Here is a 71,416-nt window from a genome sequence, read left to right on the forward strand (position 1 = left end):
TCTTCGTGGATGGAATAGAATGTCAACGTTGCCCATGTTGCCTTGCATAGGCTCGGCGAGCATTGCGTGCGCTTAAAGGTCTCGTACGATTACAAGCCTTGGTTCGAGGCCACACTGTACGTCGACAAGCTACTATCACACTACGTTGCATGCAAGCGCTGGTCAGGGTTCAAGCTCGGGTTCGGGCTAGACGAGTACGTATGTCCGAGGAAGGGCAAGCTGTGCAAAGGCAGTTGTGGGAACGGAGGCAGCTGGAATCTCGTCCAAGGAAATCGTTGGTATGTGTGTCATTGCCTACAAATCCCTTTGCCTCTGCAGCAGTTTGAAAAATTCGGCATGTAGACGAATTTTGCCTCAGTTCTTACGCTCTATTCTATCTCAAAAAAGTACATTCTTGCAGGGATTCAGCTAAGATATTGAACAGGTTATATCATGTTTTCTCCTTACAGAATCACCATCTTTGTACATGATCTGTAGAACCATCAACTAATAAACTTGTTTTTACTAATATTGCAAATTTACATTGGATAAACTGAGATAGATTTGATAAGCACTTGAGGACGTAATGGCAGGACGGAGGTTGGAATGATAGCACTCAAACAATACATGCAGAAAAAGTGAAAATCCTGAACAAGCAGGAGGCCGCCATGAAGAGAGAAAGAGCTTTGGCTTATGCTTTCTCCCATCAGGTTTGTGTTAGATTCATTCGCTCAGTTACGATTGTATTTGTGTATGTTACTATAAATTATCTCTGCTCGTTGATATTGTTCAGTCAACCTTGAACAGTTCACTTCTTAGCTGGCAGAATCAGGCATGCTCTTCGGGCTTTTTAAGCTGGAGGATTCATTTCTTACCGATTTATAACTGACAGTTGTGGAAGTCGGCCCCCAATCAAACATCACAGCTCCACATAGATTGCGAGCCCGACAAGCTCCACTGGGGTTGGTGCTGGTTGGAAAGATGGATGGCAGCGCGACCATGGCGAAATCGCACATTCGACATCTCTGCTCCAAAGGATGTTTTTGAGGGCCACCCTGTCAAAACTGCAGACCTCAACACCGTTCAGAAGAAACACGAAGCTGCTGATCCACGTCTTCCCACACCACACAGCATATACAACAAGCAAAGACTTCATTCGGCACAAAACGGAGCCATTAGAAGTGAAAGTTACTCATCAAATGGACCATCCATGTTTACCTCTAACGGCCACAACCATTTTAGCCCGAGTACCATGCAAAGAACAACAAGCCAGGGTGCGCTGCAACCCCCAGCAACTCCACCCTCAGGCCACAAGGCAACACCTTCCCTAATCCGATCTGCCAGTCCTCGCAACCTTATCAGGAGGGAAGAGTTGGAAGAAGGGGGAAGCGCTGTTTCAACCACAGCAAGGTCTTCTCCTTCTGCCTTTCGCTTTGGCACTTGCTACAGCCATGCAGGATCCATACGCGATGATGAGAGCTTAGCAAGCTGTCCCTCTGTTCCAAACTATATGCAAGCCACACAATCAGCAAGAGCCAAAGTGCGCTCGCATAGTCAACCTAAGCAGCGGCCTGGGACCCTGGAGAAAGATGGATCGTGGGGCTCTGCAAAAAAGCGACTCTCATTTCCGATTTCAGAGAACCTCATCAGCAATTCTGGTCCCATCATGAAACCCTTTCGTCCTGCCGCTTATCCTCAACGAAGTCCAAGCGTCAAATTAGGAGTCCGCACCGAACGATACGTGTTTTCGATGGGCAACGATAGCCAAAACGGCGATGCTGTAACACCTTCTTCTACTGAACTTTCAAGTTCCAGAGCGCCATTTCGGTGACTTTCTATTTATTCTTCACATCATTTTCCTTTTCCTATTTATAGTTCAATTACCCACATCAGGTAGTGCTGTGTGCGCTCTGTTTCTGAGCTGGGTACTTTTTCCTTCGTTATTTGTGAAAATAGTTAGATATTCAACTGTGGTAATGGCTTTGTTTTGGCCTGCTTTTCAGAAATATATCCAAGTTGTAATCACACACTTTAGGATCACGGGTACCTATCAGTTAGGCTCCTGTGAAAGTGAACTCCATTACAAGTAGGTACTGCAATAATAGTTTGGCAAAATACTGCCTGAAAGCGACATTCTACCCCAAATTACTGTCATAAATGCTGCGACTGCGATGGGTATGGTTAAAATCACTTGAGGCATTGACAGAATGTAATGAGTAGCATTGTTGTTAATTCCGAACTTTCCACTGCATGGTCTGTGACTCATCTACTCTGGAGTGTTTTCTCCCCAAATTTCGTGGAATTTTTTTCTGCAGGCACAAAAATCATTTTCCACTAATTCACAAGAAATGTCACCGTCGCCTATAACAATAAGTTGAACTGTCTTTCACGTAAGACATCTCTGCTCTGTATTGACAACTGGGACGCTGCTTTACTATTCATTTACGTTAATACAACAAAGCAATTAGAACAATTTACAGCCATTGCCTGAGATACCCTGTCGACAAGGATAGGTGGAAGTGCTATGGTAAGTATCCCGGTTGCATGAACATGGCTTCTAATGGATACTTGAAGCACACAGAACCATTCGTGACAATTTGCAAATGACTCTTCCTGGAGGTTCTACAACGTTATGAATATTTGGAGAATATTGCAATCGTGAGTGTTCCAGGGTCAACATGAAGATACAAGTTAATACGACCTCATAGGTCACTTTATTGACCTTTCCCCTGAGCAGAAACAGGTCCTACAATCACCTATTTCGTGCATACATGATAATGAATGATAATATATAATCAAATGACTTGCATCTGACGAGAGAATGCAATACTACATGAAATGTGAAGAAATAGTGACCAAGAATGATCAAGTGCAATTCTCATTTCTTGACCATTCTTGGTCGTTGAAATTAGAGCCCCACTTCCGCACCCTCTACTTCATTATTGGTCAACTCAAGGGCAATGCTTCTCATGTACTGGTCCCCTCAATCTGCACGAACCCAGAAAACAAACCGCCTTCGACGCCCATTATATTTTGGATCCAGCCTCCGGTGAAAGGATCTTGCATGCTGACTACCTTCGTCGCCGGGACAAGCAGAAACAGCTGGTTCGGCAGTGATTCAACTTACTTGCTGTTCACCACTTCCATACGTCTCCGGATTTCGCCATCCTTCCCAGTGAGCACCCCAATCTTGCTCATGGCTACCATGGCTTCAGCAAAATTCTTCTTGAATACGCCGTCGTCCCTGTTCTTGTAAACGCAGTGTCTAGTGCGGGAGTCGCTCATCAGAGTCTGATCGGAGGTCAACAGACCTCGATGGTGAACGAGATCATGGAAATACCGTCCATCAAATTTTTCTGGAGTGGAATCCAAGTTCACACGGACAAACATATTCGGATTAGGGCACTGCGACTTCAAGTACAACTTGAAACTCGGGGAATAAGGGTCGGCATACGGTTCGGGGATATCCGAGTGGAGGCGATTGTCGAATGTGATGCAGGTGGCTTTGCCGATCGTGTGAGCCCCTAAAAACAAAATAAAAGGTCAGATTCAAGTAATTTCTAGTTCGCTTTGATACTGTACTCAACTTGAATCATAAGCGCGAACTGAATGTGAGTGAAGATCCACATACCTGATAGGACCACCATTTGAGCAAGAGTCATTCCCTTGCTCTCGAACAGTTGGATTAGGTTGGTAGCGTTCGCGCGTGGAGAGGGCAAATTAGTTAAGTTTACATCCTCCACCTTGGAGACAGTCCCATCTCTGCGGCCACCAGGCACGTTCCATCCGAAGCCGCCAGCCTACTCAAGCAATATCCATCTGTTTTTCAGATTGAAGTTTCAGATAGAAATAGAAGAGCATCACATTGACGAGTGAGAGGTCGCTTTTTATATCTCAAAAGTGATCAAACATACCAGTATGACTACGTCACGAGTAGCGTATTGCAGGACATCAGAACACGACACAACTCCTGGACAGGCCTTCTCGACAGCATCCTTCGCAGCGTTCAGCGCTTCAAACCCGTGCAAGTTAGCGTTGCTACGAGACGACCGCTCCGTGTTATTCCCCTTCAGAAGCAAGGAGCAGTCGCACCCCTGAAGAGATCATAATAGAAGCAGCTATCAAGCACTGGAGGAATCAAGTGCAGTCGTTTTGAATATGTTGAATGCACAGTTCGAGAATATTCCGTGTACTCAAATGATATTAGGAAAGTTGGGAAATACGAAATACTAACAGCACTGCGCTAACAACTCAGAGTCAACAAAACTGAAGGTCTAGTTACCCGGACAAAGCAGTCGTGAAATGACATGCGTAGGATGCCAGGTGCAATCTTCTTGTCTGCTTTGAAACACTTGGAAATTTCTTTGAAGATAATCTTCTCGACGTGGGGACAGCTTCGGTGGTAGTAATTGTCCCGTAAGCCGCCATCGGGCACATGATGCGTCCCCGAGTTATGATGGACCTTATCATACTTCGAAGCAGACACAAAGGAGTCCAAGCTCAATATTATCACCACAGCGCAGAGGCGAACGTACCAGGCCGACGCCATAGAGCGTTGCACCACTATGACAACGGCGGAACTAATGCGACGATCGACCGGTTGCTAATCGAGATTCTCAATCTTCAAGTTGCGTAACAGATTACACAACTGACTGCGCATTTAAAATATTGCCACAACCTACTTGAATACAGTTCGCTGCGTAGCAACGCCCCAGGAACGGAGTCGGAACCAAACCTGATGATATCGTGGACTGGGGTTTCCAGGGGCTTTAAATCTGTCCTCGAACAACCAAATACATTTCTGAGGTTTCAAGCTACCATGTACACCGACGTTGATGCTGGCACCGGTGACCTCAAAGACACCAGAGATCACTTGTGCAGAGACATCATGCATTCGTCTGTCTTTATGAATGCGTTGCTAAGACTCAGCCTATCTTGACAACAACAACAACAACGTCAACGCGGGGTAGCACTATTCTGCACTTGTCGTGCACGAGCTTCGAAGGTCAACGCTTTTTTTATCCTAGGGCTCCTTCGACAGCAGGGATTTGCCTCGCCTTGGTGACATGAACTGGAGGATCATGGTCAGATACCAGAACACCCTGGCTAGAAATCTGAAGAACTTTTCTTGGATTATGAGGTGACATTGCAGTAAACCTAACACGCTCCTCTACCTGATTCATAGGCTTCGACTGATCTGGTGCCCATTTATACACCTGCTAGATTTTGTCCAGAAGGGAAAACGTCTTTTTAGGCGAATTATCGGCATGTTGATAGCTGTATGGTTCCAGTTTTATCAAAACACAAAACAAACATATTCATATTTCTAAGCAGATTGTTGTAGCAGAGGAAAGATATGTCCAAGAATATGTCATAGTTGCAAGTTTCATTGGTGGTAAACCAAATGTCACATTCAAGACATGGTTAGAGAGACTCAATACTCTATTTATTATCAAATGGAGGACTCATTGCCAGCAACTAGATTGGGCAAGGCTTCTTCTGCCTTCAAGCTCCAAACCCTACAATTGTACAGCAAGTTCTCTTGCTTACACCATATGGAGACAATGGCCTCATGTGCATCTTTCAGCATTGGATACTAAATTTCGACTTTAAAAGCAGGAAATGTATGTTGATTCCTACCTAGATATCACTCAAAAACTTGTCATGGCAATTCAAAGCTGTTACAACTGAAATTATTTGGTCTCTAGGAAAAGTCATTGAAATGGACACTAAAAACTGTCTATTCAATGAACCAAGGTTCTGCATCATACTTGATACTAGCCAAGAGTAGGAGACAAAAATTGAACTTGAAGGTATGTTGACCAAGAATCTGATATAGGTTGTTAACTATTCAAATCTTTCTATTCTTTGCAAGCTCTATATCAAAACCAATCATCAAATCCAAAATTATCCATTGAGAAATGACGCCAATAAAGACGATCCTTCTATGCATATTCATCGAGCTATCAATGTCAAACCACAACAATACCATGCATGCTATCACGGACATCATATTTATTCTAATAATTACCTAAATGATTAAGTAGAAGTAGATAAAAATAGAGTTATTTCATAATATCTTCTAAAAAAGCTTCCTAAAAGCTTTACAAATGCTACTTTGACTTTACATATGTTTGTAGTTAATTGGTAGGTTAGAAACTTGATCAATAAATTAGTTACATGACACACATATTAGTAGCTTGTGGAAGAAGCTAATTATATGGTACACATATAGATAACTTGCCTTGCAAGTTAAATCATATGTCTAGCAAAGTCAACACATGTTGGAGGTCTTATAGAATATTGCCACATTAGAAAGTATTTTTTGAGGCAAGAATAAAGTCTTTTTCACTCTTGTTAATGTCTTTTCAGTCCTTAGTCTTATTTCAAGTCTTTTTAGTCTTCTTGTCTTTGGCAATATAGTATCATCTTTGAGTGATTTTGTAGTCTTTTTGAGTGACAAAAGAATATATTGAGATTTTCTTTCTTTAAGATTCATGCCCTTGAAAATTTGACAAAAGTGCTAATTCATTGTTCTTCTCTTGTTTTAGAAGTGAGTAGATTACCTCACTTCTGTTGTTATATTTTGAAGGTTGCAGATTATCCATCTTTAAATAAATTATTTAATTTTCTATTATTGATTTTTTTCTTTAAAGAGAACAAATTATCTTTCTTTGTAAAAATTTTCATTTGATATTAGAGGTTGCAGATTATCATCTTCTAATTTAATTTCTGGATTTGTTAAGTTATTTAAAATAAAAGAAAAAATCATGGATACTACTCTTTGTAGAAGTGAGAATAAATTTGCAACTATTGCAAATCTTCATGAACTTATCAATACACATAGGTGGACCCTAAACACTAATCATATACCTATGGAAAAAATTCAGAGTCTATGTCAAGAAGTTATATAATTGAAAGAAATAAGTAAATCAATCTCACAACCAAATCCAAAAAGTTTTGCTTCTACAAGTACAATGAGGATAAGGATTAATATGCTTAAAAAGTTTGATAGAGCAAGATCAAAATTTTAAAGATTTTTGCAACAAATCAAGTTCTATCTAAGATTGCATCTCTTCCAATATCCTGATGGATTTACTCAAGTTGGATTTATAAGTACACTTCTATACAGAAGTGCTTTCTCTTGGTTTGCACTTTTGATAGAAAAATACTCATGACTTGTTTATGATTTGAATTCATTCCTAAAACTTTTTACATCCACATTTGGATAAAATAATTGAGAAAAGAAAGTAGAAATCAAGCTTTTATTTTTACAATAAAATCATGATCAACCACTATATATGCTACTAAATTCCAAAACCTTACTTACAATGTGGATTGGAATGCACTTATCCATTAATTTTGATACAGATTGAAGAATAACGTCAAAGATTTGTTATTGTTAATGATATAAATAAAATCTTTGAAATAATCTATTACTCAAGCTATTCTATGTGACAATTGATTATTTGAAAGGCATCAAGAATAAAGACTTGGTTGAAGAAGAATAAGTCAAGTAATGATGGCAACTCCTAAGTTTTAAGAAATTTATTCATGAACACTGGAACCAATGGAAATTTATATAGTATGTTTTAAATTCCTCATAGAAGATAAAAATATTTGACGTCATCAATAAGGTTTATACTTATATTGTAGAAAAGCTAAGCATACTAATTAACATTCTCTAAAAAAATAATACAATCACAAAAAGAGGAGCACAATTGCCAAAGAAAGATAATATATTAGAAACAAGTTTCTTAAACTGTAATATAGACTATGTGGCTAGAATCATGTACAACACCTAGTAAAGGTCTTATTTTTTCTTCACATCTTTCATCTTGTTTTATAATAGATGTGTGTTTAAGACCTAAAAATCACAAAGTCTTTGCATTATTAGATTTAAGAGCCTCATTCTATTTTATATATAAAGACTTTGTTAAAAAATAAGAAATATTTTTAATTAAGAAAACTAAATCCATACATATAGAAGTCATAGATGGTCATTTGTTATTTTCTAGAAATATTATTTATGAGATTGTTCCATTAAATGTAGTAGTTAAAGATCATAATAGCATAGTAATATTTAATGTGATAAGATCTACCACCAATCCAATTATTTTAGAATTATTGTAGTTAAAAAAATATAACCATCAAATAGATTGAATTTCTTCTAATTTTAATATTTTTGATAGTTCAATCAAAAATATTATTAGTCAAGTAGAAATACATAATTCTAAAACATCTTAACTCTTATTAGTAAGTGCAAGAGCTTTCATGCATATTACAAAAGAAGAGTTATCTTTTGCTATATATGTTTTTATTTATGAAGAAAAACAATGGATCTTTGTAGATGTGTATAGAGTATCAAGGACTTAACAAGATCACCATTTAAAATAAGTATCTCTTAGCTTTGATTTCAAAACTTCTTGATTAATTCTATGAACTAAAGATCTATAAAAAAATAGATCTATGAGGAGTATACAAGCTAATCTGCATCAAAGGAGTTGAATAGAAGACTGCTTTTTGAACTAGGTATAGACATTTTGAATATAATTTCATGCTTTTTGGACTTATAAACATACTAGTTATTTTTCAACATCTTATAAATGTCATTTTTGTGATTTTCTTGATGATTTTGTTATCTGTTATTTAGACAACATTCTAATCTACTCTAAGAATATAGAAGAACATAAGCTTCAGGTTTGTTGTGTATTAGAAAAACTTAGAGATGCAAGATTATATGCCAAGATGAATAAGTATGTATTCCACACTTCTCAAGTTGATTTTCTAAGATACATCATTTCCAATAAAGTTCTAATTATGCATCCAAAGAAGATCCAAACTATCATAAATTGGAAGATTTTAAGAATAATAAGAAATATGCAATGCTTTTTGAAATTTTCCAATTATTACAAGATCTTTATTAAGAGTTTTTTTCAAGTTATGGATTTTATTACATATATGATATGTAAAAATAAACTTGAATAGAGGAAAGAAGCTAAAACATCATTTGAAGCCTTCAAAGATAACATCTATTTTTATATCAATATTCTATCATGTCAAATTTTTCAAGGTATTTTTTAAGAAAACAAATACATCAATCTTTTCTATGTGTATTGTTTTGTCACAAATGGGAGCTAATGATAAGTTCTAACTGATAACTTTTCACTATAGGAAATTTTCAATGGTCAAGATTAACTATGATATCTATAACAAAGAGCTTCTTCCAATTATAGATTCATTTCAAGAATATCATTATTATTTAGAAGGGGTCTCAAGTCCAATTACAATATATACAGATCACAAGAACTTCAAGTATTTTGTATTGATATGAATTTTGAATTGTTGATAAACCTATTCAAGTATGTTTTTATTAAGATTTGATTTCAAGATCACTTATTGATTTGAAAAATAATAAGGTTTGTCAAACACCGTTTTTAGACATTCTTATCTTATACCAAAAGAAAAAAAAATAGCTTTTGATTAGTAAAGAATGATTCTCTTGAATCCAGAGTATTTTCATCTTTGAGTAATAAAATCAACATTAACTATTGATTCAACTATTTTCAAGCAAATTCAATCAAGTATGTCATTTAATCCTCTTGTTTATGATATCAAGAATAATTCTTCTAAATCTCATAATACTTTTAAGTTAAAGTTCAAAAATAATCTATTCTATTTTGAAGAAAAATTATATATTTTAGAAGGCAAAGCACAATTACATGTTCTTCAAGCTTGTCATGACTTTCTAATATGTAGGTATTTTGGATATAATAAGACTTTAGAACTAATGTTCCAAAAATTTTTAGTGGTCTCAAATGAAGAAGGTAGTTAAAGACTTTGTATAATCATGTGATATTTATTTAAGATAAAAAATTCATCATCATCAACCTTATAGACTTCTTCAACTATTATTTATTCCAAAATAACCATGGTCTTATATTTCTATGGATTTTATTATGGATCTTTTAGTTTCAAATTCATATGATTTTATATTTGTGATAGTAGATTATTTTACCAAAATGGCACATTTTGTACCATGTATAAAATCTATCACAAGTGAAGAAACGGCTAGGCTTTTTCTTGATAATATCTATCGCTATCATGGATTCTTCAAAAATATTATATTGAATAGAAAGACTTAATTTGTATCAAGATTTTAAAAAATCCTTTTCAAGATTTTAAAAGTAGATATAAAGCTCTCTCATTTTACATCTTCAAACTAATAGGCAAATAAAATGAGTGAATCAAGTTTTGAAGTAATATTTGAAGTATACCATCATTTATCATCAAAATGATTGAACAAATTTTTTACCATTGGCACAATTTAGATATAATATATTGATATATTTTTCTATTCAATAATTTTTTTTACCAATTATGATTATTATCCATAATTTGATACTTTTATCTTTTTAAAATTTATTAATTATATAGAGGAAGATTTGGCAAATCTTTTGTGAAAGCTATATATAACAATGAAGGCATAGTTAAAGGAAGCTCAAGAATGACAAAAGATCATAGCAGATGCCTATTACAAGAAACAATCACAATTCAACATGGATGAGAAGGTATGATTATTAGGTATGATTACTTTGTCACAATATCAAGATTACTTGTTTTTTTGACTAATTAGACTATTGTAGTCTTAGACCTTTTCTTATTTGTGAACAAGTCAATCTTATTACCTATTGATTACATATTTTGGTATTATGTAGTAGCACAACTATATAATGAAAAAAAAAGATATTATTATAGAAGAGCATAGTAAAAAGATGTAGTAAAAAAACAATGATAAATTAAAAAAAGATGATTAAAATTTTTGTTTTAATATTGTCTTTTATAGAAGAAACTTCTATTTACTTTTTAGAGGCATAAATAAAAAAAATTAAAATAAATGAGATAATAAATTGATATACACATACTTAGAAGAGATTTAACAATAAGTTAAAGTAAAATTTATTCCAAATTACCAAAAATTGATACTCAGAGAAGTCAGGTTGTCAATTTGGATCAAAATCAACAAAATAGGACGATTTGGAGGTTCTTTTACATATCGAAGAGTAGATTTTGGAAGAAGACTTCATAAAGCTTCTTAAAGAATTGATTTTGAGTAATTTGAATTTATAATAACTTTGTAAGAATTTTGCAAAGTTAGAATTTTTTTAGATGACTTTAAATTTTATGAAATAAAATAGGATTTATAATTTGGATAATTTCTTGAATTTTGTGGCAAATATGTAATTAAAAATATATAGAATTTTGAATATAGTTGTGTTAAAAGTTTTTTATAAATTTGAACTTAATTAAATCGTTGGATTAGAGGTTATTGAAGTTCAAAAGGATTAAGATACTAAAAATTGGATTTTTAGGTCTAATAAGGTTATTTAAGATTTGTAATAATTTGTAAATTGGATTGAGATGATTTTTATTGGAGCTAATAGTTGTCTTGACTTTCAACACTTTTGAAAAATTTGAGAGCAAGTTAATGGTTCAATTAAGATTTATTGCTATTGAGAGATCAATATTATAATTAAAGATGGAAGCTAGTTGATATCTAAGTGGATTATGATATTTTTTTTCTATTTTATATATTTAATTCTCTTCAAATTTTTTATGCTTATTTTTTACTAATAAATTAAAAGATATGTAAAATTTTAAGCAAGATCAATAATTTAATTGATAGATATTGAGGCTCTAAAACTATCTTAGGGTTGATTTGAATTAATTGGATTTTGATTAGGATTTATTTAGAAATTTATTAGGATTTTATTTAGGATTTAAAATTTGATTAAGAATTAATTTAGGATTTAGGATCTAATTAGGATTGATTTAGGATTTCTTTAGGATTTCTTTTAGATTTCTTTTGGATTCATAAAAGATGATGATTGCTCCTTATAGAACTTGTTTTTAGAAGGGAAGATAATGTCACGGACATATATATTTATTCCAATAATTATCTATTTGATTAAGTAGAAGTAGATAAAAATAGACTAATTTGATAATATCTTTTAAAAAAACTTTTTAGAAGCTTCATAGATATTGCTTTGACTTTACACTTGTTTATAATTAATTTACATGTTGAAAATTTGATAAAAAATTAGCTACATAATACACATATTAATAGCGTGTGGAACAAGCTAACTATGTAGTGCATATGTAGATAACTTGCCTTATAAGTTAAATCATGTCTAATAAAATCAACATATGTTGAAGGTCCTAAGAATATTATCACTTAGCTCTTAATTAGAAATTATATATGGAAGAAGAATAAAGCCTTTTTTATTCTTATCAATATCTTTTTAGTCTTTAGTTTTATTTCAAGACTTTTTAATCTTTTTATCTTTGGCAATAGCCATTTTAATTCAATATATTATCATCTTTGAGTAATTTTGTAGTATTTTTGAGTGATATAAGAGTATATTGAGATTTTCTTTCTTTAAGATTCATGTCCTTGATACAAGCTCTAATCCAACAAAAAAAATACTAATGAATTAACTTCAAAATCAAGATTGGAGATCAAATAATATACAAGAAAGCTAGAAGGCTCTCAAAACAAATAAAGATGGCTTCTTAATAGTTAAAAGGTAATATAAAAATAGAAAAGGCTTTTATTATTCCACTATGATATATAGAATCTATCCAATATATAGAAAGAATGCATCAATAGGAATGCTTCACATGAATCCAAGCGCAAATAAAGAAGATTCTTCCATCAAAATTCATAGTCTCTTAAGAGTCTTAACTACTCTACTTGTAATAAGGTATAGAAAAAAATAATTATATAGATAGTTGGAACCATGGAAGTTTTTAGAATTGGAGTTAACTTAGTAGAACAAGTAAGACCCACCATAGAACATTTTGGAAGAATTTAGGGCAGTTAATTAGATAAGGCCTATCATAAAATCTTCTAGAAAAGATTTAGAACAATTATCTAAGGGAACCCACTACCTCAGAACATTCTAAAAAGTCTACGGTGATAGGATAAGGTATAAATACGATTAGCCAAAACCTTTTGGGGCATCTGGTCAAGTATAGCTTCAAACCATTTTTCTTAGTAAAGTTTGGTTTTGTATCTTTTTATTTAGTTCAATTCTATTTTTTTCCATTTACTTAGTTGTCTTTTATATCATATTCTATGTAGTTATGTTCAATTCTATTCTAGTTTGTTTTGTCTTATTTTGTGATGAGATATTATTTTATAGTGCAATAGAAGGATCTTTGATTTTTGAGATAGTTTGGTCCTGTTTCATTGGTATCAGAGCAAGTGTTAGATTGTTTACTTTTGGTAGCATGTAAATAGTCATCATATAGTCCAAGGTCAGTTGTTGTGGTTATATTAGGTACTGTATTGAGGCTACTATAAGCTATTCTTAAAAAGTTATTTAAGAGGTGAAAAGATATTATAATAGTAGAGTCTAGTAGAGAAATTACAATATGGGAGATATGGCGGAGCAATCCCATATGGAGGCTCAAATACAATACTTTTTAGGCCAGATAGCTACTTTGTAAGAAAAATAGAAGCATGAAGAACAAGAGAGTCAATATCCATTAGATTGAAATTGAGTAAGCCTAATACATACTTTGAAACTTCAAGACAAGAAGTTGTATGTTAATGGCTCTTCAACATGTGACAATACCTCCAACTATCCGGGACAAATATCATTAAAGGAATTATATATGCAGCCAATTATTTGAAGGATGCGGTAGCCATTTGGTGGCAACATAAAATTCAAAGCTATAGAACTCAAGGTGGATTTTGTGATTAGGAGGAATTTGAAACTGAGTTTAAGAATCAATTTTGGCCTATCAATGCAAAAAATATAGCATGCGATCATTTGACAAATCTTATAGAAGCTATGTCGATGCAAGATTATGTTTCTTGATTCAAGTCCCTATATTTCCAAATTGGCAATGTTTTGGGGGAGAGATGATGGATCAATTCCTACAAGGTTTGAAACTTAGAGTTCACTAAGAGGTGAAGCTAAGGGATCCACAAACATTTGAAGAGGCAATTCGGATTACAAAGAGGGTCAATGCTATAGATTTTAGAAATTATAGAGTACGACTTATAGCACAAAGTCTTGTGCCGCTATCCAATATTATGGCATAACAATCAATATCAATAGAGATTGATGCCTTACAAGGATCATTGATATTACAAAGACGAGAAATATTAGTGTAAAAAGGATTGTATTTCTATTGTTGGAAGCCAGACCATCAGATCAGAGATGGTCAATGTTGGGCTTTGGTTTGGCCTAGAATTTGCTTCCTCCATTCATCCAATATTCACAAAGAAAAGAGTAGTTAAACTAATGAAAAAAAGATGTAAACATGTCCATGACTATCAATGCCTAACTGAGAATTGTTACCTCAATCCGAAGGAGACATGCAAAAGTTCAAAATAACTACAATAAAAGAATACAAATGGCTCTTTATGTCTATAGCCATTTAGAGTTTGCTCAGCATTAATCCCTATATCACCAAGATTGGTACCTAGACTATACTATACATGCAAAATACATCCTATATCTCAGCCTTGGTTACAAAGACTTCACTATTGTTCACTCCAACCATAGAGTAGGAGCTAAACGTCTTTTTATTGGAGATACAACATAATACATTTAAAGTCAGTTCTACCAACAATACTCTAATATTCATTCAAGATCTTACTCAGTAGTATTACATAGAATTGACAATCTTTGAGGCATTAGGGATAGATATAGTAGGAAAAGATAGCCTGAAATATTTTACAAAGAAGGTGCGCTTAACAATAGTAGGAAATGGTCCAAGGAAAATATAATATTATTATTTTTATGGCCCAATCAACAAACTATTCTTCATATCAAAGTAGATTTATTTCCAGCATAGAAGCAACTTGCCTATTTCGCCTTGAAACATAAGAAACTATTCTACATAAATTTTGGTATTGTCCTTAAGCGATACAAATATGAGAGTTGTTTATCTTGCTTCTCTATGGCATACAAGTCAATCCAACATAGCCATCTAGTTGATCCAAACTTACATGGATATAATGACCCAGTCTTCCAATGAACTAGGGTCATATCATAAAATCTTTAGCATCTATAGTTAAGTCCTATTTTGGTTGGAATTTCTAAGTCCTAATTCAACCAGAATTACTTGTATTGGTCTCCATGCAATAAAAACACTATTTTATTTGTACCATTTTTTTTTTTTTTTTAAAAAAATCCCTGATTTGACAAACTTTGGGAGTAAAACTATTCATTTGAGATAGCTACTATGTCATCTGCACCAATTTAGGTATACAAATAATTTTAGAGAAAATTTATAATATATGGCTTATTCATTTTTTTTTGAATACTGTAAAATATTGCGGTTTTTCTTGTAGATTTGTTAAAGTTAGTAAAGATTGGGTTCAATATTTTTTTTAATTTTTTTGATTTTTGATATGTACCAAGTTGACTTGTTGCTTAAATGAACAAAAGAGGTAATCAATACACACATCACTCTAAGTCCACTTGGTGGATTTAGGTGACAAGCCATCATACATATATTATGTACTTATCTATGTTAGTACGTATCTTTTGACTAAATATAAGTTAGAATTATTATGAAGGATTCTAACTGATAATTTTTTATTATTTATAATTTTTTACCAATTAAAATCTTATAATTTATTCTACATTAATCACCTTGTATATATATATATATATATATATATATATGTTTAAATAAGAGATTTTTTTTAGATTTAAATTGTTCATAAAAAACTATTGTAAAGAAGAGTTCAGGGTACTTTAAATTTGTTAAATAATAGAAGAGGTTGTTTTTGTAAATTTGAATTGTGTTATAAAAATATGTTTTTAGGATTTTCAAAATCTAAAGCTAGTTATAAACATATTGAGTAGAAGTGTGATCTAAATGCTCTTTTTCTTAGAAAAATTTCCAATATCTCTACATGATTATTTTTAAGATTTGTGGAGAGTATATTAAGTAATATAATAATATCCATAGACTTATTTTTAGTAATATCCTTATTTTTTTAGAAATAAATAAATATTTATTTTTTATAATTTATTTTTTAAAAAATAAAATATAGTTGTGGATTTTTATTATTTATTGATAAGTCATTTATATTAAAATTAATGAATATTTTGAATACAATGACTAATTCCATAGGTTATAAGATAAATTTAATAATTTGAATTTAATAAGGCCTAATAAAACATCTTAACTTAGTTAAAATGTAGATGAAACTTGCTATACCAATATGCTACTAATTTGATCTAATTAATTCTAAGACTAGAAGTAATGCAAAATTAACATAGTATTGCAACCATTCTTTTTTTACAAAATATATTTTTTCTTTAATTATTATAATAGATTTTTAGATGTATTAAACAATAATTTTTTCAATCTTGCATTTAAAAAGCCTCATTTTTCAGATTTGAACTTCATTAAAAGTAGTATAAAATGTCATATTATATAAAACATCTCTCTAAAAGAAAAAAAATAGAGAATTAAAATAAATATTGATTATCAAGGAATTAAGAGTAAAATCATTATACATAATATTATTCATAATTATAGCTATTTTTTCTACAATATATAAGATTATTTTTCTATCTTTATAAATATTTTGTAAAAAGTCATTTTTCTATTATATTCCTTATTTCTATAATAAATCTAGACTAATTTAGTACTTTAATAATCCCAAGAAATTCTTTAGAGAGAATATCAATTAGATTTAATTAAGATTTATTGTATTTGTAGAATTCATTTGAAGCATAAATGATAGTTAATCAAGGAGAATTGTTTGGGTTTTTCTTATAAAATTATCCACAAACTTAGATCACCTAAAATGATTCTATATCTTCTTCTAAATTTATAGTATAATTTAATATAAGAAAAACAAAAACTACTTGTTTTTTTCTTGTTTAGATGTGTAAAATATTTTGTATAAATTTTAAATGACTTTGTTTGTTCTATCTATTGATGCTAGAGTGCACCTCTAAAAACCTACTTGAATTCAGCATGGGTGATAGAAATCTATCTTTAATGTTTGATACTAAGTTTCTAGTTATGGTCATTGGATCAATAATATTTTTATTTAAATTTAAAAATAAGTGGAAATCATATTTGGAAGTCATAATTTTCTAGCTTGGATTCTATTAAATTCTTATTGCTCAACTTAGAGTTAAGGTGCAAGATCTATGGTTTGTTCTAATGTGGATATAATAATTTTCTAATTTGATGATTAAATTAATAGATTTTTTTAATTTTTTAATTTTTTGTGGTAATATTATATTAAAATAATAATATTATAAAAAAGGCTATGTTTTTAGGTGCAATCTAGCATTTAACGGTTTTAACAAGATTAACTTTAATTAAGTTGGTAGAGTGTCTCAAAAATTATGTAGGTCATTGTAATAATATTAAAAAGTATGGCTAGATTATTTGTGTGCACCACTTTAAATATAGACAACATTAAGTTGTTGATTCATATATATATATATATATATATATATATATTTAATTGAATTGTCACTTTCTAAACTTGATCATGGTTTGACGTATTGTAGAAGTAAAAGATGATATTGTATATTTTTGATTCTATATAAAATCAATGTTATGTTCTTCAAAATTAGAATTCCACTTTGTTCAAAACTTTGTTTAGCACTCTTCTTTAAAACTAAAAGTTCCTACTTTAACAATGAAACTTTCAATTTTTAACTTGCATTTGGTTTTACAATTAGCCTTGAAGTAGGCAACTTGAATTGGTCCATAAGTTTTATTTTCACAAGATTTTATTATTTTTGGTATAGAATTAAAAAGTATTTTAGATTTCATTAATCAGAAAACCATCAAAACTTTTGCTCAAAATTATCAACTACACTATACTCAACAAAATTTTATCTTAGTTTTGTATGCCTGCTGCATGTTGGGCAAGTTCCAACCACGATTTGAAGGAAGAAACTGAGGAGCGGCCCTTCGCACTCTCTCAGTTCAGTCCAGATTCTTCCTACCAATCAGACAGGCGCACCATGAAAGGGTGCACCAGGAAAGGATACACAGAAGCAAGAGATCGCAGCTTCCAAAAAACCACAAGTGATAAAGTGCTCCAGCTCAGACACAGATAAATGATTGGCAACGCATATCGACACGCCCAATCCTAGCGAGAGCTCGCTTAGACTGCGAGGCTGTTTTTCACAACTACCCAGAAGATGGCAGACAACGAATACGACGCCGCGTACCCGGCGCGGCAACGATCTCCTTTTCCATTTTTACTGTTTTTGTTTCAGTGCGGGAACTCCATTTTCTGTCGTAAAACGAGTTCTGGAACGAGGGAAGAAAATTGTCAGTCACGGCATCTCGGTTCCGATCCAGGTTTGTAGCGCCGAGTTGCTCTTCCGTATTCCCCGTAGGTTGACTAGTGGTCTCTGCTCACCATAAAGCTCCTATAACTCCTCCCTGAAGCGGAGGACGTTCATGTGGGATGGATCCGCAAATTTCGAGATGGCGTTGCTGTTGAATTCCATCTCCTCTCCCGTTCGCGATGGTGTTACGAAATAGTCACGCTAGTGCCACGCAATCACTCGCTTCCAGAGCTGAGATCCACTCCGACCCATGCAATCCGAACAATGCAATCCTGAAATTATAGTAGTTAAACCTAGACAATTAATGTCTAAGTATAACTACTGTATACAAGTCGACCCATGCAATCCGGAAAATAATATACCAGGAAAATGTGTTTTACACGCAATTAATGTCTAGATATAACTACTGTAATCTGCTTGGCCAATTAGTGACACTCTTTTGGTAATGGATGAATGTGGATAAATTCCGTCAGTAGGACGAGAATATCAACAAAATATACGAGTGCTTCCTTGCGAGGATGCAGGCAAAAGTCTGAACCTGCATATCAGGGACGCCCTAGGCAGAGACAGATCAATCCGATACTGGCTGTCTAGATGTTTAGAAATTTGGGAAATGGTGGCAATGTTGGTGTCATTATTGAATATATTCACGAAGTCTTCATAAATGGTTCTTGGAGAGCATGCAGCGCGAAAACGCCGTAGCTCTCGTCGGGAAACTCCTGGGGCAGAGTGAATTTATTGACGCTCTTTCTGTCATACTTTAGGGTGGCGATGTCGACGAAGGGTGACGAACATGGGAGAATCTGTTGACACCTTACTCCGTGTTCCCGATGTCGTTGTGGTTGCCAAGGATCATGAAAGGAAGGTTGGTTTTCTTCGACAGCGAAGGGACGTAGATAAGCCTGGCCAGGTTCTGCTTCGCGAGGGCAATGCTGATGACGGTATCGTTCGAGATAAAGCTCACCGAAGCGAGTGTCTGGCAGGAGCGTCACCGAGCAAGGAGGAGCCTATCGCGGTCGTTTATTGTAGCTCAGTACTTTCCGGGTGTATCCTGGATCGCAGTGAACCAGAACACTGTAGGTCTGGCCACATTAGACGTCTGCCACGATGATCGTCATTTTACGATTCGACCTTGAAGAGGAAAGAACTACGAATTGTGAGCCCTGCAATCAATCCCTACATCAGAGTTTCCAGAGTAATGATAAAAGTCACCATGGAAAATTCTGATCACCATTAGAATGAAGTTGAAAGAAGACAAGAACGCAAAAGTGGCGATGTGAATGCGAAAAGTCTTTCTAGAAGTGAATGCAACATATGAAGCGCGCACGCACAGGTGCTTGCGTTGCACTTCAGGCAGCCAAGGAGCAGGTGTACTTACTGCGATTCCCAACCAATAAGGACTGGGCACGAAACACCTCACTGGTTTCGGAATAATTTCGATTTCTTTGGACAACAAGCAATGCAATGGTATTCCAAAATTCAGTTTCTAGCCATCAGATTGAACTTGCCGAATGCTGTGGATGCATATCTGTGGCTCGCCAATGAATCTGGAGGCCCGGCTGTTCCTGCTGGATGGACTTGTGTCACTAGTCGTTGAGAAGGGCTCCTTCTTTGTGACTTGTCATCGACGCAGTGAGAACCACGAAGTCCAGCAGATCGGTGCATTCTGAAGTGTCCATATTGGAAGCAAATCACAAATTTCACTCGGCCAAGTCCACCTATATTATCAATGCTGGACTTGCAATTAAACATAGTTCAGGGATATTCGCTCCTTTCTGTATTTCTGAGTGAATGTCTCTTCCCGGTCAATCTGACACTGGGACACATTACCATATCCCCGGAGAGTTTTAATCCTCTCTGCATACAAAGCAGGCTGCGATACATTCTTCATTACATGCAATCCTAATCTTCAGAGATCGTGGCTGTGAAGTGATACGGAGGATACATTCTTCATTTCCACTTTTCTTGTGGCTGGTTCATTCCCGAAGTTTAACTGAACCCCACCAGATGTATACCGTCCCAAAGTAGTAATAAAATTTGTAGGAATGTGGTTTCTTACCCTGGCCCAGAGTGTGTTCCCTTCTGAGACCCAAATTGGAGGTCATGTATACGCAATTTGTACTGTACTAGTTTTTTCCCCCCCTTATGCGCACTTTATACAACCATTATTGGTAATTAGTCTACCGTCGAATTCCAGAGATTACAACATGAACAGCTTCAGACTAGTTCCAGGGCTGCCGATTTGTGCCATCCTGCTCTGCAATCTGAGCACTCTCAAGGTTCCTCGAGAACTTCCTTTTAAAACAAAGTATAAATGTAAATTCCTCTGGGGTGTTTGATCCCTTGCACTGTTTTATCCGTGAGCCTTGCCTTCTACAATTACTAGCTGAACTCATCTCGTTGTCACGGGAAGTGTGACTTAAAATCATTTATAATAATTATTTATAATAATTATTTCAATAAATTATCATATTATTGAAATTAATTCAATAAATAACTTCAATAACTATTGGAATTGAAATAATTGGTCCACCAGAGCAGGTACTTTAAACTAAAAGGATTCAAATTGTAACAATTTACTTTGGATTTATGAATTATAATTTTTCCTGTAGTCAAGACAATCTGCCTTGAGTAATTCATGTTGCAAAAATAAATAAATAAATAAAAGATCATGAACTACTCTACCCCATAAGATTCATTTCTTGTTTGTAGGCATGGTATTATAGCATATCTGATGCTATAATAAACATATTTTTTATGGGATGATTATATGATCAGATACTATGAGATAGGATCCAAACATCTTCCCAATGCAGTTACAAACAGAGTTGTAGCTTTATGTCAAAATTTCTAAGCCTTGAGTTAATCTTTATCACTTGTCAATAGGTTTGCCAAATAAATTAATTAATGCAACTGAAACCAAACTTGTCCAAATGTCTTTCATCTTACATATCTTTTAGTGATTTAATGGTATAAATTTGTTACATTTTCATACAAAATTCCTTGCAATTTTTAACCTCTTTATTAAACTTTGGTTGAATTACAAAAAGAAAGTGTTCTCTCAAAATGAAAATTGAATCCACTATTTCTCTACAAAATAATAAATAAACTCTAAAATTCAAAATTCAATATATAAATTCAAAATTTTTAGTTGAACAAATCAAGATTTGTGCCATTGTCACAAAATCCAAAATTTACTTTTATCTTATGAATTCTTTGTTTAAATTCCACGGTTTCTTTGCAATATATGTTTAACATAGGTCAAAGTAAACTTAATCCACAGAATATAATAAACTACATTTTCTTCTAAATGAATAATACACACCATGAAGTTGTTCCCCTTAGAAATTCAATCTACTTGGTAAGACACTATAAGTATCATTAGTAGAAGTGATGGCAAGAATATAACTTAAAGCTAAGTAGAAACAAAGCTATATAAACTCCTTCAAGAGAGAAAGTATCAACTTTTTAATAATATGTTAGCATCAAAGAGCCTTAAAATCTTGTCTTTTACATGCAATACATAAGTAGTTGTTTTAGTTGGTACTACAACCTCTAGTTTTGATAATGACTTGCCTAATTTGGCAATAAATTTTGCTTCGTTGTAGCTCCTTGGATATTAAGATGGATTTAATAGTAAATAGTAAATAAGGATATTTTTGCACATATTATTGTAGAAACTAATGTTTATAATGTTACAAAATCATACTTGTTATTAACAATTTTATTGTACATGCAATGGAGCCATGCTCTTTTAGAGCACCTTGGATCTTTTTATTGTGTATCATCTATTTGTGCATATTACATCATTTAGCAACTTCAAGCTTGTGTAGATTGTAGCATTTCTTTGGTTGTTTAGATTGAACTTTTAGATTCCTGTAAATTTTAACATTCTTAAGTTGTCACTTATGCAAGATCAAAAGATAAGTGTTGAAGGTCTTTGTAAATTTTCAACTAACTCATTCTATAAAGTTATCCACCTCTAATAAAATAAATAAATAAGCAAATAATTAAAAATAGGTTTCAAAAATAAAAAACTTACAACAAAAAAAAAGAGGTTTTATAGTAATAAAATAAACATCCTTAATTTTGTATTTTTTGGAGGTACCCCTTTATATCTGTCTATAAACATTATCACCATTAGATGTCCCTTGATGCAACCCCTTTTTATAGTTGTCTCCACCTTCATGACTATTATTTGATCCATTCTTGAATCACTTATTAGCAATAGCTTCAATATCACCTTTTGTTTGTAGATACACCTATATTTACCTAAATGATATAAATATGTAGAAATAAATAAAAGTAGGTTAATATGACAATATCTTGTTGAGAAGCTTTCTAAAAGTTTCATAGATGCAATTTCACCTTTATATATGTCTATAGATGATTGGTAGATTAGAAACTTGGCCAATAAGTTAGCCATGTGTCACTTGTATTGATAGCTTGTGGTACAAGCTAACAATATGGCGTACTTATAGAAAACTTGTCTTGTAAGTTAAAACATAGTCTTACAAATTAGACATGTGTTGGAGGTCCTACAGGAAGTTTTCAAATAGCTCTTAAGTAGATAATATATATAAAGGCAAAAGTGAAGCCTTCTTCACTCTTGTCAACTCCTTTCTTGCTTCTAGTCTAGTTTCAAGAGTCTTTAGATTTCTAGTCTTTAGCAATATCCATTCCAATTTCTTCTTGAATATATGTTCTTTCTTACTATTATTTTTTCATCTCTCTTTGATACTTATCTCCTTTTTATATATATCTTCTTGTGGATTCTTGTCTTTGACACCTTCTACCATTTACCTACTATTCAAATCACCTAAAAAAAATCAAATGGCATCTTAAAATACCAAACAAAATAAATGTTGATTATCAAAGTTATGCATTCCATGTGTGGAGATTTCTTGCACACCGTTGACTTTTATACTTGAGCACAAATCTTGCTAGGATCAACGCCAAGGTTCTTAAGATTGGAGAGACTTTTGACATTAATAATTTATTAAAGGTAGTCTTTTGTTGACTTAAATAAAACACTGTCTGTTATTTCTTCTTTTTCTATTAGAAGCTCAAGTGGGATTTTTCTAATATTATCTAAATACATACCTCTAAATATTTTCCATTTTCAAGCCATAGTGACTGAGTGTAGAAATTGAACCTAAACCAAGTTGTGGAATTCATCTCCTATTATTTCACAACAATGACAACAATGTGTTTAGTGCCATTGTAGACTCCACTTCTAGCTCTTCTGCACCATCTACAACCCAAAGATATAAAGCTAATTGTTACACAACCATGAATTATTACAATTCTTCATGAGTTACTGTAACAACATAAGTTGAAAGAGAACATTCACTAGGCAAAGACCATAAAAACATCACCCTTGTTGACCAAAAGAGACCAAAAGAGAGTCCACCTACGAAGATATACACAAAATTCCTTGATGCATGTCCTTTCTGTTGTTCTAATGCCTTAAAAATTATGCATGCCTTGAAAGTTGTACAGCTGTTTGGTATCTTTGGGACATTTGTATCAAATTTGTGCTTAATGAAGTGATTAGTTCCTGATCAATTATAAAACACCATGGAAAACGCCTTGTGGAGTGCCTTAATGAATTCTAAAATGGGTTGTGAACTCTACAAAACATGAATTTTTTTGATGAAAACAAAGACTAGTCCATGCTGTGAATGAAAGCCAACACTTGTATCCTTGAGCATTTTTAATATATAGATTGAGTGTGTGTATGTATATAAACTAGCAGAAACCAATGCAGTTGGGCATAGAAAAGTTGTTTGCATCTAGTAAACTATAAGTCTTTTTGCAAGTTAAGTACAATTTTTTGCTGAATAATGACGTCTTTGATTTTAATCAATGAGGAAGTTCTTTTTATCTCTTTATCTTATACCTAAACTTCATTATTATTATTATTATTATACATACGCACACAAAAGTCACATATAAAATGTCCTTAACTGCACTCCTACCATACCTATCAATGTCAGAGCTAAGTCAGTCCTAGTTACTTGAAGTGCTTTAAAGATAGATGAGCAGCAATCTTGCAAATATTCCACATCATACATCCATGGTTTAGAATACTAAACCAAGCTGCTTGTCTTGGTTTAGAGTCAACCCAAATTTCTGATTCAAAGACCATTGAGTTCCTTTGTGTCCAAAAAACCCACATGCATATCCTTTGAATCCATGTCAACACTATACAAAATCTCTTCAGATTAGATGACATGCTTCAATGGACCTGCTTTACATACATGTACAGACCACTACTTATGTTTTTATTTTATTTGTTTGTTAGTTTTGAATTGATAAATTTTATTTAATTTCATTAATTAAAAATTTATGAAAAATAAAAACAAGTTAATATATTTATTAATATTTATTTTATTTTTTAGATTTTTTTATAAACTGTGATTATATATGTATATATATATATATATATATATATATATACGATTATTTTTTCTAAAAATATTAGAATATTAAATCTATATGAAATAATAATTTTAAATTATTTATTCTTTTATTCTTTGTTTACATATTCTTTTTATTCAATTATATCGAAAGGATATAAAAAAATATATTACATTATTCAAAAAAAATTATACTTAAAGAAATGAATAAAATATTATCTTAAAAATATTTGTACAAATTTTAGTTTTGTAATCAACTTTCATAATTATTCTTAAAATATAGATCTATCTATAAAACTTTGTAATGTATTTGATACAAGAAAAAATTAAAATTAAATAATATAATAATTTTATCCTTATTGATATTTAAATAATACAAGACAAATAATTTACATATATGATATATAAAGTATAGAAGATCTATAAGAAATAGATTAAAAGACTTTATAATCTTAAAAAAATAAAAATAAAAATAAAATCTATATTGTAGTTATAAAAGAAATTTTTATACAAGTAATGATATAGTATAAAAATCTAAAATTCTTGAAATTAATAGATTTTTTAGAAAATTTTAATACAACTTCTTTAAGTTTTGAAAAAACCATTGCATTGAGATTGATCCATCTCCAATTTTGACATATAACATAATTCATTCTATATAAGAATAAAATGCATTCTACCTCATTTTTTTCCTTTCTTGAGGCTTCTTGGTTAATTTTTTAAAGTATAAAGCCAACCAAGTAAGGCTTCTAGATTTCAACTAGTCACAAGCATTTAAAGTTGTAATCTCTTTCTTTTTTTTATTATTTTTTATTGTGAAATATTTATTCTAAAAAATAAAAAATTATAATATTTTCAATTTTCTTTGTATATCTGATTTAATTTAGTTAATTTCAAATTTGAGTTTTTGAATTATTTACTATATATTTCAAATTTTTATCATAATTATTTTAAATATGATATTAATAAGATTCATTTATCAAATATTCTATTATTATAAAATATTAAAAAAAAAATAGAAAAATAATATTTTATTTATAATTAGAAATTAAATTTTACTAAGCTAAAATAAAATATATTTCACTTAATTTAGAATAATTTAATACTATAATATATATATATATATGTATATATATATATATATATCATTTTTTTCTTTGCCAAAAATTTATTTTTTGTTGAATTTAACAATTATTATATATTTTTATATAATATATGTATTAATATATTGCTTAATGTATATTCAAGGTTCTTAATATTAAATTTGTTTTTATTTTTAAATTAAAAAATATTAAAAAATATAATTTTAATTATTTTATAAGAACAGTAAATGAATCTTTTATTTAAAATAATTTAATTTTTAAATTTAGTGTATAAGTTAATTATAAATTATATATGTCAAAAAAGAAATATATATATATATATATATATATATATATATATACATTACAATTAAATAATTTAAGTTTTTTTTATTATTATTGGCAAAAAAAATTCTTATATATTACAATTTAAATAGCTAATTTTAAAAAAAATCATAATAAACTATATTTATAGTAGAGTCTTTATTTTATTATTTTCAAGATAGAGAATCTTGATCATATTTGGAGAAGGCATTGTAAGATGGCAACATACAATTGTTTATGTGTACATATAGATGTTCTAAGATCTATTTCTATGTTCTTCAATGATTGAATTAGATATTTGCTAATGGTCATTGTAAATATGGCTTTTGTCATGGACATATATATTTATCAAGATTGAAGGAGCTAAATAGGACTAAGTAGAAGTAAATAGATTTGATAATATCTTATATAGAAGCTACTTAGAAGCATTATAGACTTAGATTTGACTTTATACATATTTGTAGATGGTTGGTAGAATGAGAACTTGGCCAAAAAATTGGCCTTGTTTTGCACATGTTGATGGCTTATATTACAAGTTGGAAATATTATGTATATGTAGAAAACATGTCTTGCAAATTAAACATGTATTCTGCAAGTTGGACATATATCATAGATTTAATAGAACCTTGTTACATATCTCCAAGTTGAAAAGTATATATGGATGTAATAATAAGGCCTTCTTCAATCTTATTCTTAGGTTTGTTTTAAGAATCACTAATTATCTTGTTTTTAGCAATAGTCATTCTAATTTTAATATTATGTTATCTTTGAGTGAATATCTACTCTTTTTTAGTGAAACAAGAATATATTGAAGTTTTTATTATTTGTCATTTATGTCTTTAGCACTTCTATTGAAAAAAATTAGAAAATTAAAAATTAAAAAATTGATATAACTTAAATGGAATCTTTGTAGATGGCAAGCATAATATAATCCTTAGAAGAAAAGCCAATTGCTTTTTTTAATTCCTAAATAACACTATTGCATCTATAATTCAATCAATCAATAATTTAATGATCAAGTATAATCTATTGCAAAGTCCTTAATACAAAGCAATATTTTGCAAGAATATAATGAAATATTTAACCTTCAACTCCAAGTTTAATGTTGGATTTTGCTTGCCACATTGTACCTCTCCATCAATCAAAAAACTTCTGTAGTTTCTCTAAACATCCATACTAATGCAACAAATAATAAAACAAAGACCTCCACCAATATAACCTCACATCCTCTTCTACACTCCATGTTCTTTGCTATAGCCAATACTAGTTATTTTTAATGCTCCCAATTTGCAATTACCTCCCAATCATGAGCAAACTCTAGAAAGAAAGCCCTCCACTATCATCTACCTTGACTCAACAATGTCTATCACAAATGGACCAACATTGTTTGTTTTCAAATGGCCCATAATGACTACAACTCATCGCCTCATCCACATTTCTCTCCTCTTATCTATCCTCAAATATTCACCCAATATGTGATGCCTTCCTTGCTTCTCAATATCCTCTTCTTGTTGCCTACCAACGTGCCCAATTATACCTCTTGCACATGCTTATTACGAACTACCAAATTGTTGTTGGTTTTGGTCCCATAGATGGTTACAACAAGGGCAAAAAATGACAACTATGATGATGTTCACCCCGCCTAGTGTGCTTAGGCCACCTAAAACCCCAGCTAATCTTTGTCTTTTTTAAACATCCTTTGTCACCATTCTGCTTCCTTTTTATGCCTCCTTGCCCCTAGTTGCCTCTTACCTACTTTGTCACATCCCTAGATGGAGCTTTCCTAGCTCTTGCTTGTTGTTCACAATGCCCCTAATTATAAATCGTATAAGAAGGGGGGATATCAGTCCTATTGTGCAGTTCTACCTTTGTTTCATTCTCACTGTCCATCATTATGTCCATGCCAATGTAAAATCAATGGCTCCACTTTGGACAATTGCAAGCACGTGACATGCCCTTAGCTCTGAGTTCTAAGGCTCACAATTGAGCAAAGCCATGGCAACATGTGATGCCTAGGGATTTTTGTTGGTGGTTACATCGAGTTACTTACAAAGGCAACTAGACCAAAGATAAGAGATGTGTGCTATTAAATTGGTCCTGTACATGAATGTAAAATTGTACTTATTAAGTAGCAAATCATAAAGACAAGTTTTATCTTTTCTGATACATGGTCTGTACAATTGTAATATAAATAGTGTTTTAAATTGGATATAATATAACAGGCTTAGCACAGAGCTGTTTGCTAGTATGAGAATGTTTTTAGTGTAAATCTATTTTTACCGATTACAGTAAGACAACAAAATAACAAAGTATAAGATTGAAGATGTATGCATTCATTTATTTATATTAAACCAATTTGCCCTATAAACAAAAAATAGTAGTGTTAGTATAATGAAATGTAAATGTATAATCTCACTAACATTGCAGAATTACACATAGGCTATTATCATTTTGGAATGTGAACAGTCTAAATACACATATCATGATATCCCATAGATGTATATATTGTTTGATACAATAGAAAGCAGTCACTTTGCTTGGGATATTTTCACCTTGCGAAGTTTACCAACTGACCTGATAACATTGACTGTTATCGATCCTACTGCACAAGATTAGAAAAATTTCAAGATTTATCTACTGCTATGTTTACTGTTTACGATTACGAGGGCATTCCGAATTGCTAAGGTATTGAGAGTGTTCGTAGTGTACACATGCTGGTTTTGGGCTATCGCATTTCACAAAATTTTACTGCAACGGTAGCTCAGCTAAATACCTTACATCCTCATCAGTGTCGTTTATGGCGCGTTAAGTCAGATGTATCAGTATCGTCCCATTTACAAGATTTCAGAGTTGCGTACTTCCAGCTGAGGTAGACAAACGAACACTGCTGACAAAGTGAAAGTCAGATTGTTAAAATTGAGCAGCGTGGGCATCTATTGATTCAGGACTGGTTACACTGTGAAAATGTCAAACAATGGTTTTTTTTGCCATCTTCAGTGTTACTAATGCTGAATCCTAAAAGTCTGTGACAAATACTATATTGCTCTCTTACTGTGAACCCTTCATTTGGATTGACCAGGGGGTTTCTACATATTCTAATTCCGTACTCACACTTGCACATGTATCACATTCGGTGTTGTGCTAACCTCTAATAAGTTGGCCTGGACCCATCAATTATTAAAAGTTCAAGTGGTCCAGACAATGAAGACGGTTACCCTTCATTGCTGAGATAAGAACTGTTCAAACTGAGTTCATTCTCTAATGGACCATGTTTTAAGTTGAATGTAAGATAGTGTGATATTTTCTCGTTCGGGACACCAGCGCGAAGAATCACAATCTAAAAAAGATAACGCGGTATGGATTACACTATCACAGGTTGAAAAGTAAGCCAATTTTAACATATTATACCGTTCGGACAGTAGATTTAAAATCTTACTTCAAAATCGGGTTTTCAGTCAGCAACTCAGGGACTACATTCGGCAATCGAATTAGATCGAAATGTTGATGTAAATAACAAGACTCTGAAGCAAGTAGGGAGAAATCAATGTCAACATCAGTCAAGAACAGTAGACAGAGATATAAACACAGTGGCGAAAAAGTTACAACAAAGACGAATTCGAGTGGTATGCGGCTAAGAAACACAAGCAATGTAGAAGGTCACAACAGAACAAGTTTCTGCACACAAAAAGTTGGGTAGAAAGACGATTCGATTAGGATTAACGAAAGTGGGATCCTAGTCACATGACAGTCTATAATTTCACCGTTCACTGGCCGAGCTCAGCTTTCTTCTTTGCCCACAGCCTGTCCAGAGCACTGTCGGCATCGCCCTGCAAAATAATCGGAAAATGTGTACAGTGAATAATTCATTTTCCAAATCACCACGTCCTTGTATCACGGGTTTTAGGTTGGGTTACAGAGTCCCAAACTCTCAATATTGCAGGATTCCTTTCATTCATCGAACACTGCCACCCAGTTCCTTAGAGCGCTCATTCGACTGAGGATAAAGATCATTTGGACGCATGAATATGCTCCGCGATACATTATGCTTAATATCCGCGACAAAGCCAATACAAGAACGACATAAAGCCGATCAGAGAGAGAATGTCAAGCTAAAAAAAGGAATTGTCACAAACCTGAGCACGGACGAAGCCGCACAAGGCAAAAGTGGTGAACTGGCCGGTATACACGCCGTTCTCGTCAACGTGACCCACATTCAGCTGAACTGAAGCGACATCCTTGGAAGTGATCAACCTGTTGGTCGAAGAGCTGCAGCCGCATAGACAATCCGTACACAAATCAAGGGACTTCTCGAAGACTCCACGAGCAACTGATATTCTTCTCAGGCACAGAAAAACCACGGCAACAGAGGGCATTACCCTCAACAGCACTGACGTAAAATAACCTAAAACGGCTATCATCCAAACCGCCCAAAGTGCAACCAACGACATCCAACACAAGTAACCTCCATCTCGTCTCAACGAAACCCAAACCCAGTCCCGTAGAATCTCGAGGCTTACTGACCATTACGCAAAACAAATAGATGCTGGAACAAACTACCTGTCAGCCACCGAATTCCCAAGCCCTAAATTATAATTCATAAACCATAAACAACAAAAGCGGAAACAAAACGCGAGTTACACACTTACCACTTCCTCGGGATGTAGAGGTCCACATTATCACCTTCCTCGTTCTGCATGTTGGCTGCTGGCGCTACACGCTACACGAAACGACAGACGAAACGGGCAGCAGATACACAGGCGAGGCGAGGCGACAGCGACAAAAGAGAACTCTCGTAGCGCCAGGGTTTAGGTTTATGGGCACTCCAATCCACGAAATTGAAACCCTAAAAGTCGAAAGCTTAGGGCTGTGACTTGAGTTGCCCTGCGTCGTCTGGTTGCTTCATAGAATCGGGGTTGCCTTTAGCTTTTTGGATGATGGATCGAGCATTGAGCATCCGATTTTACGACTTTGACACTGTATAATTATATATATATATATATATAATTATATAATTATTTATTTATATATATATATATATTATTTGGTGTCCACACTTTGGTTACTTGCACAGTTACACCCAGGTATATGCAGGAGCACGAGAGCTCTTGTTTTTTCTGTTCGTTATTTTTCAAATGTTGCTGACGTGATGAACAATACTGAATTTTTAATACGTGCACTTGTGTAGTTTCAGAGACTTTGTTTTCGGGTTTGTCTCCACAGAAGTTGCTTGGCCAGGTTCATTCTGTGAATTTAAGTTTATGCAATGTGGTCGAAGATTTTCAATGGCTAGGATGGCCCTTTAACTGGGGGGAATGGACGGGGGGTGAGAGGTGGGCGGGGGTTTTGGGGTGCGGTAGAAACGGATAGATGGTAAGAACACGGATCACTCAAATGCATCTGATCAGAGCGGTGGTTGGTGACCGACCAAGTCGGGGATGTAGCTCAGATGGTAGAGCGCTCGTCTAGCATGCGAGAGGCATGGGAATCGATACCCCTCTTCTCCATAACGTAACCGCAATTCAAGGGCAGGTTAGATGGAATGTAAGACCAAGCCTAAGTGCACATACCTGTTCCTTTTACAGTAGTAAGTAGGGAATCAAAGATGAAAACAATAGTTTCATTCAGTGTCGCCTCGCGTCTCTCCGATGTAGGTCCGTCCTCCCTCCGCACTTATTCACTCCCTCCACTGGATGTATATTCCCCGCCATGTCACACTTCGCACTCATTCAGCGAACTCAAATTACAACTCTTATATATAAATCACCAACCTTCCACTACTGACTATATTACACAGACGAAAAAAAAAGAATATGTCAAAACTGAGAAGATTGGAATAAACATCTTGAAACAACACTCAATTCATTTTCCTGTTGCACACTAGTCGAGCACAAACCCTAAAAGTTAGTGTTTAGGTTGCTAGAGATATCTGAGAACCAAGCCCCACATGAGTCCTTCGAACCAGCGAAATGCGAGGAAAATGCTGCTGAATCAAACCAGATCAGCGTCCAAGCGCCGATGGAGCGACGGAATCTCGCAAGTTGAACCCACGGGGTGTCATCCGTATTTGTTGAGGTGGGTGCGGATCACGTCGGCGTAGCGAGTATTGATGGATTTGTTGGCTCTCATCGTCGCCAGGGAGCCCTGATGTGGTCTCGTGTGGTTGTAGTATTGCTCCGCAGCCATCTGCATCACAATCCCGATGTGTTACGACACCGAAGTGTGTCCCGTTTACCCAGCCTGTGCCGCGGAGTGCAAAACCAGCGATGCTTTCTGGTTCAAAAGCTGGTGATAGCATCGAAACCATGCTATCGTGTTAACTACAACTGTGATTCTTTTAGAAGAGAGAGACAAACAGTATTCCGTTTTGTCACAACGCCTGTCATGAGTTCGAGGTGGCTTTAGGATTTCCATATTTAGGGCGAAATTGCACAGAAGGTGTTTCAGCATTGGGAAAGATGTGGATGATGTGTTTGGTAAGATTTTTGAACTCTGCAAAACTGTATAAAGCGGTTGTCCGAGTTGTCTTACTTTGCCTTCCAATGAGCTCCCTGGTTGAAAAAACTTCTTTGTCCCCCGTCCTTCTTGCTACACAAACACAGAAAATCGAAAATGGTTATTGGTGACCCTGTGCTAAGCAACTCCTGTCCAGCACAAATGTAAACCTATGCAATGATCTGCGTTCTTTGAGAATGGCAACAGGCGGTGAGAATCTGCACATCGCAGTGTCGCTACCACGTGGAAAGGAATTTCTGAAGGTAATTGGTGGTATGGACTCATCTGCTAAGAAATGGTAGAAGTGTGGAGAGGTATTCACCAAGACACTGCGCAATTCTAAGTTCCGTCCGGTGTCTAAGACAGTCCGAATGGGCACGAGTGATTACAAAGGAGACGCCGCCGGCTCTGTCGGTGTGGCGATCGACCTTCTTGATTTCTTCCATCCACGGCGGCCTGTACGCATACAAATCTACAGCAACTGTCGGATCTTCGAAAGTCACATTGCCTCCGTCAAACATGTTCTTCGCCATGCCCCTATATGCAGCCATTGCAGCAGAGTACGTTTCCAAATCTTAAAGCTTCAACAGCTCTTCAGCATCAGTGATGAGCCGGAGAAGAAGGTGATCCGTGGCAGGAAGTTATTGAAGGGGCTTCAAGGTGTAATGCGCAGACGAGAATGCTCAAACTCCGCCAGAGCAGTTAGTTGGCAATATATCCGTGACTTGCCCATCCGATGAGAGACAGTACACTGCAACGTCTGAGCAGGTAGTTGGTTGCATCTTGAAAATGATCTAGACTAATTTTAGTGGCAAAACGACGTCTCTGTCGCATTCTATCCCCCGAACACACAACTGAAAGTTTGGAATTTCAGAAGAGCATCACCGTTTCCATCGACTGCGGCACTGTTCAGGCGACTTTCAATTCCAACAGCCCTCCACATCCCCCAGAATTGTTTTTTACCAGAAAACCCAGATCTGAAGAAACGTAGCAGAAACATGCTACTTACGATGCTGTAACTGTCAAGCAACTCATTGGCAAACACAAGGACCGGAGAAACACAGAATACTGGAGCTTAGTAATGCATGACTACAGAATTCGCTGAAACAGCCCTCCTTTGTCGGGGTTATAAAGGACCTCATATTTTACAATTAACTCGGCCATTCCACCAAGCCGCTACACAGCTATATTGATGCTTCTGGTCTCGAGTAGTCAGTTACGTAGAATACACATAGAAACCAGAATCGAATCGCTACAAATCTATACCGTAATTGAGTCTATGGCATGTTAGCAGAAACCTATGGTCATTGATTCATATACAAAGTATTGATTGCTACGAGAGCTTTGTCAACTGCTGGAGAATCGATTGTTTAGTTACTGGGTGGACCGTCTCACAATGTGTCGTCTCTTCCAAAGTTCATACATCACCGTGTGAAATGCGTCGTACTCTTCTGGCGGAGCATGCCACTGGAAGTGCTTCCGCGCCAAGAGCACCTGGCGATGGAGCTCGGCGTATTGCTCATCTGTGACGGCTTCCAAGGTCTTCTTGAGCAGAGGGATATCCAGAGAGGAAACCACAATGGAGAATTTGGTCCAGTCTAGGATATCTTGGAAGGGCAGGTCGTAATAGTTCGCGATCACCACCGGCACGCAACCGTAGTACATGGCGTCTCCGAGACGCGCCGTATTCACCTCGAATCCTTTGGCGTGGAGGCAGAACTTGGTGGTCAGCAGAGCTTCCGAATAAGGATACGGAACACGACCCTTATGTACTAGTATTTTGCTGTCGTTAGCCCATGTCCGTTCAAGATCCTTTCGCACAGGGGAATTGAGAGCGCCTGCGAAGAATGCTAATCTTTTTCTGCATGAAAAAGCACCGGTTTGAGAGTGAGTCATTTCAGCACCATTGTGAGCTGTTCAGCAGATTTCGGGCAATTCGGTAAGCTGTAAAAGAAGTTGGGGTTTGCGAGCTCACCTCTGCGTAATTGTCCTAACTTCCTCAGGTTCTTTACCGAGTCGTGGCCAGATTTGCGGCACTGAAGCATCCTTGTGTGTGATGTAAGAGGGGAGGAAATAGCTTGCAGGGCAGAGCAGCTGGATTGCGTTCTGTCGGACGTCAGGCACTCTGTCCATTGCATTACGAGCAATTGAGTGACAGGACAAATAAAAGTGGTCCGCGCCGTTGCTTCGGTTCCAGTAGCTCCATTGCGAACGTACATCTGTGATATAATTTGCACAAAAGCTTTGCAAGCCTCCAACGTTGATACGTTTGTCCATGCGAGCCTTTGTAATGGAAACCGGCATGAAGAAAAAGTCGGCCTCGGATGCAGTTTTAGTCAAGAAGGTACTCGTCAATAGTGATTGCTGGAAGAACTCCTCACTTGCGTAATTCCCTGAAGGTACCTTGTTTCCTGACTCGAAAATCATGTGAAATGGATCCTTGCGGTCGTGAGGATACACGAAAATCCGTAATTTGCGCTTCATTTCGGCGTAATCCGACTCAAAAATTCGACGAGAATGGTAGGGGCCATAGTCTTCATGAACACCTGATACATCACAGAAAGAATATTTCAAGGATTGCAGAGTTGGGATCAAACACAATTAAGAAGTCGCAGTCGTTACCACACCTCTGAGGTACTCGAATTTGATGTTACTAACCTGTCTTTGTTAATTTCCCAGCAAGCTGCTCCAAGAATGCAATGGCATCCGGCAGTTTCATCTTCTCTGCGTGTCCGTTGTCAAGGGCTACTTTTTCCACGGAATCGTCATTCTCTTCTTTGTCTTCCTCTTCTTCTTCCTTACCGTCACCAAGTTTTACCACCATGTTTGTCATTTTCGCCATTAATTCCCCAAGCTGTTCCTCATCTTTCCATACTTCCTCTATCTCTGCTCTTTTGTTACCCACATTGGTGTCTACCATACTTCCTTCTTTCTCGTCAACGTGATCGTCTACTATCTTTTCCTCCGAGTCCTCCAAGATCTGGTCATGTTCGCTCTCATTTGCTTTTCGTCCCAATTCCCTCACGATTGTACCTTCTCCCATGGCTTTCGTCTCATTTTCACCGGCGAAAGCAGCAGAATCTCGGTTTGGGTGGACGGTGTGATGATCAACGTACATAACGGTTGCTGTGCTATTGAACAGGTACATGAAGCACCATAGCAGCCGGCTGGCAAGCAGCAACGTGAAAAACACGGTCACAAGCAATAGGCAGATACCTCGTCCTGGTTTTGAATTGCTGCCGTTGCGCTTCCGAGTTCGTCCTAATTCCGAAAACAAATTGCCACCATCTTCCAACAGTCCTGATCTAGCCATCTAGGCTGATCCAGGTATATCTCTAACCCTGCAAAACCTACTGATTACTCTCCGAAGCCTTCAATCCTTAAAATTGCTGTCGTCTCTACTTAGAACACCTTTCACCGGTGAAGCTGGAAAAATCGTCAGTAATATCCCTCCACTCTGTAGAAGCACAGAGAACTGTCGACTCTAGAGCGATCAAAAACGAGTATGAAGCACTTGAATTGCAGAAGTATCGATGGTGGGAACACAAGGCCAATTTATGACGCAACCGCACTAACTCTGAGGGCAAAATCTATGAGTGACGAGATGGAGTAGGATCCGGAAAATTGAAGAATTTTCGGTTTGGGTCGAATTAGTGGAGGTTTCGCCAGACTACAAACCCCGGGGAGACTCCACACCTTGAAATCACACCAGCAGAGCAACGACGGACTGTTAAAACACACAAGACAAACCTCGAACATTGAAATTCACTGAAAGAAAAACAGTGGACGAGAGTATCCTCAGGTGTCCTCTACCCTCCCACATCCAGACGTCCAAATTAACTTGAATCTGTGCAGCAGCGCGGCCAACTACTGGAAAGCTACGAGATTCCCTCCGACAACACCAACACGCTCTTAAAATTACGTGTGGGCAGAAAAGTCCTCACAGCTACAAAATAAATAAACCCTTGCATCCCGAACTAGCCAGTGGAAACTTCTTCATAGACGAGTTTCTCCTGTCTTTCCCACGGAATACCTTTGTGAATCTTACTCAAGTAGATTAATTTAAAACCCAAAAGTCTAGTTGTAAACGGGAGAACCGCCACATGTGTATCCCCCAATTGTGCATGCGTTTAGTTTCCCAACCCAGACGTGACGCCGGGTGACAACGAGACACTCAAACGGGACCAAGAGTGGGGTCAGCCGCAATCCCTCGTCGTATGTACCACTCTTCATCGTCCATGTGCACAATTTTTTCTACAGTCACGTCTTTTGTTCCCTCATGCAAGATTTTCAATGCATGGACCTCCCCCCCTGACCCCCTCTACCAGTTCCTGCACAAAGTTTGATCCCTTCACAGGTTGTGGTTCGACGTTTCTAACACTCGTGTTTTCTCGTCAAGGGAGTGGTGAGGTGGAAGAAGCAACCGATGACGTCGCTGGAAACGTGCTTTGGTTGGCTCAGCGGCGGCACAGGTCTATCAGTTTACCAGTCACAGCGTGCTGCAGTCCAAGCCATTGACCCGCACTGTGTAGAGCAATAGATATTGTGCACATCGCAGGACTTCGGCGACCTTGTCGCCTCTGACTGTCGTCAATCAAGCTAATCAGGCATCTTTCCAGTAATTTTGTTTTCCGCTTATAATCCTCCATCGTGTGAACACTTTCTTCCTGACAGGGAAGGTCTGCATGGCTGTAGTGACAATTTGAGTTTCTGAGTAGGTGGTCAAGGTACGCGTATTCCGAGTACTTTAACCCTAATCATATTTGACTGGAAGAAGTGGGAGCAGGGACCCACTTCACTACTATTTTGTTTTTCCACTTACCAATTGTTGAAAGTGATATATTGGCTAGAAAAAAAATCGACTTTTGAAGAACATCTTATACTTCATATGTTCTACTATGTAGTGCGTCCTTGTCCCAACAACAAGTTTTAAAGATTTTTGTGTTGTTAATCAAAACATGTTCACAAATGACCACAATGAAAAAGAGTCTCCTAAGTCTATTTATATATCTTTTTTCTCAGTCGGAAACAATTGTTCCGGAAGTTCCATTCGCCGAACTAATGGTATCTGTATGCGATGAAGTCAAAATCTCTAATTTAAGACTTATGCTCCACATCGTAGAGTTGGTTTGTGACGTTTATACCCTTCGATGCTTAATTCCAATCATACCCAGAGTCAGCTCTGAGAGTCAATGTTTGACAGCTCTCAAAAAGAGTCCACAGGACCTTTACTGGAAAACAAAAAACACGGCGACTACAGAAGTGTTGAGGTTTGGTAGTTACACAGGTGGCATTTAGCTGGTCCCCTTTTCTCTCCAAAGCAAGCAGAGCGTGGACAGCTGAGAAATTCCCAAAACTCAAACGCCAGTTTAATATGGTGTTTAAGATGCTGGAGATCAACCATCATATTGCGAGAAAGGGTCTCTACATGGTAACGCTTCGTATATCGTGCCATGAGCCTGATTGAATGCGCTAAATTTGGAGCTTGGTTTATTGCCCCATAAGTGCCCGTTTCCTGGAAATCATTTTTACTTCAACTCGGGCATAGTCAAGACTGACTAAGACTGAGCACCTCGGTTACGCGTTGCATTCTGGCCACTCAATCCGCACTGTCAAGTGCGAAGTAACTGTCGCATGCAATTTTCTACGAGGTGGTCGGTCTAACAACAACCCCAGAATATAGAAAACTGATGTTTCCTGCGACGAATCAAGTTCATATTGCGAGAGGTTGGCCTCTTTAGTTAAAGCGGACGATGACATTAAACTTAGCTAGTTGGATGGTAGAGCGTTACCATTGGCAGGTAAGCATTTGAAAAAGACAGTTGCTCGGACGCTACAGCAATCGCTCCACGGATTGATGAGTATTCAGACGTCATATCCACCTGGATTTGTATGCTCTCGCTGGAACACTTCAGATAATGCATCTGGATGCAGAAGATCACTAGAATACCCGCAAAAAGTTGTCGCGTGCTCAAGGATGGTGCAAAATATGAAGTAGCAGGAGGTGGAAGCGCCCTAAATTGCTGTAAATTAACATTGCTTGAGTAAGCATTATTTATCACGATGTTCATGACGAGAAGTAACTGTAAGAAAGTAAGTACTGCCGTTGTATGTACTACCACTTAATGCTATACATGGCAGAAAATTAAAGAGAAAAGTGATGTCATAGTATTGACTAGTGCTAAAGAGTGCAGAGACTGTACTTTTGGGAGTTTGGTGGTCAACGTCTACTTAGAGTGGAAGCATTTACCCCACCCAGATACAACCTGGGTTTCGAAGCTTGAAGATTGAATTTGTTGTTGGAGGGACAAAGACACCGTTGTCATGAAGAAGAGCTTTTTTTATTTATGTTTGCTTCCTGAAACTGGCGACAGAAATGTATCTGTGAAACTTGGCACGATGGTGGCACTTTACTTAACCTAAAAAGCATCACCGAGCTATGGTTTCCTTTTCTCTGCCAACTTGAATGCTTCATGTCTTGTGAGCGCGAGGTAGTTGCAGAAGCACTTTACCATCACCAGTATGAGAAAACGTGAATTTGTAAAATGATTGCACAGTACCAGAAATTTGTGAAACAACATCACCAAATTAATTCAGTCTCATAAAACTCGTAATGTTAGCTAACATGTTGACTAAGCATCCTTGACCTAAAAAAACACTAGTTATTGCAAATACAACTTCAATTTTTCAGACGGTCAATATCATTCGGACAGACCAGGTACAAGTCCAAGTTCGAACATTCAGGCAGGAGCTCTTACATCTTAGACCTCTACAAAGAGCATGTTCCTGGATGGAAATGCTACCTTAATTCGGTGATAATTCACACACTTGAGCTGGTATCCCGCAACACAATCGGTACGCGGATGAGGCCTAATCCAACACTGTCAGAGATCTAATCACTTCCAATAACGATTAAGGACAAAAGATATCTATCTGCAGCTGCATTCTTCACTATAGGCAGACCCCTTTGGATCAACATGTCTGGAGAGCCACCCTCAGAAAGCATGGATTAAGGTAGACGACCTATTTTTGATAACTTATGCATTTTAGCATATTTGCAGTAAGTGTAAAAATAAAATAAAAATTATTCCGTGTAGGGAAATAAAAATCTGGAGGATTCCAGGTGTTGTCACACAATTTGGCCCAGAAACTGAATTAATATAAATGTTTTAGCTGAAGATTCTCTTTGATCCATTTCCGTCATTTAGGCCAACCTAATTCCAACAAATGGTGGGTTACAAAACCAAGAAATGTGGCACCTAATTATGCTATATTATTCCACCCCAACCAAACAATAACTGCCATCTATATGTGGAGAATATTAAATGTGGGGAGGCTCCAAATAAACATCAACTGGGTGTTTTCGGGACAATGTTCACCAGCAACAAACTGTGATATGTAAGTGGTTGTATCCTCTTTGTTGTGACTATTTATGAGTATGGTTTCCATGAATGCTGTTGTAAATTAAGTTGGTGTTAGAACATGGATGGTAGTATAAAATATTCCTACGATGATAATTATAAAAATAATCTTAGTAATGAAATTGATGAAATTGATCTATACATAATTTGTACTAATGTGTGAAAAATATTTAGATTGTACAATTCAGTTTTGTTTTTACTTTTCCATTACGATATCTCCTTATTTTGTATTGCACATGCACATGTGAAATTCTGTTCTAATATTTGTACCCAACAAAATCATTTGTTACAAGATTTTATTTTAAAATGGATGAAAATATCCAAAAATATACAGTCTAATTTCAATGATGAACTTTCCAAATAAAGTATGTTGTTTTAGTTGGAATCAAAATAACAAAATTTTAAAATATTATGTAAATATAAATACTATATATATATATATATATATATATCAATTAATCATTTTTTTATTTTTTTATTTTTAATTAACAGATAATAAAATACATATATCCCGTTATTAAAATGCTACAGAACCTGGATTGCACTCTATGAAGGAAAAAAAATAAAAAAATAATTTTGATTTAAAATTTTCTGTTTGATTATAGATAACATTATGTTTTTATATATTTCTATTTTTTTCATTTCCAGACTGTAATTTGTCCTATATATATATATATATATATATATTCAAGTTCTATTTTCTTATCTTATAATATATTAGTATATGAAATACAAGAAGCAATAGAAATTCAACAATCAAAAAATCCTAATGCAGTTCTTACTTTAAGACAACTTTAAGCCTGCATTAGAACAAATACAATTCACAGCTTTGGATTGGCTTTATTCACAAGAATTAAAGGAATTAAAAGAATTACTAATACTTTAACATACACTAGTAAAAGAAATAAAGAATTAGTTGAAGAAAGACTCATCTTATAACTTGAGTTGCATTAATGTTCAAGGTTTAGTAAAATCAAGTTTAAGTTTTTTTAAAAGACTCCTTATTTTTTTGGAAAGATTGGTGACCTTAAAAGAAAAGACAATAGATAAAATAAAACTTTAGATTTCAGAGAAAAATTCGAATACATGAATATATATATATATATATATATATATATGTGTGTGCATGTGTGTGAATGATTGTATATACATGTTTTAAAAGAACATAATATTATTATAGACACTTTTAGAGAAGTAAATTCTATTTAATGAAATGCATTTGTGTTTCAGATGAAATAATTTTAAAAGTTAGAATTTAACATAACTTAGTTTATAGTATTATTTTAAAATATAATAATAAATAAAATTTAAAAAACAAATATTTTATATTTTATAAAAAAGATCCATTTAATTCTATTTACACAAAATATTATTTTTATGATTCTTTTCGTAAAATTGCTACAAAGAATTAAATATTTGAATATTTTAGTATTTTATATTATTTATAATTTACACTCTATAAATTTAATTTTTTTTGGAAATATTAAAAATTTCAAACTATATATAATCTGAAATTTTGAAAGTATAGATTGGAATTGCGTATTATATTTTATTAAAATTAAAATTTTAAAATTTTATTTATTGAATTTATGATAATTATAATAAGTCTAAGTTTAATAAGATGGTACATAAAATTTTACCTCATAGAATCAAATTTCACAAATCAAAAAAATACAACAATACATATATGTGTATACATATATATATATATATATATATATATATATATATATATATATTTCCAATTTTCAAACAAGAAATCCTATAAAAAAAATTTAGTAATTTAGTCCTAATAACTTAAACTTATAATTTTTTTTTTCTTTCTTTAAAATAATTTATATCTTGGTATTTTATTTTTATTTTAAATAAAATGTAAAAAATAAAATTTTGTGAATAATGTTTTTGGCATAGAAATTTAATATTTGACAATAATCACACACACATACACACACACACATACAAATAAATAAATAAATAAATATATATATATATATATATATATATATATATATATATATATAAGAACTTACTTATTATATTGTATACTAAAATATATCATGATTTAATATATAAGGCAAGTCATTTGAAATGAAGTATTTAAATAAATATGATAAATAAATATAAATTAAAAATTAATTAAAATTGAAATTTATAAACACTAACCTTAAATTTTTTTAGTTATAACTTATTGATATAGTATACAAGTCCAAAAAGTTTATTTTTATTGTTCTTTGTTTTTCTCATAGATATATTTATATTACATTTTACTAGTTGTGTTTTCTTTTGTAATATAAATAATACATATCTTTTAATATTATGATTTTTCATTTCAATTTAAGTCATATTAATTATGAAAAATATTTATTAAACTATATAATTTATGTTTTTGAATTATTTCTGGTAATTTTTGTTGTAAATTTTATTCTTTGACTTTAAAGTAGTTTTTTATATTTTTTGTGAATTACTTAATTTTCTCTAATATTTAAATATATAAAAGTTAAAAATTATATTACTTATTAATGCAACTCATAAATATTTTATAGGTTCATTAATGCTAAATACATTAAAATATTTAATATTTAGATCTAATTTATCGAATAATTAAGAAATTATATTATTTTAAAAAATAGTTTTAATAAATAATTTTATATGAAATTTAAAATTTCAAAAATTCATACACAAGTAGATAATGTATTATATATAATCTCAAAAAATTATTGGAGATATAGAATAAACATATTTTTTAAGTTCATAAGTTTTTTCATATTTTTTAGGTTAATATGATTATAGCTTATATTCAACTTTATTTTACCAATAATTCTATAATCATACATGTGGATATATATATATATATATATATATATATATATAAACTCTTCATACAATTAGACATTAGTTAATAATCTATTATTCAATATAAAATAATATTAAAATAAAATATTTAATTGGAATAATATGATATATTTATATTAATTTAAATATAATTTAAAGTCTATTTTTAGATATTTATTTTCATATAATTTATCTAATATAAATTTAAAATTAATCAAAATTGTGTTAAAGATTATTTTACCTTTTATGTTTTAAATAAGTATAAATTAAATTATGCTATTGTGTATCTTTATATCAATTATCATCTAAATTATATTTTTTTATATTTTTTTAAATTAATTCTTATTATTTTAAATAATAATAATAATAGAAAAAAAATCTTTAGAATTTGATTCTACAACATAATTTATTATATTTATAAAGCATCTCAATTAAAAGTACATCAAGTAAGCATGCTATGGATGTAAAAAGAACCTTAGAGATACTTGCCAATTTAGCTCCTTTGTATTTGAAAAGGTTGATTTGCATTAGATTGCACAAGTCAAAGATCCCAAATCTTGATTATTTGCTACATAGTAGTTTTGTTGTGTTATTCGACTCACTTTTAGTAATTAATGATTTCAAAAAATAAAAAATAAAAAATAAATTAATGACAAAATTTGACATGGTTCTTATTTTCATTCTACATCAAACTTAGTATACCAAACTTATCTTCAAAAAAGCTTATATCAAATTTGAAGTAGAAAAACTGTTAAAAGGTCATAATTTTGTTATGGGCAATGCTAAAATCTACTATCAAACTTCTTTATGCAAATGAATAGATATTCTATTCAATTAAAATAACTAAATAATAAAATAAGAATATATACCAATCTTATTAGTATCATATAGATTGTGACTAAATGATAATTCTAACTAAAATTAAATAGTAGAATATATATATATATATATATATATATATATATATATGTATAGCTAAAAAGATAAAATTTACATAAAATAATTGATACATCATGTGTTCAATTTTTATTTAATTTTTTTAAAAATAAAATTCCAATAATAATATCCAAACCTATGAAGCAACCATTACTTAAAATTTTCAATTATAAAGCCTTACTTAAATATTAGAAATTTTTTTGGTTAATATAAGGAGATATTTAGATTTCAAAAACTACTTTAAAAATCCCATAAATATTTTTTCATTAGTGAAGAAGAAATTCTTATAAAAGCCATATATTCTATAAATAGAAAAATGAGAAGAAGTCATGACATATACATATATATATATATATATATTTTTATCATTTTAGATACAGTAGCGTAAATTTGATTGTGATATTGATAAAAATACATTATTATAATTATTTAATATATTTGTATAGAAATTTTCACATATATATATATATATATATATATGTATTTTTAACAAAACCAGCTTGTTAGGATGGATTCAACACAAATTCTCAGAGACCAATTTATTTATCTCAAATTTTCCTCTCATGTTTTTTTGGTTGATTTTTTGAAATAAATAACCAATTACGAGAGATTCTTAATTTCAAACAATCACAAGCTTAAAGAACTGTGACCCCTTACCTTATCCCCATATCCAAAAGACCCCCAAAGTTGAACTCAGCCAACTCTATGTTTCCATCATATCCTAGATTGCCATAGCATAGGTGTGCAGTTCAATAGATAAGTATACAAATATGACAATCTGACAACTTCACTTACACTCAATTTTGTACAACAATATCGGATGCAGGTAGTCTCCATAAAGATCTGAGGCGTTGCTTCTTCAGACTTCAGCTCAACTGCAACACGTAGAATCCAGAAATACATCAGTTACAGGAATATCCATTGATGCCCCCTCACCAGTTACCAATTTTTCTACACAGGTTATCAATGTAGAACACATACTGTTTGAGTTGTTGAACCACTGCTCAGTGGTGAGCCGCTGATTAAAACATCATGCAAACAGCTTGCTGATTTCATTACTTTTCTTCGTTGTGAATGGAAATTGTCTGCCTAACCACATTTAGAAATATAGTCTTTACTCTAATTGCTCCCTAAATGTGCTGCAAGCTATCCATGTCATGTCTTGGTGGGGGGGGGGGGTCAAGTTTGTTCATTTAGTTCAACCGTGAGCAAGCCTCAAAAAACGAAAGAAATAGTCTCAGCAATTGCTTTTGTTTGTGTCTGAATGCTCGCCTTGTATTCCAGACGTACATCGTTTAAGGGCAACGGCACCTTCAATTCAATCCTCACTATTGTTTACATAGTTGATAATTTAGCAGCTATTCTGAGAGGAAAATAGAACAGTCGGAAAACTTGAGAACTGCAGGTTCCCCAGTGCATAGACCTTTGAAATCCATCAACATTGAACTTGCTAACCTGTTCCATTGCATGCCAAAGCCAGAGTAAGATAGTGCAGTGAGTTTATGAGCTCAAAAATGACAATCTCATATGCTACGAGCAAGAATTGCTTACAAAATGATCACTATACAAAGGATAGATTGCAAGCTTTTAAAAGAAAATGGGTTCAGCCGAAAAATTACTCAGAACATTTAAAGGCTTTGTCTTTGAGATGTCAAAGTCTGACTAAATCATTCTGTCACAGAGTTCACTCAGGTCAGAACCGACATTTCTATTCCCCTGTAATTTTGGAATCAGTTTCTGTGACAACTCTCGATTTACCTAAGCCTTACTTTGGATAGTAACAATAGGCTAGTGATGATAATGAAAAAAATGGACAGTGAATGCTGTGTCAGTATTCTAGCAGAAAGAGAGAAATTTTAAGACAAAAAAAATGAACTCGGGAAAAGGAGCACCAAGGTGTACACAACACTAGTGACGACTCCTCACAGTCTTCACTGTTCACAAATAATTCTGTCTCTCGTCCTAATCGCACCACATTGTCACTCATAAAAAGATCGGCAACATACGTTTCCTCTCAAAGAGAACTTGTGGGTTCGGTCGAACCATCAATGTCTGGCTGCAATTCAAACTGTGAAACTTTACTTGATTGCATTCGACCAAGGTTTGTGCTCTAAGATGAACCTTGAAAGGCTCTAGGCTAGTTCGGCTTGAAAACACGGTACCAATAGCGCCGCCCAGACACTTCATCGGAGGAGAGCAGTATCCTATGTCACTTGAATAAGCTCAATATTGAAGTCCGAGCTTTGAAAGACCAGTTCGATTCCATCGTCGACTGTACAGATTATCACCGAAACTAAGAAAAATTTCACACGAAGTTTCAGAACGAAATTCGTTTTGAAGGAAAGGTGTATAACTCACACCCAATGGACACGATGATGACAATATAGGGATCGTTTGCTAGAGATCACAAACAAAAACAGTAATATAAACATATTTTAGCTTGGAATTAAACAATCAAGTCGACAATCAGCTTGTGTAGAAGTGACCAGCAACGACTGCAAAGTGAAGGCTCAGGCTTCAGCATTCACCAAATTCTCAAATATTGTTTACTTTTCAACACACAAATTAATAAAAGTATGCATGAAAAAAGAAAGAAAAAAATAGAAGAGATGAAGAAAAATATATAAGTGGTTGTGTTAAGGTACAAAATTATTTATGGAATGTAAAAAAAAGAAAGATTGACAAGAAGGTTAAGGATGAATGCAATTCATTTTTTTGTTATTTGTGTGCACTTCTAAAGTTTAAAGTTTGTTGTTTAAGTTTGTTGGTACTAAAGCACAAGCATAGAAGAGTGATTGTGCAAGTACAAAAAATACAACTTAAATGCAAAAAAATATTTTGAATAAAAATAAAATAAATAATTCTTTTTCTATATGTGTTTTTGTAGTAAAATAGTTTGACCACTTTTCTGAATTATCTATCAATTTCAATTGTTATTAATCCAAATTAGAATAAATCTTAGTTGTTATTTGAATATAGTTGTTATTATAAATAATTTTGATTATATTTACATACAATGCTAGCCATTTTTTATCTAATTTTATTATTATTATTATTGAAATTTTTATTTATAAACTATTATTTTCATTATCCTAAACATATTCTTGATAAATCTCAAATCAATACTAGCTTTTTTTTTTGCAATCATTGCCAGTGCATCTCACTTAAAAGCTATTACTAAATATTTTTATTTTTATTTTTATGTCTTTCTAACATTGTGTGTTACAGCTATATAATAAAATATTTATTAATATTAATTGTTTAAATATATATATATATATATATATATATGATTAATTAGTCTTACTCAATTTTTATCATGATTATTTTTTGTTACTCCAAGAAATTATATATGTGATAAATTTGCTCCTTCTTTTTATTTAATCAAAATAAATAAATAAATAAAATATGCTCCCTCATACATAGACATATTGTTTTTAAAAACCTCTAATAATAATGAGATATGAATATAAATTAAGTGTAATTATTCTATTTATATTTTAAAAAATTCATATATTATTAATAGTAGCATTATAGTTGGTTTATAAAACCAACTTATATGATCCAATATATGTTTGTATTAAAAAAAAACAAAAAATAAAAGAACTTTTGTAAATATATAACAAAGGTTATTGTTTAAGTTTTTTATTTATTATATTTAAAAAATATTAGTTTTTAAAATTAAACTACAATAATGTCTATGAATACATGCTCAAACATTGTGTATGTATATTCATTTAAAAGGTAATTGTGTTTCGCTTCCTTGGATAGAAGCTTGAGTACGTTTTGTGACATACAGACAGAAGAATGTTAATTTAAGTGGAAATTGGAAAAAAAATAGAATATATAATTATCTATAGCTTTATAAATAATTATGCATTATTTTCTAAAGTATCAAATTTAGAACGAGGGCATTTTTTTATGTTTTTTTTTCGAAATTTCCACCAATTACGACTTCAGATACATCATTACAAATGGTTTAAGATCAAAAATTACTTCTATGTATTTTGAAAAGTCTAAATGCCAATCAAACCACATTTGGAATCTTTTCATGTAATTTCATTCTAAAAAAACACCATATCTTCTCTTGACCTCATCATTTTTATTTCATATATGCATTGTTGCACAATTATGTCATTTATAGATGTACTTCTATGTATATACTTCACATGTCAAAATAAAGCAAAGATTCATTTCAATGTTGATATAATAATTCTACTTCATGAAATTATATGAGATAATATCTTGATCATCCACAACTTGGTTATTATTCTGTTATTAATATTAAAAATTCCAAAAAATATAAAAAAATTAGCGGTGTTATAGATCAAATTATCCTACCAAATTATAAAGTAATTACACAATGTTTATAAAATGGATGTGAAGAAGTAGAGAAATTTACTTAAACCAATATGCTCAACAAGATAAATTTTTGCAACAGGAATATATTTGAAAAAAAATCATGAGCTCATTAATTATTGAATTATTAGAAAATAAAGATGAAAAACTCATGATGATGAAAAGAAACATGTATAAGTAGATACTAAGCATGTAAGCAAAGAATACAAGAGACTTTATGTGCACAAAAACAATTTGAACATTGTTGTGTCTATATAAAATTGTTATGCAATTAAATAACAAAGATGGAGTACATGTAAACACATGTGGACAACAAAGACAAACATCACATGGAAAAGCAACACTATATGTACAACAAGAAAAAAAAGAAGAGGAAGGGAATATGATACAATGAAAGAAATTAGTGAAAAAATAAAGCATCTTGAACTTAAAGTTCAAAATAAAAAAGTTTCTTTTTTTATTTTGCTTTTATTTCAACATCTTTGAATGTTGCTATAATTTTATAAATATAAACATTCAATGCCTACATTATAGAATATTCTATTGGATGGACAAAAAAATTAATTATTTTTAAGACTAAATCTAAGATTTGGTATATGTTTTCTTTGTGGAAAGGTTGAAGTTTCACTTTTTAAAGATCCTTTTTTGTTAATTATATAATTTTATAATAGAGAAGATAAATAAAGTGAAGAATTTTAGAAGAATATTTGGAAGTACAATAGAATAAATGCATTTATATCTTTTAATATAAAATTTGACAATACTTTCTTACAAGATCATGGTCCATATAATTTTTACATACTTTGAAAACTTTGCATTCACATAGATGCTCTTTTTTTAAAACAAGGATAAAAAATTAAAAATTTATATGTAAAATTACATATATAATGTTGATATGGCACAAATACTCTATAACGAAAATTTACCAATCCAAACAATATAGGAGCTTTATAAATGTTTAACAAAGTATTATGTGTTTTTCCTACTTTGTTAATAAAGTCATGAAATATTTTCTAAATCAAATAAATAAATAAATAAATAAATAAATGAGAAATAAATTATACTAACATCTTCTTTTTAGTAAAGATACTAATAAGTAAAATTTTAATATTTCAACTTCTAAGAAGGTCACTATTATTTTGTCTAAGAATAGAATAAAAACAAAAGGAATAAAAGATATAGATGTTCAATAGAAAAGAGGTCTAATGCAACAAATTTGTAAAAAAACATAATATATACTCACCATTCTAATATATATATATATATATATATATTCATACTCATACACAAAACATGGATGGTATAACCAAATGAGGCATAAAAATATGAATGGCAAAGAAGATGGAAATAGAAATAAAAAGATTATACAAATCAATCAAATAGAATTTTATTTGTATCAATAGTTTCTATAATATAAGAAGTATTCTACCATCTTACAAGATATTTTTTTTAATAATAATTTATGGTGGATGCTTTAATAGCAACCAAGTTGAATCAATTGAGATATTTGAGTATAAATCAAGAGAAGTTATGTGCAAATTTTTATAAAGGAATAGCAAGTATTATTGGAGATATGCAAAACCATGAACTTCAAATATATAATCTAGAATAAAAGATAATTCTTTTGCCAACTTATAGTAAGAGTGGAAGAAACTAGTTTAAAATCTTTTAAGTCTCTATATTCAATATTTTTTACATCCACATATATTTAGAAGATTGATTACAAATTCATAGTGACTAGAAAACTTAAGTAGATTTCTTTGAAGACAAAAGACCAAAGATTGTTCTAACTTTGTAGTCCAAGTATTTGAAATCAAGTGTAATGCATTATTTGAGAATATTTGAAAATAAAATTTTAAAAAATAACACTGCAAGAATGCAAACCATTAATTTTTATAAAATAAGACTTTAAACATGTATTTTTTAAAATTTGAGCAAGAGAAGAAAATAAAATAAATAATTCATATCAATAAGTTTTTTTTTTTTTGTTAATTTAGATAATTTGATCTTGTATAATTTAAAATTCAAAATATATGAATTCAATAAATAATAGAAAAAAATATTATAAGATGTATTTAAAAAATATTAAAATCCAACATCAATGGATGGTGATGATTATTTTTAGTATCATAGAAAAAATAATATAAAAAATTTGTATGAAAAAATAATATAAAAGTATTTAATTAACCACTGTTGATAATTAAGTTGTATATAATTAAGTTGTTATCTTATATAATCTTGATATTAGCAAAAAGTATAATTTTCCTATTAACATGGAGGTTTGTGCTTTAATTTAAACACTAAAATATATTTATAAGTGAATCTATAAAAAATGTGATTGTTCAATAATGCCAATAGAAAATGAAGAAAATGAAATTAAGAAATATATTGATATAATAATCTTGAAGAGTTATATTACTTAGATGAAGAAGAAGGAAGTGGAAAAATATTTTTTTATACATAAAAAATAAAAAATTCTAAAAACAAACAAAGATTGTTTTAAATGTAACTTCCTATCAAATTCTAGTACAACTTATAAGAAGTGGATACATTGCATATTCTACATTCAAAAAAAATCTTATTCTTTGTAAAGATTTATTTTGTAGCTGAAAGAACCTTCTAGAGCATATATGAAATTGAAAAGATATTTGGAAGAATTATGGTAGTCTTAAGTGAAGATTTTTAATGTAGTTGTAAAAGAACTAAGATAGAAGTTTGTTGACACCTCTTTACAATAGTTTATGATTTGGTCCCATATTAAAATATGCAAGCTTACCAAAAATATGTATTAAGGAGGTGAATTAAAGAAAAAAAAAAAAAAAAAAAAAAAAATGCTTGTTAAAAAGTTCTTAAAAATATACATTGTATATTTTTAGTATTTTGGAAAATTTAATTTTTATGACAAAATGTTTGACTTTGATATACCAAAATATATTATTTTATTACATATTAGAGATAGATTTTTAATTATTGATCTTAAGATAGATACAATGATCCTTTTAGATTGCATAAAAATATGTTCAATATCAAAAGCTTTTATTTAAGTCATATAATAAAGACTAAAGAAGTTGGAAAATGTAGAGATGAATATATGATTGACATGTCAATTCTATTTGTTCAAAATGATAATAATGATGATCTAAACATGCATGCCCTAAAAATACTTTAAAGACTTCTACATGTTTATTTTAATACAATTATAGTGGTAATCAAAGATAGTGCCAACAATAGCAATTGTTATGAAAGGAAGTATATAAATAGTTTAAGTTGAGATGGATTGATATTGTTTAAATTAGAGCCAAAGGTTAGATATTCCATTATATTGTTGTAAAATAATACTCAATGTAAAGGACTTTGCAATAGATTACACTTAATCATAACATAACTAACATTTCAAGTCATAGAAGGAAGACTATTAATTAGAAACCACAAAAGACAATTATCTTTTTTTCCAATGAGCATGTTATGTCCATCATCTACAAAGATATTATTCAAGTTCTAACAAAGGTAGTTTAAATTAAAGTTTGTATTTGCAATGACAATAAATAAATCCTAAAAACAATCATCGAAGAGTATAGAAATAGATCTTCAAATCCAAGCATTTGCACATGGACTATTGTGTGATCTTTTTTCATAATTTACTTCTTTGATTACAATCAAGATTTTTTATCCCAAAGATAGTGAAGCTCAAAATACCACACAAATATAATTTACTTAAATTTTTATTGCACTAGCTGTTTTAACAAATAAAAAAGATTCTTCATCAATAATATTAAAGAAGCATAAATAGTTTCATAGTCATTAATTAAATATACCTATATATATATATATAGTTTTTTGGAGGTTTACATTTCTTATTTTAGGTGGAAAGAAAGATAATTGTGCACAATTCGGACCAGAAGGCTCGCACGCATAGCAAGAAAGAGAAAAGCCTGCTGCTGCTGCTGCTGAGAGTGTGTCCCTCCGCCCCCTGCACATAAACCCTAATTTTATGTCACCGCATTCGCAACACAGGGACACACGTCCAAGCCCGTCCTGCACACCCTGGAGCTCTCTCTCTCTCTCTGTCTCTGACAACATCCTGCCTTGCCCTGGGAATTGGGCTCCCACAAATCCATCTCCATGTCTGCGTTGTCCGCAGCCTGGCTGATAAATATCCCGTTGCATGCACTTTGCCCCAATTTCCGTCCCTTTTCCGTCCATTTTTCTCCTCTCCTACTCTTTTCATTCCCAGCCCAATATGACGATGGCACCGGTCACGCTGTCGTCAAGGGTGCGTCATCTCTGTCTCAGCACCCGACGACTCACTGCTCGCTCTGCTGCGGTGCAGGCGCAGCGATGTCCTTCCCTGCTGCTGCTGAGGTGCATCGCGACCTGAGGGTCCGGTGGGCTTTGTGCTCACGCCGCACATTCTTCGAGGGGAGCGGGCGGGCGAGCTCTCACATGTTGGACTGACGGGTGGGAATCACGGGGCCGTGACGGGTGGTGTGTTGTGAGTGGCGTCACCACGGAGCCAGCAGTGGCACGGTGACAGGGGTGCCTGACGCCCGCCAGCTAACTAGCTAGTTTTAGCTGGATGGCTCTCTACCTTCGATTTAGCGCCTGCACAATCATGGATGGTCCTTTCTTCACTGTTCTCTTTGACTGGAATGATCTGACATGTAATTTTGATTTTTTATGAAAACAATTATCATCAGTAGAAAATCAACATAAACCACTAATCTGGGACAAAGTTTTGTTTGAATTGCAAGAGGGAACTATAATGCTATGTTTGTGTGTTTATATATGTTTATGTGTATATATATATATATATATATATATGTGTGTGTGTGTGTGTGTGTGTGTTGTGAATATATGTAATTTTAAGTTTTCTAGTTCTATTGTTGTTATTTATGCAAGGAGGCTGTTTGGAAGTATATTTTTTTCCCATATGCTTTGTTTTTATGTTAGTGGTTTGTATCTATGTATATATGTATATACATGATTTACCCAAAAAACAACTATTTTGCATGCCATTTTTGTATAAAATAAGCACAGAGCCTATTCTATATCTCTTGCATACTACACTTCACAATCCTATGATTTTAACTTTATAATACCACAATCTAATCCTTTCAAAAATATACACAGAACTTCATATAAGTTTCAAATTAAAAACCAGGTCTAAATCTCATAAAAAAATTCACTTTGTGGTTTGTCCATCTCATCATCTACTACATGTGGTAATCAAGTCTCTTCCTATAGTTATTCTATTGTAATTTTTGTAATAAAAATGGCAATGTGAAATCAAAGCCTAATTAAAATTTGTTGTTAGTTAGAACTAAAGGAATTTTTAAATAAAACAAAACTATCCATTGGCATATACATATAAAGAAATTGTAATTCTATTACTACTATCATATTTGGTTTAGCAACAAATTCTATTGGTTCTTAGACAAGTTTTTGCAATTTCATAGAAAGACCTATGAAAACTATTTTTCTCTAAAATTTTCTTGTTGGAATTATAAAACTATTTTTTCTTATATATATACAAGAAGAATTTCAAAAGTTACATAGATTATTTTGATTTCTTTTCAATTATTTTAGAATTATCTTTTATTTAATAATAAGAATATTTTCAAAAAATAATTACATGTATGGAAAAAGGGTAATTTTAATATTTACAAAGTCTAAAGGATCATGTGATCTTTACAATTTAGATCTTTTTAAGACAACATAAATTTTCAATATTTTTATTAAAGTCTAATTAAGATTTTAGAGGTTTTTAAAGTTTTATGAGTAGTCATACAAATGTCTTATTGAAAATATCTTATTCCTAATTTTAAATCAAATCTTCATTTTAAGTTAATATTTCATTTTTAGAAAATTAAAAACACAATAGAAATATATTTCTTTCCTATCTTAGTTTCATTAATGATTGAAAATTATTTTGATTTTCATTAATGATTAAAAAATTATATTCATATAATTATATATTAAAATTGATTTACTATAAAAAGTAAAAGTTAATTTTAGTTACTATAGACTAATTACAAGTGATGGAAATTTTACAAGATGTCAATCTCAATCTTTAACATCCAATTAGAGATTCTTTAAAGTATTTTGAAATTTTAAAAGAATATCTAAAAAGTACAATTTTATAACTAAAACAATATATATATATATATATATATACATATATTTTCTAAGGAAAATTAACAATCAATGAAAATTATACCCAAATCTATTGACAATGAAGACTCTTTTAATATCATAAACAACCAAGTGTCTATAAACAATACTACATCCAATTTCTTATGAATACTAGTATTGATGGTTTTTTTTTAGTAAAAAAATATTATTTTTTCCAAATATTGAATAGAAATAAAGTATTATATTTGATATGCTATTGAATAGAATTAATTATTAAATAAATTTGTAACTAAAAATTAAGTATTTATTAATTTTTCAAAATAATCTACTATAATTATTAATATTTTTCAAATTAAGAATCTAAGTTTGATAAAAATTAAAAAAATTATTCTTTACCCAGAGATAATTCATCATATAATTTTAATATTTAATAATAATTTTTTTTAAAGATTAAAACAAAAAATATCACAACTCCAATAAATTATGTAATATCTCTATAATTACTAGAAATTCGTACTTGTTTAAATATATATAAATATTTCTTAATTAGAAATTTAATTTAATACTATAATTTTTATTATTCATTGATATCTTTTAAAAATAATTTCTCATAATTTCTAATTATACTTATTGTTTTAATATTTTTTAATATTATTCTATTTAGCATATTTTTAGAAAAATATTCATTCTAATATTTAACTTAATTATAATATAGAGTTTTTTAACACTACTAATTTCTTCACCTTTTATTGCAACATCTCAAGATTAATTAAAGATGTTTTCAAATTTAAAATAAGAATATAATGTATAATTGATTTATCCAAACATGATTTTATTTAGCACAAAAAATCTATAGAAACTGAATGAAAATGTTAAAACATACAATGATAAAAAAATAAAAAATAAAATCTTTGAAATCAAATAATAAATATTATTCATGATATTTTATTTCTATTCCTATTTATTCTTTTAAAATCAAAAGATTAATATCATAAAGATACATGATTTTTCTTTTTATAAAAAGACTACAAAAGTTATACACAATTATATTTTATAAATTCTAACTTAGTACTATTTCTATTAGCTCTTTATTCATTTTAATCTCCTACAAGTCTAATTTTGTAAGTTCACTACATGTGATAAAATTCATTATTTTTTTATTCATTATTAACTTCAATCTACTCTAACATAGATTATTAAATGCCATCTATATTATCTACTATTTTTCTAAAAACTCCGCTTGGATTTAATTATAAAAGATAAAATAAAAAACCATATATTTCTATTATTAGATATATTATTAGTCATATATATATATATATATATATATATATATATAATACCTCAACTTTTTAATTCTATAAAAAACTTTAATTATCCAATCAACTAGATAGATTCTCAAGTAAGTTTTGTTTGGCTATTTCAACCTACTTATCATGGTAAAGTAAATAAATATTTTATATACAACTAATCAAATAGTTGAGAGAATGTAATTTACAAATATTACATAATTAGATTCTTGTCATTATTTGCAATATAGTGAAGTACATAAAAAAAGAATTTTTTAAAGCATAAAAAATTATGGCCAAAGATTTATATTGTAAGTCTTTAAAAAATTATTTTTTAGAATTAAATTATTCTTATGGCTCTAAAAAAAATTATACCTAATAGGTCCACTCTTGGTGAAAACTACAATTCTTTGTATGCACAATATTTATATTTATTTATAAATATTTAGTATTATAAAAATAAATAATTCATAGCTTAGAGAGTAACAAAGATAAAATACATCTTAAATTGTATAAAATAAAAAACTTAGTTAAAAAAATAGAACTCATTTTAACATTATCAACTCAAATATTTAAATTCTATAAATTCTAAGGTTCACTAATAGTCCAACTCTTTTTAAAATAAATAACTAAATAAGATTTTTTTTTACCAATTTAAATTTATTATATTTTTCTTTATTAAATAATTTTTTCTTAGCCATTAAAAAAAGAAGAAGAAGAGAGATCTATTTGAAATTTAAGATAGATAACTTTCAGGAAAATTTTAAAATAAAAAAACAAACTTGAATGATCAAAAGATATATTTATTTTAAAAATCCCATTTAACTTCACCACCCATTAAATAAAAATTAAAGATTTTTTTTAAGAAAATATAAAATATAAAACAAAAAAAAATCTTATAGTAATAAGATCTCTAAGATAAGTAATTTAGATCCCTTTGGAATTAGAATGAAATCTTGATGATGACTTCTAGCATAATTTATATAGCTTAAATACAATATCAAAATTAGAAATTATATATATATTGAAACTATACTTTTTTATAATTCTAATATTAATTGTGAAATATGTAGAAGTATTAGACTTTCAATTCTTTTTTCATAGCAATTTTTTAGAACATAAATGAAAATTTTAAAAATATCTATCTTTATTTGGCTTATTTGGCACAATAAAATTATATTAAATATCTAGATATTGATAATATACTATTGATAATATACTATTATAAAGTGGTGTATGATCTAAGTTAAAGTTCTTAGATTATTTAGAGATAAATATAATACTGATATATTCTAAGATAAAAGTTGACCAAATATCAAAATAGAACTAAGAATATGGAGCTACTTATAAAATATGGAAAATTTGATTATTGCAAAATTAAAGGAAGGAAAAGAATAAATAATAAATCAAGAGCAATTATTGAAAACAACACAATTCTTGAAGAAGTTCACAAAAATATGGATGAGTGATATTAGACTAGACATTACAGAAACTAAACATGTCATTTGGTGAAACTATTCTCTATTTTCTTAAATTTATATATTCTACCTTATTTTTCGAAGAGGTCTGTAAGCTTAAAACTACCCACAACTTTCAATTCCTTCAATTGGTTAAATTACAGACTCTTCAATTCCAACTAATCAAAGGATTTAATTTTTTTTGGTTTTCTCACATTTTCTCTTAAGTGTAAAGACTAGTAAATCTTTACAAGTACTGTGGAAATTTGTAATCTACTACTCTTATTTAATAACTAGAGTTTAACCCTCGAATGCTTCAAAATAAAAGTGACTCTCCAACAAACTCACTCTGAGCCGAAGGAATCACCTTAGGATTTCAGGATTAATCAGCAACTGGGTACATCGACAGTAGTGAAGAATAATGAAAACAACAAATAAACAAATAAAAACAAATGACAATTCTCCGACCTTTCAATGGTGGCGATGCTCCATGGCTTGTCAAGGCACTGGAGAGAGTCTCGAGAACGGCGCCCACAAAACTGGTGATCTGCCAGAAAAAAGTGTCCTGCGTTTCCAGACACTGAAACTGTATGAGGACTAACTTAACTTGGTAATTCTCATGTCAAAACCCACGAGATGCTTAGGCGCCACTGACAAACTACTGCTTCCCCTGGACGATTCCTCAGTTGGATCGGCGAATTCGTGCCCATACCCTCACTTCATTTATTGTAGTAGGAACATGACAAAAAGCAAACTATGACGTTGCTTTCGTTTTCCAGTGATTTGGCATTGAAATCGACCAGGATTCAGCTTTAAGAGTTCCCACACGGGACGATACGTGGGAGTCAGAAGACCATGCCGTAGTTCCGACTTTTTACTCTGGTGTAACTTCACCGAAGCTGATCCTATGCCATTGAGGTCAAGGTTGGATTGACGATTCGAATCGAACGAGCCGGAATGTTCCGATGACATTCTGATCGATCCCAGAACAATCAAGTGAGTAGAAAATTGCAGCTCATGCTCTGGCAGCTGTAGCTTCACGTGCTGATTAGCCCACTTGACTCTTGGGAGAATGCACACTGACATCACATTTTATGATATAGGGAATAGACAAAGGTGAGATCGGTGTCGACGCCAACGCGAATTGTCGGTAAATTGTAACTTTGTCTGCCGATGCTCGATTCGGATCGAAACTTTTACCAGCGATATGGCAGACATGACTGCTGCTGCTGCCGAGCAGCTCCACCTCTCCGGACCCTCACGACCTACGTTTACTGTCGTCGCTCGAGGAAATAGAGTAGCTTGTGTGAAGCACGAGCTGTTTGGAACAGGTTACCACTTCCAGAAACTGTGGCGATCAAACTCACTCAAGTGATTGAATGCGAACCGTAGAACAGTATACATGGGAGCTACGGTTCGGTCGAAAGTGTTGTCATTTGATGATGGATATCGACAGTTTTTAGTGAGCCTGGTTAGTGCATAATAATTGTGTCAGGGTACAGTGTTGAATCCTTGACGTCTGATGTTTCGCCCACGTGAACCTTGACTCAGCAATCTTCAGAGGCCTATATTAACCTGGCGAGGAGTCACTCGTCTTTCAGGTCTCAGACTTCGAGGAGTGTGCTAGCCCCACGCCTGATCCCGGCCCTCGGTTCGATTCTTATCGCTTCTCCAGTGGGTTACTGCAAGTCCGGTTCAGCTCGGAAAATTGAAGTGGGAGGGGGGGGGGGGGGTGTTACGTTGGTCGATCAAATTGGGAGCTATGGCTTCCTTCAGAGCCGGTGCGGCAGTGTCTCTGTGCCTGATGACACTCGTGACGATGCTCAGTGTAGATGCTCTCACCACTGACTTCTACGCCAAGTCGTGCCCGCGAATTCACTCCATTGTCAAGGCGGAAATCAAGAAAGCTGTAAATGTCGAGAAGAGAATGGCCGCCTCCCTCATCCGCCTCCACTTCCACGACTGCTTCGTGCATGTAAGTGTTGGGCATGTTTACTCCAATCAGCTCGTGTTGTCCTTCAACCCCCTGCCATTCATCGTCTCATGCTTCCAATTTTAGAAGAATGTGCTAGTGGATCAAATTTGGCAAGTATTTTGAAGGATACCAATAAACAATCTCTTGCAGTCTCACGACTGGGTTCGGGTTAATATTTTTTGGTTTGTTTTGTTTGCATTCTATTCGTACTTAGTTTATTACAAGTAGCTGCATTTGAGTGTATCTTAGCTCCATCATTTCACCAAGCGGATTGTCAATGTGATTTGTAACAGGGATGCGATGGATCGATACTCTTGGACAGCATCCCAGGAATGGATTCAGAGAAATTTGCACCCCCGAACGACAGATCTGCAAGAGGGTACGAGGCGATTGATGCCATCAAGGTCGCATTAGAGAAGGCTTGCCCCAGGACAGTCTCATGCGCCGACATTTTGGCCATCGCATACCGTGATTCAGCTGTTGAGGTACACTCTCGTTCAAAACTTCGCAATACTGTGTGATTCATCTTGTACATGATCTCGGGTATCAAACGCAACATGCCCATTGTGAGAGGTCGTTTTTTCTGTCTCAAAATATTTCATGGTTGGATTCCACAGGTTGGGTTGGTACCCGAATATCCAGTGCCCTTCGGTCGCCGCGACAGCCTGAGAGCAGCTCCTATCGCTGAAGTCAATTTACGGCTGCCAGGACCAGACTTCGATATCTCCACATTGAAAGCAAGCTTTGCTAATCAGAGCTTAGACGAGAGAGATCTTGTCGCGCTGTCCGGTGCTCACACAATCGGCAGAGTTAGATGTCAGTTTGTCAGATTATTTCTCAACGACCCCGGTACGAACGCAGACTTCAAAAAGGAACTGGCCAGATTATGTGCACCAACTGTCGACGCCTTCACACTGCAGAACTTGGACCTGAAAACACCAGATAAGTTCGACAACAACTACTACAAGAACCTGCGAAGAGGCGAGGGCATTATCCGAAGCGACCAGGTTCTGTGGAGCTCCGAAGGCACTCATCAAAAAATCACAAAGGACTTCGCAGAGAACCAGGAGAACTTCTTCCGCCAGTTCATAGAGAGTAGCATCAAGATGGGTAAGATCAAGCCACCCCCAGGGAGTCCTAGTGAGATCCGGTTGAACTGCCACCAGGCCAATCCCCGGCCCCTCATCGAGCAGGTTGTGGCTGTCGAGTGATTTGCTTGCTTCGACATGTGGACAATCGGCGGCTTCATCACGTTCTGGAAGGCCGTCGAAAACGAGTTCTGCCCTCTGCGAACAAGATTGAAAGATGGTAGTGGAATGAATTGGTGAAGTTTGTCATTCCATTTCGAGGGCCAGGAGAGCAATTTGCAACAGTATAAACCTGATAAGTTATGAGGAGGATTGTGCAATGTCGGTGCTGTCATGTTGGTGCAGGAAGACGGTGCCCTGTTTTGTTTTCAAGGACTTGTCAATTCTGTTTGTGTTCTTGCTTAGACGAATGTAAATGCAGTTTTATAAAGAAGTTTTTTGAATATGAAATAGTTGCTGATTATTGGTGCTCTGGTGCTCAAACTCTTCCTACTGTGGTGGCTTGACTGAAGTAATATAGTGACTAATGTGATTAAATCTCTTGCTTATTGCAATCAACCATTGCTAGCCAGGATTGGGTGATATTGAAAAGATTATGAAATAAACTGGCAGTGACATGGAAGTCGTGTATGGTGGGCCTCATCTTCAAATTCCAACAGCTTTTGCACTACCACAGCTATGCAGTAAGGATACCCCATCTTTGTCTATTGAATTCTATTTCAAACAGTTCCTGGTAACTTTCCCTTCTTTCTCAAAAGCTCCACACAAAAACTACAGTGTCTTGCTTACCTACAGCAGAGAAATGATTGCTTGTCCTGGAATCTGACTTAAAAAAAGCCGTGCTGAATAAGCAACTTCCTCAAGTCCAACTCGAAAATAATCAGAAACAACATTAAACCAGTGTTAATCACGATGGCATCACCTTGTGAAAATATTTCATGTGAAAGAAATGTCATTAACAAGCTTTGTCACAATCGAGTGCGATGGGATATGCCACTTATTCTGCAAGGGAAAACGTCAGATACCACATGACATCGGTGTGATGTCACTGCACTTTGTTCACGAAATATTCCTCTACGGCTATTTAATGCTAATTAGCGTGCAATGCATCCACGGGACTCACAAGCGCGAAGTGCCCATCCATCTCCGCAACTATTCTCAAAACGTTTTTAACAATTCTGCTTTGTACTGCATATAAGATAATTGCTCAGCATTGGAGAGGGTAGCAGTGATTGTATGTACTTTCAACCATTTGCGAAGAAGTAATCACTTCGTTCACCTGAAAAGTGAAATATCTTAAACCACGCATACCAGTCTCTGTCGCAAACAATGAGAAGATCGGAACAGAAAGATACGGAGCTTGGGCACCCAATCCAGTCCAAATTTACCACAAGTCAAAAGCCTGAAACCCGACAAAGACCAAGTCTTTAAACTGCTCGATAAACGAGAGATTAGCTCACCCCAGGTCCGTAATGGTCGTAGAAACCAAGAACAATTAAAGGGCAAGTTAACGAAGAACAACAGTCTCCATTCGTACTGCAGCTTGAGCTTTTATTTCTTACAAAAGATATGTATATATATAAATCCACTTTACAATCCCATGCAAATTGGCATAGTGAAGGACTTTCAACTGGTTTCAGCCATGGTGAGTGCGCACCGGCAGAGCTTATCCTGACACACAATCTCCTCATCGAATACACCCTATGTCCTCAACAGCACTAATCTGAGGGGAACAGAAGTATTAACCCAATACTTACTTCGGAATACCTTAAACCGTCACGGTTTTTCAGCTATCTCTGGGGGTTCATTTTTGGATTTATTTTTGGATTATTGTTATTTTAATTTTTGTTTTGAGTGGAGAAATAAGTTTTTGATGTGCTCCAAAAGAAAAAATCACGAAAACCATAGTGGTATAATTGAAATAAAATTTCACAGGGCTTTACACTTGGAGCCCTTGAATCAACACATAGACTTGGCCAAACTCGTCCATAAAAAACACCTTAAACTACCATCGCCATCACTCTGAACCACCAACTTCATTATGTAAAGTTTGCCGAACATTGGTGGGCTTGGAATGGACTTGAAATCTTCCTACATGAAGAATAGACAGTTTTGGGTTTGAGCAAGGGCAGCTTCAGACAAGCTCTATGGGTTGGTTGAGGAGTGTGACACAGTTTAAGGTATTCTGACGTTGGCAGTGAAGGCACAACAAGAGAGAAACAAGCACTGAGATGGGAGTGAAATGAGAATGGTGAAGCCCACACCTCTAAGCTTGTGGGTTATGTGAAACCCACACCTCCTGACCTCAGCCTTGGAATCATCATCCTCATCAAAGGACTGGAAAACCTTAGAGCTAGTGAGTTGCAAGAGCAGGTGATGCTAGTGTAGAATACCAAGTTACGCTGCAAAGTTGCTGCAGCCAGTTTCCATAAGTCACTCTGAATTGGTAGCTCTACGGCAGAGGCACTGTGAGTTGCAAAATCTTAGTCATGCTAAAAGCAAAACACTGTCTGCTTTGAGACTTTGTGCTTTGTATTCTTTAATGTTTATTTTTGTATGGATAGACCATAATGACTTGATTGTACATACTGAATAAGGATAGGGATAATCCTTTGGGAAGATAAATAAAGTGATTATTTTGGTTTGTTGAGGGGGTGCGTGAACTTCAAATGGAGTTTTTCTGAACTTGGGTTTGTGTTTTTGTACACTTTATGTGAAGTTCACAAGCATAAGAGGAAGGGGAGTTTTTGTAGAGACGTTTTTGAAGCACTGAGAACATGTTTGTTTGGACATGTTGATTTAAATGTTGACTCTCAATTTAATTCAATATTGATTGTAAAATCTTTTTTAATGTTTAAACATGTTAAAATAGGATGTTAATAAAAAAAATCAATTCGCATAATTTTTTATATAATTTAAAATGTCAATGACTTGCATTAAATACTTTTCCAGAATGCAGCTTATTTAAAAGCTCAGTAAATTGATTTTTCTTATTTTACAAAGACTTCCTGAAGTTTTTGTCTTTTAAACGACTCCATAATATAAAATAAAAAGTTAAGTATTGAAAAGGGGAAACCTAATTTTTAATCAAGAATATTTTGTACAAAATTTACACAGAAACGTTTGGCAAAAATAATCAGAATCAAAACATTTGAACATCATTCCACTTTGTAATTCTTGATTTTTTATTCTAATTCCAAAACAAGCATAGTCTTTTTATATTAATTTTTACTTCCTTGACATTCAATTTTTTTTTTTATCATTGAAGGTAACCTTTATATGCAATTGCATGGGCTATTGAGCACAATATGATCTTTGCTGTGTGCTGTCAATGCAGTAATTCTAATATCTTCATATTATTAATTATGTGCTTTAACCTTTGATTTTGGTTTTGTTCAAAAAAAGTTAAAAAAATTCTATAATCTTGAAACAAAACTTTCATTAACTTTATCTTGTTAGGACGAACTTAACTTATTTCCCATCAAAGAGTACTTACAATATATATATATATATATATATATATATATAAAAACATATATTTTGAAGAATGTATTTTTATATATATCACCAAAAAAATTAAAACATTCTTACTATTTTTTTATTTTTTTTAAATAACGAAAACTAAGGTTCATTCTGTGTCATTTAAGAGCATGTTGTACAAGTAAAAACTTAAAAGGTAAAAAAATCTGCAAAAGAAAATAGTTCAAAATATACATATGTACACACATCTAATACATTTACAAAAATTCCAGCAATTGTTATGAACATTTTTTTCATTTATTTTTTTTGGAATTCTATTTAGTAAAATGAAGAAATGTCAAAATTAAAACTGAGATGTTGATTTCACATTAATTTAATGAAATGTCACACAAGTGAAATTGATTGTAGATGTGATATAAAAATATAGATATGTTATAAATATAAAACTCGTGTTAAGATTTGTTTTTTGAAACAAAAAGATAAACGACATACCAATATATTCAGAAAAAAACTATTTAGCTCGTATGCTATTTTCATAATTTAATACTAATAGTTTAATTTTACTTAAATGTGAATATTAGTATAGTATCAATGCAACAATTATTGATACACAATCTGTTGCAAAGCATTTCATATACCAAAAAGCGAGAAAATTGTTTTACCTTCATCATACAATGTCAAATTAATGACTGCCCATAATTTAATTTTTTTCTCAGCCACTAAATAAAATCACTAATTTATTTGAAACGAACCCCTATCTGCTATCCTAAAAATAATTTTAACATGTCTTATACAATATAATTCCAAACACAAATTCCAAAAAAACATGAAATCTTTAGGACCTGAACATAAAAAATTAATCAGCAACTAAATCATGGTGCTTGTCACTCATTGATATTCAAGATAACATAAACCATTCAAAACAAAAGTGCTGATTCATTATTCTCCAAAATCTCCCTCTTCATTTCAAGGCAATGTAACACAGTCTCCAGAATTCCTCACACATTGTCTGAATTCTTTGCAAAAACTATTTTACACACACATACTCACATACAAGAAACACTTTGTGCAATACAAATGGTGTTGACACAGAAGCAAATCCACCACCATCAGCACTCGAAACCCACACATCCTTATGAACAGACTCACCAGCTACGGACTCTAGAAATTCCATGTCTGCTGATGCTTCATCAGTTGGGTGCAGCTCGACTCTAAACTGCAAACCTGAGAGAGAAACTGTGAAACATAAAATGAAGGTATGTCGATGCCGGATCGATGAATCAGCAAGGTTGGATGCGAAATGCAAGCGTAGATTTACTGATAAGCGACGAGAGATGATGGTGCCGAGTTCACGGCGCGGCAGTTCTTTCGGATCTCTCCCTGGTCTCCAGTGAGAGGTCTGATGTAGCCCATCTTGATGCTGCTGAGCCCATATTGAGTGAAGAAGTTTTCCTTGTTTTTGGCGAAGTCCTTGACGATGCCCACGTTGGGGCCTGGAGTGCTTTGCAGCGTCTGGTCGCTGGTGAGGACACCTTCCCCTCTGCGCAGGTTTTTGAAGTAGTTGTTGTCGAACTTGTCCGGCGTTTTGACGTCCAAGTTCTGCAGCGGGGGATCGATTGTTCCATTGGCAGTGTCACAGGCTTTAATCAGGGTGTCGCGAAACGCGGCGTTGATGTTGGGATCTGTCGATGAGTTGGACACGGTAATGACTATGCATCGGACTCTGCCGATTGTGTGAGCACCTGCAATTGGATACCAAGCAATGGTCAACCTTTCAGTCAAATCCGTGGTTATCTGCTACAAAATACAACTGAATTTGACCAGAAATTAGCAACGAGTGTCGTGCCACTGGCATGGCCGGCTGTATCTTTGTGCCAGTGTTCAAAGTAAGTAGTGGGCACTGAGACACCCGTAGCAATGTCTGAGCATTGTCGGAGTGCCAAATGTGTGGTAGTTAGACATCAGTGAACAGAATCTGATACCTGATAGGGCGATGAGATCAGTTTCATCAAGGCCTTGGAATTCAAAATTAGCCTTCAGGACGGAGTAATTGCTGTTCGGTGTTGGGAGTCGTAAGTTGGCTTCATCTATACTTGCGGTCAGGCTGTCACGGCGACCGAAGTACACAGGATAGGTGTCGGTCAACCCAACCTTACACATTCAACCACAGTCTCGCTGTGAAAAGTTCTGAAATTTTTCTTTGGTCAAGGAGATAGCTTACAGATGTATTATGGATAGATTGAGAAACATGGTGGTACCTGAACAGCAGAGTCACGAGCTGCGATAGCCAGGAGGTCGGCGCAGGAGACGGTGTTTGGGCATGCAGACTCCAGCCGAGTCTTGATGGTGTCAATCACCTCAAACCCCCTAGTGGAGTTTAAGTTGCTACGTGACAGCTTTTCTCCAGTACCTCCCAAAATAGGATCGTCCAAAAGAAGCGATCCGTCGCATCCCTACCACAACCCACGAAAGTTAGTACATTCTTCTACCAAACTGGGCTCTGACCACGATCGAAGTGCACACCACAGATCGACCATTTACATATCAACGACATAAAAACAGGGATACTCTTCTGTGTTGAATATTCAGTTTGTTACGGATCATGTACTCTGGCATCACAGATGTTGCCTTCACTGGAAATTCTGTGAGTTCATACATTGACAAAGCAGTCATGGAAATGAAGGCGAATCAAGGAAGCCGCCATCCTCTTCTCGGCCTCCACCGCCTTCTGCACTTCCTCTTTGACAATGGAATAAATTTCGGGGCAAGACTCGTCGTAGAATTCAGTGGTGAGAACTTGGGCGTTGACTAGGATGACAAATTTCACAAGTATTAATGCCACTACAACCCGCGCTCTAGCTCTCGAGATGGCCATTGTTTCACTTCTCAAACAAGGCCACTGCCGTCAAAGCTTCAACTCACACGGGACGACAGCAGAATCAGTGGCGGTTGCCAAAAAAGAACATCCTACTCCCAAGCTCTCAGACATAGAGACTAGTCTCTTCTGCCAGTAATATAGGAGTTGCTGCATTTACATTAGTAAACTTATTTAGCAAGGTAAAGTTTTGGTCCTTTAACCTCGGCGCTTGCTCCCAGTCGATGATGTATGGTGGGCTCCATTTCCGAACACTCGAAATCCGAGCTTTGGTGGCACATCATTGTACACGATTGAAAGTTGCTAGCGAGGACCCACAGTTGACGAATACGAGATTCAATTAACTCTCTACTTGTGCTCAATCCCAACAGACGCATACACATTGCAGAATAATCAAGCGGATGGACGCCGACCATATTTTGGAATGGGTATGAATGCTTCTGGTGATATTCACGTCAAACACTGGTTTCTTGATCTGCAAAAAACCCCCCAGATATTCTGCCGACTGAGATCGCTTCTGACAGAATTGTATCATGTTCGAGTCACGGGAGAAGTCCATCCAACTCAGTTCACTTCATGCAGACCTTCATGTGAATTTCGTATTACCAGCACCACTAGAGCACACCACTAGAAAGTCTTAAGTTCTTAAAAAGCTTTGGTCACTAAACCCGCTGTAAATTGAAAAACGACCATGTGAATTGTGTATACTTTTCTCAATGTACAGAGGCAGCAGGTAAATAAAACTTTGACTGTGACGACGAAACAATTTTGTTTCTTTTTGGCTTTGAATGTACGTCCTTGAAATCGAGTCTACAGATCTACATATATCTATCCTAAAAAATCTAGTTCTACATTGCAAACTTGCCGGAACAAATACTTCAAACCATGAATGCAATATTAAATCGCTTTATGTCTGTAAGAGCTCCGATTCGATGGGTGGCGTCAATGCCGGCCTTTCAATCAAGAGACTGATTCCATGACATGACCCACCTCATCGATCTTCCTCCACAGACTCCCTCGCACTGTTGAGAAAACCTTTGATAGCTCTCTGTCCGGATAGCTACTCATTTGGGTTAGACCATGTTTGTTGCGGTCTCGGAACATGAAGCGAGACTACATCGAGCATAACAGACCAGTACACTCTTCCGCACTCTCTCCATCACGCAAGCTTGAATCTACACAGATTTGTCCCTGTTTAGCAAAATTGGATCTGTCCAGACCTGTCATAGTTCGGCAGAGAAGGTGTTTATTTGATTTCCAGAAGTCATGGGATATGCTTTGCTTTGTGAGCCTGGAATCAGTTACAGAAACACCAACGTGGCTCATGCCTCGAACACTGTCGATAACTGGAAATGCGTGGAAAGGTCACATTTTGTTTGGGTCTGGTCAGAGGATATGGTGAGCAAATCTCTTCCGCCCATTGAGACAATTGGTGTCAATCAATCATATTACAGCACCCTTAAAAGATACATTCATGTAGAAATTATTCACTTGCTTCACTTTCTTCACTTTCTCCCTTTTGTGAATGAATGTATCTATACATTCATTCATTTAGAAATTATTCATATTTTTATATATCCTAGCTCATTTATTCTAATAATGGGATCTATAATCTTTGTAAACACCGAAGACAAAAAAAATCATTATAAAAAAATGAATCAAGATTGTACATAAATAGGTGTAGTATATAATATATTGAAACTTCTGACAAAGATTGCATGCACCACATCAAGAGAATTAATCTTAGCACACATGCTAGAAAAGCATAAAACTGGCAAATTAATGGATAATAATGTGATGTGCAACACACAAGATGCAATATTTGGAAAAATTAAAAGAACAATGTAATATATGATAAGAGCATAAGTAAATTAAATTAGTCATTTGCGTTAAGTACTAAGTGTTGTAAAATTGTAGATTTCAAATAGAATTAATAACATATAATTTAAATATTTAAGATGTAAATAATTTTATTTTCTAAAAAATTAATCTTTATGGTATTTATTATTAAATAAATAAATAAAATACACATATTAACTTACATCAATTGTATAAAAAGAACTATTGTACGAATATATATATATATATATATATATATGTATCATTTTTTTTATGAGAATATTAAATTAACTCACATATTTCTTAAATCAATCTATTGCTGGTAAAACATAATTTCTACCTCCATCAAATTGATGTTGCTCTGCTCTTAGATCTACTTTGCTTTGATCTAATCTTAAATCTATTTTGTTTTTTTCTTAGATTTATTATGCCAACTCTTAGTATTATTCTGCATTAATTTAGAATAAAGTAAATATGAGATTAGAGCACATTAGATTTGAGAGCAAGTATAGTAGATGTAAGAACAAAAAAAACGTAGATATGAGCAAAGTAAATCTTAGAGTATAGCAGAGTAGATTTTGTGGAGGTAGTAACTATATTTTATTGTCAATAGGTCAACTTTAGAAATGAGTGAGTCTATTTAATATTTTTGTATATATATAGATACAACAAGAAAAAAAAAATTGTGGATTGAGATGATTGGTATCAATCAGTCATATTAAAAAAAAAAAAAAAAAAAAAAAGTGAAGTTGGAGATATAATGAAAGTCCATATAAACACAATGAATATTTTGACTAACCAAAAAGACATGATAGAGATAGATGTCAAAAGCTTTATGATTTAGAATACTGTATTAAATATCTCACATATATATTTTTGATATTTTAAAGAGAATGGTGTTTCTATGCATGCATCCATCCACAAAGTAATAGATATATTCACAATGAATTCATTCATTTAACAATTATTTGATAAATAACAGTGATTCATTACATTTAGAAAATTGGTAATGTTACATCTCCAATTGATATTACTACACTCTACATGACCTCAACATGACTTAAATTGACTAAAAAGTGTGCTTCTACACTAAGGGTGTGTTTGACAATCCAATATTGACCCCAATATTGACCCAAAAATTAAAAAATCAAAAAAATAAAAATCAAAATGGTAGCCAATTATAAAAAAAATAAAAAAATAAAAAAATAAAAAATGATTTAAATAGTTTGTGAAGAAAATATTATGTTTTTAAAAACTAAAAAAAACTAAAAAAAACAAACAAACAAATAATCAAACAACTCACAATTGCTTTTTCCTAAACTGTTCATTGTCTTCTTATCAACCAACATTCTTAAAGCAAATAAATTGAAAAATGCACAGAAGATAGCTAATTGTCTACAAGGAAGTCATGTGGGGTGTAACAATATCAATTGGAGATGTAGCATTAACATTTCTCTACATTTATTTTCCAATCATTGTTATTGTTCTCATCTTTGGTGTAAAAACTAGAGAGGCAATTTTAAAACATTCAAAAGCTGGCCACTCAAGTAGCATATACGGTATGTATTGAACGGACTTTGTGCGAGTCTATACATAGTCTATACGGAAGACCTTGTCGTTTTTCTACAAGGCTTGCAATGATTTGCAATGATTTTCTTGATTGCTTCATGGACATCGACATGAAAATGTGCAGCTACTTATATATTTACCACATCCGGATTTCCTTTTAGACCGTTAGCACACTTCATTCGCAAGCAACCTCATCTTAGTTGCGTCACCACCAATATATCATTACCAAGATGCGATATACACAAACCAATAAAATTGCATAAGAAGCGCCTTGAAGATGTAAAGATTTGTGCAAGGAGTGATGTCAATTAAATATTTAGTGAACTATGTGTAATCTGGTCTACGGTAAGTGTATCCCTGAAGGTCCGGTGTGCGCTGCGCCATGTTGAGCTCTTTGAGATTCATCTTTGTAGAGTACTTTAAGGGCCTTCTTTGCAGCCCTAGCTTCTCTTCGTTCTTCCTTCACTGCTGCCTGTACTACCAAAGGGAGGATATTAGAGATTCGATGCTAGTTGAATAGTCCAAGCTAAAAAAACACCACGCAAGGAATAACAAATAAGCACATAACGAGAGGTTCGGTTGAATCCCAAGGTTAGACACACGGGAACAACACAAGCAGGCTACAGATGAAAGACGGTACCTTTCGAGCCTTCCGCTCCTCTGGTGTTTCTCCAGCACGGGATACCGGTTGCGGCTTTTTACAAGAATCTTTTCCTAAACTCTTCAATTGCTTTGCTTTCTCTGCTTGAGGTCTCAGAGGGAGGAAATCTGTCGGCAAGCTTGCCTTTCCCCGAAGCTTAATGATGCCACCAGTAGCCTCTTTATCCTCCAGAACCTTCCCCAGCGTGGGCGCCTTACGCCGGGGCTTGCTTGGAGCAGCGATTTTACCAGGATGGTTATCTAAATTTGATAGGGTTGATACGACGGTCTCACAATCCCAATTACTACGGTCATCTTCGCTCTCTACCTCTATTACGACCAACTCATCGTCCTCTGAATAATCAACGACATTGTTAATAGCAGAATCGATTTTTTTTTTTTTTTCTGCTTCAAGGACTTGTCCGTTTTCCGCAGGTTTCGAAGCTGAGGTAGAGGCTGCAGCCCTTCTAATCTCAGCTGGAGTCATGTACTTATCGCCAAAAACTTTGGGGTCAGACAGGAACTCCGAGAGGACGTCATCAAACTGGGAGAGGTCAGCGTGACCCCTGACTTCTGAGTCATCATCATCAAAATTGTCATCGTCATCATCATATTCCCGTAAAGCAAGCTACACACACAAATCACAGGAACAATTTGAACCGTGAAAACAAAGAAACATGCCGTAACAATGAATATCAACTCCTTTGAGTATTAAAAAGCATATCTAAAACCTATTTGCTGGATTGAATCCGTGTAATCAGATAAATCAAATAGTTTCATTAAATTCAAATCTGCAAACATCTAACCTGTTCAAACTGTTCGTCCAAAATCCGACTGGGCCGATTATGTTCGATAGTAACAGCAGAA

General features: G+C 33.4%; 8 protein-coding genes and 1 long non-coding RNA gene across 10 annotated transcripts in view; 2 read left to right on the forward strand and 7 right to left on the reverse strand.

Moving 5' to 3' along the window:
- Positions 1-2,124, forward strand: part of LOC112277682 (protein IQ-DOMAIN 3) — a 4,504-nt gene extending 2,380 nt beyond the window's left edge. Inside the window, exons 4-6 of the mRNA XM_024510293.3 lie at positions 51-278; positions 573-689; positions 872-2,124. Coding sequence (XP_024366061.1) covers positions 51-278; positions 573-689; positions 872-1,810 — 1,284 coding nt within the window. The 3' untranslated portion in view covers positions 1,811-2,124. The remainder of the gene's footprint in view (positions 1-50; positions 279-572; positions 690-871) is intronic.
- A 542-nt stretch (positions 2,125-2,666) lies between these two features.
- LOC112277751 (peroxidase 71) lies at positions 2,667-5,167 on the reverse strand. Its single transcript, XM_024510439.3, has 4 exons — positions 4,262-5,167; positions 3,894-4,073; positions 3,611-3,779; positions 2,667-3,503 (listed from the first exon to the last, which is right to left on the reverse strand). Exons 1-4 carry the CDS (start codon positions 4,526-4,528, stop codon positions 3,103-3,105), a joined length of 1,017 nt encoding a protein of 338 aa, XP_024366207.1. The 5' UTR covers positions 4,529-5,167; the 3' UTR covers positions 2,667-3,102.
- Positions 5,168-29,855: 24,688 nt separating this feature from the next.
- LOC112278053 (small ribosomal subunit protein eS21y) lies at positions 29,856-30,939 on the reverse strand. The gene is made up of 3 exons (XM_024511064.3): positions 30,813-30,939; positions 30,300-30,432; positions 29,856-29,993 (listed from the first exon to the last, which is right to left on the reverse strand). Exons 1-3 carry the CDS (start codon positions 30,860-30,862, stop codon positions 29,931-29,933), a joined length of 246 nt encoding a protein of 81 aa, XP_024366832.1. The 5' UTR covers positions 30,863-30,939; the 3' UTR covers positions 29,856-29,930.
- A 1,038-nt stretch (positions 30,940-31,977) lies between these two features.
- On the reverse strand, positions 31,978-33,434 carry LOC112278052 (uncharacterized). Of its 2 annotated transcripts, none has more exons than XM_024511062.3 (3): positions 32,981-33,434; positions 32,695-32,751; positions 31,978-32,349 (listed from the first exon to the last, which is right to left on the reverse strand). In XM_024511062.3, the coding sequence occupies exons 1-3, from the start codon at positions 33,207-33,209 to the stop codon at positions 32,165-32,167; spliced, it is 471 nt and encodes a 156-aa protein (XP_024366830.1). In that variant the 5' UTR covers positions 33,210-33,434; the 3' UTR covers positions 31,978-32,164. The 2 variants fall into 2 exon arrangements, with proteins under 2 accessions (XP_024366830.1, XP_024366831.1); XM_024511063.3 differs by having other exon boundaries at positions 33,048-33,429.
- A 321-nt stretch (positions 33,435-33,755) lies between these two features.
- LOC112278051 (putative glycosyltransferase At5g11130) lies at positions 33,756-37,066 on the reverse strand. The gene is made up of 3 exons (XM_024511061.3): positions 35,317-37,066; positions 34,634-35,204; positions 33,756-34,519 (listed from the first exon to the last, which is right to left on the reverse strand). The coding sequence occupies exons 1-3, from the start codon at positions 35,969-35,971 to the stop codon at positions 34,033-34,035; spliced, it is 1,713 nt and encodes a 570-aa protein (XP_024366829.1). The 5' UTR covers positions 35,972-37,066; the 3' UTR covers positions 33,756-34,032.
- A 572-nt stretch (positions 37,067-37,638) lies between these two features.
- On the reverse strand, positions 37,639-39,704 carry LOC149986180 (uncharacterized). Its single transcript, XR_016501239.1, has 2 exons — positions 38,862-39,704; positions 37,639-38,681 (listed from the first exon to the last, which is right to left on the reverse strand). It is a non-coding gene; the product is annotated as an uncharacterized LOC149986180 (long non-coding RNA).
- Positions 39,705-58,694: 18,990 nt separating this feature from the next.
- On the forward strand, positions 58,695-60,597 carry LOC112277702 (peroxidase E5). Its single transcript, XM_024510334.3, has 3 exons — positions 58,695-59,059; positions 59,353-59,544; positions 59,677-60,597. Exons 1-3 carry the CDS (start codon positions 58,847-58,849, stop codon positions 60,268-60,270), a joined length of 999 nt encoding a protein of 332 aa, XP_024366102.1. The 5' UTR covers positions 58,695-58,846; the 3' UTR covers positions 60,271-60,597.
- A 3,969-nt stretch (positions 60,598-64,566) lies between these two features.
- Positions 64,567-66,604, reverse strand: LOC112277786 (peroxidase P7). Its single transcript, XM_024510506.3, has 4 exons — positions 66,284-66,604; positions 65,886-66,080; positions 65,610-65,778; positions 64,567-65,369 (listed from the first exon to the last, which is right to left on the reverse strand). Exons 1-4 carry the CDS (start codon positions 66,500-66,502, stop codon positions 64,942-64,944), a joined length of 1,011 nt encoding a protein of 336 aa, XP_024366274.1. The 5' UTR covers positions 66,503-66,604; the 3' UTR covers positions 64,567-64,941.
- A 3,480-nt stretch (positions 66,605-70,084) lies between these two features.
- The window catches only part of LOC112277651 (uncharacterized), a 2,657-nt gene continuing 1,325 nt past the window's right edge, over positions 70,085-71,416 (reverse strand). The window contains exons 2-4 of the mRNA XM_024510215.3: positions 71,356-71,416; positions 70,551-71,177; positions 70,085-70,382 (exon numbers count right to left, since the gene is read on the reverse strand). The exon at positions 71,356-71,416 is cut by the window's right edge and continues 359 nt beyond it. Coding sequence (XP_024365983.1) covers positions 70,251-70,382; positions 70,551-71,177; positions 71,356-71,416 — 820 coding nt within the window. The 3' untranslated portion in view covers positions 70,085-70,250. The remainder of the gene's footprint in view (positions 70,383-70,550; positions 71,178-71,355) is intronic.

The sequence above is a fragment of the Physcomitrium patens genome, chromosome 26, assembly GCF_059467195.1.
Source record: "Physcomitrium patens ecotype Gransden chromosome 26, ASM5946719v1, whole genome shotgun sequence".
Taxonomy (NCBI): domain Eukaryota; kingdom Viridiplantae; phylum Streptophyta; class Bryopsida; order Funariales; family Funariaceae; genus Physcomitrium; species Physcomitrium patens.

Bases quoted from the DNA above. Each gene is read 5' to 3' on its own strand.
- LOC112277751 (XM_024510439.3), bottom strand. From the start codon at position 4,528: ATGGCGTCGGCCTGGTACGTTCGCCTCTGCGCTGTGGTGATAATATTG. The intron at 3,780-3,893 runs GTATGTTTGATC...TTGCTTGAGTAG, and splicing joins CTCGTGACGTAGTCATACTG to GCTGGCGGCTTCGGATGGAA. The intron at 3,504-3,610 runs GTATGTGGATCT...TTTTGTTTTTAG, and splicing joins TCAAATGGTGGTCCTATCAG to GGGCTCACACGATCGGCAAA.
- LOC112278053 (XM_024511064.3), bottom strand. From the start codon at position 30,862: ATGCAGAACGAGGAAGGTGATAATGTGGACCTCTACATCCCGAGGAAG. The intron at 30,433-30,812 runs GTAAGTGTGTAA...ATGCGGCTGCAG, and splicing joins CTCTACATCCCGAGGAAGTG to CTCTTCGACCAACAGGTTGA. The intron at 29,994-30,299 runs GTTTGTGACAAT...ATTATTTTGCAG, and splicing joins GCGGCTTCGTCCGTGCTCAG to GGCGATGCCGACAGTGCTCT.
- LOC112278052 (XM_024511062.3), bottom strand. From the start codon at position 33,209: ATGGCTGCATATAGGGGCATGGCGAAGAACATGTTTGACGGAGGCAAT. The intron at 32,752-32,980 runs GTGAATACCTCT...GTGTTTGTGTAG, and splicing joins TAGAATTGCGCAGTGTCTTG to CAAGAAGGACGGGGGACAAA. The intron at 32,350-32,694 runs GTAAGACAACTC...ATTGTGATGCAG, and splicing joins GGAGCTCATTGGAAGGCAAA to ATGGCTGCGGAGCAATACTA.
- LOC112278051 (XM_024511061.3), bottom strand. From the start codon at position 35,971: ATGGCTAGATCAGGACTGTTGGAAGATGGTGGCAATTTGTTTTCGGAA. The intron at 35,205-35,316 runs GTTAGTAACATC...GTGATGTATCAG, and splicing joins TGGGAAATTAACAAAGACAG to GTGTTCATGAAGACTATGGC. The intron at 34,520-34,633 runs GTGAGCTCGCAA...TTTTTCATGCAG, and splicing joins GTTAGGACAATTACGCAGAG to AAAAAGATTAGCATTCTTCG.
- LOC112277702 (XM_024510334.3), top strand. From the start codon at position 58,847: ATGGCTTCCTTCAGAGCCGGTGCGGCAGTGTCTCTGTGCCTGATGACA. The intron at 59,060-59,352 runs GTAAGTGTTGGG...GATTTGTAACAG, and splicing joins TCCACGACTGCTTCGTGCAT to GGATGCGATGGATCGATACT. The intron at 59,545-59,676 runs GTACACTCTCGT...TGGATTCCACAG, and splicing joins ACCGTGATTCAGCTGTTGAG to GTTGGGTTGGTACCCGAATA.
- LOC112277786 (XM_024510506.3), bottom strand. From the start codon at position 66,502: ATGGCCATCTCGAGAGCTAGAGCGCGGGTTGTAGTGGCATTAATACTT. The intron at 65,779-65,885 runs GTACCACCATGT...TGAATGTGTAAG, and splicing joins CTCGTGACTCTGCTGTTCAG to GTTGGGTTGACCGACACCTA. The intron at 65,370-65,609 runs GTATCAGATTCT...ATCCAATTGCAG, and splicing joins TGATCTCATCGCCCTATCAG to GTGCTCACACAATCGGCAGA.